The 72,089-nt window shown below is 39.9% G+C and overlaps 1 long non-coding RNA gene across 2 annotated transcripts; it reads left to right on the top strand.

Annotated features, from left to right (window-relative positions):
- The first annotated feature begins 20,527 nt into the window (after window positions 1-20,527).
- Window positions 20,528-68,484, top strand: LOC123370862. 2 transcript variants are annotated; one of them, XR_006579599.1, is made up of 3 exons: window positions 20,528-20,585; window positions 31,900-31,977; window positions 68,186-68,484. It is a non-coding gene; the product is annotated as an uncharacterized LOC123370862 (long non-coding RNA). The 2 variants fall into 2 exon arrangements; XR_006579598.1 differs by lacking the exon at window positions 20,528-20,585 and adding an exon at window positions 20,666-20,800.
- Window positions 68,485-72,089: the final 3,605 nt, after the last annotated feature.

The raw sequence follows: 72,089 nt of genomic DNA, 5'->3' as shown, positions 1-72,089 counted from the left end.
AAACTGATTTTTTCCTTACTTCTTTCAAAAGGTAGTAAAGTAAAGTTCAATTAAATTATGGCTTTTATGTAAAAATACATTTCTTAGTTCTGATCAGAAGATCATAGTCACCAAATCATATTTGAGATGTACATTTTGTATAAATTTACAGAATTTACAGGTTTCAGACTAGCAGCCGTGTTAGTCTGTATCCGCAAAAAGAACAGGAGTACTTGTGGCACCTTAGAGACTAACAAATTTATTTGAGCGTAAGCTTTCATGGGCTACAGCCCACTTCATCGGATGCATGAGTGGAAAACACAGTAGGAAGATATATAGATAGATAGATAGATAGATATACACACACACACACACACACACACACACACACACACACAGAGAACATGAAACAATGGATGTTACCATACACACTCTAACAAGAGTGATCAGTTAAGGTGAGCTATTACCAGCAGGAGAGAAAAAAACTTTTGGTAGTGGTAATCAAAATGGTCCATTTGCAGCAGTTGACAAGAAGTTGTGAGGAACAGTGTGCGTGGGGGGAAATAAACATGGGGAAATAGTTTTACTTTGTGTAATGACCCATCTATTCCCAGTCTTTATTTAAGCCTAATTTAATGGTGTCCAATTTGCAAATTAATTCCAATTCAGCAATCTCTCATTGGAGTCTGTTTTTGAAGTTTTTTTGTTGTAATATTGTGACTTTTAGGTCTGTAGTCGAGTAACCAGGAAGATTGAAGAGTTCTCCGACTGGTTTTTGAATGTTATAATTCTTGACGTCTGATTTGTGTCCATTTATTCTTTTACGTAGAGACTCTCGGACAAAATGGACACAATTAAATTAGGCTTAAATAAAGCTTGGGAGTGGATGGGTCATTACACAAAGTAAAACTAGATTCCCATGTTTATTCCCCCCCACGCACACTGTTCCTCACAACTTCTTGTCAACTGCTGCAAATGGACCATTTTGATTACCACTACCAAAAGTTTTTTTCTCTCCTGCTGGTAATAGCTCACCTTAACTGATCACTCTTGTTAGAGTGTGTATGGTAACATCCATTGTTTCATGTTGGTTGTGTGTGTGTGTGTGTGTGTGTGTGTGTGTGTATATATATCTCTCTCTCTCTATATATATATATATCTTCCTACTGTGTTTTCCACTCATGCATCCGATGAAGTGGGCTGTAGCCCACGAAAGCTTATGTTCAAGTAAATTTGTTAGTTTCTACGGTGCTACAAGTACTCCTGTTTTTCTTACAGAATTTACAGTTACTTACTGTAAAAGTGAACTTATGCCCAAATCCTGGAAAGATGTAATCATGCATATAACCTTATGCCAGAATGAGGCCTTGGAGTGAAATCCTGGTGCCACTTAAATCAATTTCAATTTTACTTTTGGCTTCCATACGGCCAGGATTACACCATTATTATGTAAATTTAAGGTGCTATAGGAGTGATTTTTAAAATAAATAATCAGTTTAAGATGAAAAATATGAGCTAGATTTTCAAATAATGCAGGTTAAGATGAAGCAGGTATAAATATATGGAAAAAAATGACGAGTGTAATTTATAAGACATTAGGCCAAATCTACCCACTTCAGTGAACATTTTGCCACAGTATTAAATTGAGCAGAAAAGACCTGATATAAATTCCAAAGAAATTTATTGGCATCTCAGCTGTAAATGGAGCAGATCCAAACTGAGTCAGGAGTTCAAAATTATTTGTGTATGTTACTGTTCTCATTACTGAACATTTAATCGTATACACAGACCTTTAAAAGCAGCTAAATTGTACAGGCAAAATAGTATCAGATTTTAATAAACTCTTGGGAGATGTTTTTATAGATATAGTTCTTAAACATTATAAATGTCTTCTCTTTACACTTGATATGAAGAATGTATTTTCAAAATTACTAACACATTTTAAAATCAGAATCTCTCACCAATGATTATAGGGCTCAACACTATAGTCCTTACTTGGGCAAAATTTCTATTGAAGTCCATTTGTTTGAGTCTACTCCATTACATTAATTAGGACTTTTGTCTCAATACGGACTGCAGGATCAGGTTCCTGAATTATAGAAAATGGAAAACTATGGTGTGTTTTTTTTAAATGAATCAAAATTATTACACATGCAAATACATCAACTAATTTTGTCATGCAATTAGATTAGTAAAAATGCTGGAAACAAAGCTAGGTAAATGCTTATTGTGTTCATGACATACCTACAGACTTTTTTTTTTAACAAATTTGTTCAATGTGTGAAATTGCTCTCTGATGACTTTATACAACTATTTCAACCTCTGGGCTTGGCTATGTCTTTGACTATTCCCTCCCTGTTTTGATTGGTCACTTAAATCAGATAGTATTGTTTCAGCTCCCTAACTGGATGAATGAAACGTTTATGAACATGAGATGGAAAATCCAAGAGATTTCAAAATGGCTGTTTAAACAGTGGCATGAATCTTCCTGTGAGTATATAGTTGCATGTGGACATTGGGGATGGAAGGGAAGGAGATTATGAACTTGTGTGGGAGATGCATCAGAAGCAGGAGCCAGGAGATGGGGGAGAAGGGCAGAAACAGAAGAGGAAAGGGAATATAGGAGCAGAGGGCCAAAGGGCAAAGGTGGTGAGTGGGGTAGGAGCAAAAGGGGACAGTGAGAGGTGAGGGGGACATGGACAGAAGAATCTTTAACACTACAGGACACCTCTCTGTGGAATCTGGAGATAAACCCAGGATTCCTGAGTTTCAACATTCTTCTGCAGTCTAGTAAATAACTTTGAAACCCACTAGCAAAGTGTGTGTCTCATCTCCCTCCAGTGTCAAGTCATTATAGAATATAAACTTCTGCAACTACCAGTCACTCTATTAGCTCAAGTGGTAGAGGGATGTACTGTGGGTCTATTGATCCCAATCCTGCTGATGACCTACATGGGGATTTCACTTTGGTTCCATATGATGGAGTTTCTGCTTTTTCAGTTTTTTTTTTAAATTACAGCAGATTACGTTCCAAAAAAAAAAAAAGGTACATTCAAAAAAATGTTAAGGTTCAACAGTCAAATATACAAATGTTAGAAAAAGACAGAATTAATGTCTTAATTTGCACCCCTTGTGCATATGTACTATATGATACAGTCTTTAAATACATGACCACATACTACTTTTTCCACAACACCTTTGCATGTGCAATTCTGGCATTTCCTAACTTTTGAGTGCTTGACTTTGTAACTTTACTATTCTTTTAGCATATTTTTGGGAGTGCAATAATATAATCAAGCTGTTTCTCCTACATATTGTACACTGTATACAATTACATCTAGACCTCATAAATTCTAACTGAAACCAACAGTCTAGAGGTCAATATCAAATGTATACTTCTGGAGCTTGGATTGATTGTGCACATCTGGATAGCACTTTATGCTGTTGAAAGGACTAATATTTATTCTGTTTAGACTACGTACCTTTTCCCTCTGTTACAGCTAAAACAAACTGTTCTATGCAAGATTTAAGTTATATAGCAAACCTGGAGACTCATGATCTGTAAGTTATCTATTCCTTCTGGTCAGCACTGAGGGAATGTTCCCAGTCTCTTGAAAGATGATTCAGTTGTCACCACTTTGTGATCCTCTCCAACATATTTTCTAATTGCGCTTTGTTACAATACAAAGGATTTTCTTCATTTTAGAAATATTTTTTCAGCGATCTATGAAAATGAGCTATTATTCCAGTTATTGTTTACAATTTATTTAAATTGGAAATAGTCAGGTATGAATCTGATGTGACAACTTTTTTTTGTGGTAGATTAGCTGATCCCATACTATTTCAAGTTTCCTCTTCCTTTGCTGAATCCTTTGTTTTGGGTCTTTGGCCCACAGTTTGCAGGGGCGGATCTAACCATTTCGCCGCCCCAAGCACGGCGGACGCCGCGGGGGGGCGCTCTGCTGGTCCCGCGGCTCCGGTGAACCTTCCGCAGACATGCCTGAGGAGGGTCCGCTGGCCCCGCGGTTCCGGTGGACCTCCCGCAGGCGTGCCTTCGGATGCTCCACCGGAGCTGCCTGCCGCCCTCCCGGCGACCGGGAGAGCGCCCCCCGTGGCATGCTGCCCCAAGCACGCGCTTGGCGTGCTGGGGCCTGGAGCCGCCCCTGACAGTCTGTCATACATTTTGGCCTTCCCAGACTGGAGAGCTATACTCTTCTGTAGTTTATAGAGGAAAGAGTGCCAGTAAACTTACTCATGAGAAGGAGACCCAGAAGGAAGGATTAAATGTAAATGTAACATAAATTGTATTGATGTATGAGAAGGAAAACCCAATGCTTATATCAAATGCCTTGAAGACGCAAAGACTTTGACAGACTCATATAACTTAGAGATAGAAAAGGCTATTTACATCATTCCATCCAGCTCCCTCCCATTTAAGGATTGTCCTCTACAGTACAGTGTTAGGTCCATCTTAGTTTTAAAAATTCCAAGCCAAAGGGTTTCCACCACTTCACTTAGGAGACAGCTCAGTACACTCATTGGGAGATATGACTATTGAACAAGTTTAGACAGGTGAAACAGAAGCTATACCTAGTAGATTTGACTTAAAAGAGATGTGGTATGGTATGCAAAACAGTAGTATATATAGTAGAACCTCAGAAATGGAGATTGTTCGTAACTCTAAAATGTTTGTAACTCTGAACAAAATGTTAACGTTCTTTCAAAAGTTTACAATTGAACATTGACTTAATACAGCTTTGAAAATTTACTATGCAGAAGAAGAATGCTGCTTTCCCTATTTTTTTCTAGTAGTTTACATTTAACAGAGTATTGTACTGTATTTGCTCTTATTTTTTTTTTTTAATTTTTTAATTTTTTTGGTCTGTCTCTGCTGCTGCCTGATTGCATACTTCCGGTTCCAAATGAGGTGCGTAGTTGACCGGACAGTTTGCAATTTTGGTGTTAGTAACTCTGAGGTTCTCCTGTATGTATTAAAGCTGTGAGGAGTGGGCTCTGTACCTACAAGTGATGTAGGAGCAAAAGTCACCATTCAAAATAGATAAAATCTTAAAGGAACTTTTTTATAAAGATGCCTTCACTGTATTAAAAACCCAATTTTACTTGTTTTCCTCCAAGTTAAAGGACTTGACTTGGGATAGGGAACCCATGTTTTATTTTATTACAAAAGCTAAGCAGTTAGAGGCAAAATATGACACATCGTTACTGCTTGATAGTTTAAAAAAATAGTTCAATATGTTGCACTACAAGATAACCAGACAAATAGCTTTTCATAGACTTTTCATTAGAAGAATTAAACATTTCACAAACAATTTCAGCACAGGATTTATCATCAGATATGCAATTACGCTTGAATGCAGGTATTACAAGAAGCAATTACACATCACCCTATATATTCATCTTAGTTTAAGTTTTCATCTCTTGTGGCTATAGAAATATTTTAGCTTCTCTTCTGGGACAGGCTGTACTCACAAACAGGAATCAAACTACAACAGATTTAGTGTTACTATCATCTTGGGACTTAGATTAATAAAGCTTTAAGTGAGCAATTTTTTTGATTTGGGGGGAGGGCATGTCAAGAAAAAAATATCAGTTTTTATGTTTGTAACTCTTTCTTATTACCTGATAGGAGTCCCTGGTGGATGGTGATAGCTGGTCAGCTGGAATTATTAGGCATCTCTTCTCTTTCTGCTCTAAGTGATGATCAGCCTCATGTCTGGGCTAGACCGGCATATAATCAGGAGAATCATCACCACCCGTACCCTTTCACATTTTGGGGAGCCATGGGCCCAGACCCTCAGCTGGTGTAAAATTGACATAACTTGGTTAAAGTCAATTAAATTATATCAATTTGCACCTGCTGAGGATATGACCCACTATTTTATTTATTATACTTCAAGATCGGAAATGGATAAGAAAATATTTTAATCCATTCTCTGGCGCTCTGCCTAAATTCCTAGGTTATCAAATCTGAAATGTACCTTCCTCAGTCTTCAGAAAAATCTTAGTTTTCCACTCAGGATCTTTTGTAATTTGCCACACTTCTCTCTTACTGTAATTTGCCACACTGCTAGCTTTACAAAAGCAAACTTTCTTCTCCTCGATTCAGATTTCAACTCTCACTTTTACTTTCATGCATGTAAAACTAATAAAATAAAATATATCAAAAATGATGCTACCAACAATTCCTTTGAACACTACGTTTATCTTTTTTTAAAAAACTAATTAATATTAAGAAGCTTAAGGTTAGGAAAGTTAATATTAAGAAAGGATTTCTTTTGTTCTTAGTTTGTTTTAGAGACAAATACTTTTGTGTAAAACAAAACACCAATGGAAAATGCTGTAAATAGGAAGGCAATGACCTTGCTTCTTATTCTCTGATCATTTATGGTTCTCATCTGTACTTTACATTGGTACTTTGAAACCATTAGACAAGCAATATACTATTAGTCAACTTAACCTTTTAAGCTTTTCCTTCATATAACTGGTGTTTCAAAAGGTGAAACACTGTTCAGTATACACTCCAGAGTTCTGTTTATTTGCAACAGTGATTGCCACATAATCAAAGAATAGTCCACTAAAAACATGTGAAGGGTCTGTCAAAGAAAACTTAACGAACTGTGCTTTTTCAAATAGTAGACATGGGAAAAGACCAAGGATGAATGGCCTCACTATACAGTTAGAGAGAACATTTGGACAGAAATTTATCAGAAAATTGAAGGCATTTTCCATTTCCCAAATGGCTCCTAAAAACCAAACGTCCTTGAACCTCTATAGTATAGATGGATTAGATGGATAAATGTTAGGGATTTAAAAATGATCCATTTTTCTGTCTCACGTTAATCCAATACACCGCATGGTTTTCATCTGACTCATTTAATAAAAAAAATGTTTATATAAACAAAAATGTTAAAATACTAATTGCCTCACTTCAGCCAAACACACAATTCTGTAAGGATTATCATTGTGTTCCCCAGGTACTCATTTTTTGCTGCTTCATTGGTGAAATCTTGCATTAGTAATAGATTACCAGGGGAGGTTATAATTTATGAAATGCAGCTAGATCTCTCATTTCTTGAGACAGGGAAAAGTCTGTTGCCCTGGAACCTTACAAGCAAGACCAGGAAGTGGTTGCAGACAATGCTTCTGTGCCACTGTATTACCTTTTAATAATGTTTAATATAAATGTCCTGCTTTACTGTGTTAAACATAAAATTGCCACTGATTTATTATATATTTGACATAAAAAATGAATGCAAGATACTTTATAATCATTACACACAAAGATTCATGCTACATGATATTAAGGAAAATTATTTATGCAAAATTCATCATTATTGCTTTTGCACAAAGTACAGTTTTTCAATATAAACAATAAATTGCATCAAGATGCTGTGAAAATGTATTGGTGTGAATCAGGGGCGGCTCTACCCATTTCGCTGCCCCAAGCACAGTGGCATGCCGCGGAGGGCGCTCTGCCGGTCGCAGGTCCTGCGGCTCCGGTGGACCTCCCGCAGACGTGCCTGCGGATGCTCCACCGAAGCTGTGGGACCAGCGGACCCTCCGCAGGGACGCCTGCGGGAGGTCCACCGGAGTCGCCTGCCGCCCTCCCGGCGACCAGCAGAGCGCCCCCCGCAGCATGCCGCCCCAAGCATGCGCTTGGCGTGCTGGAGCCTGGAGCCGCCCCTGGTGTGAATTCTGTTTTTAAAGGATGTAAGTACCGTACTGTATTTAGGTTTACTTAGAAGCTCATACCCAATGGTCTGTCAACTTGATACATCTTCTCCTTTTCTGGTCTTCCTTCTCCCTACTCATCAGTTGCCTGTACCTGTCCCAGATCCATACTTTTATTTGTGAAACCCTCTCTGTGTCACCTTAAGTAGGCCACACCTTAGTAGGCCACCTTGTGCTGTATTAACGTGTGTATCAACTCCTGCCCCATACTTTCCTACCTCCCCTCACCCAGGTGCAATAATTGATTCCTGTACCCAGTGCCAAGTTTTCCTTCAAGTTGACAATTCCGTATTCAGCAAGTAATTTGCACTTATAAGCTCCCTATCTGTTGCCTCTTATGTACTAACAAAAGGGAAAAAAATCAGCTACCCTTGATCACAGTGGCAGTCCTTTAGCAACAAGCTCCAACATTTATTTTCTACCAGAGCTACTGAAACAAAGTCATTTACATTAACTTCAGGCTGGTGTAAGCTGATGGGCAAAGTCACTGTCTGGGAAAGGTAGAATAAAACTCCTACCAACCATTGAGTCTCAAACTTTTTCCTTATGGCTAGCTTTATTTTCAAAGAAGATTTCCCATACAAGAGCAAATAAACCCAAAATATTGTACTAGGTACTAACAGTCCAAGTCTTCTCCAGCTGAGAGGGAAAAGAACATACTTTTCCCCTTTGGGAGCTCTTCCTTGCTACTGTAGAGAGACCCACATTAGAGACTTCCCCAACCCAGGGTCTCTCTTTTCCACCAGCCTTGAATCTGACACAGGAAAGCTTTATATCTGGTTTCCTGGAGGTCAGATGTTAGTTCTTAGTCATGTGTTAACACTACTGCTCTCTGTTTTAAAGATGCTAAGAGCTGCCCCAGGTCCATTGTCATGCATGGATGCCTCCCAAGGCCAGGTGTTCTGTTACCATTGAACTATGTCTGGAATAACTTTCTCTACAAGTGGGAGGGAGGAACCTCTCTCTTCTAGTGTGGTTGGAGACTCATCTTCAGAGACTTGACAATGCAGTTGAAGGAATTACAGAGATTATGAAATCATTTATCTGCTGAGATGAAACACTAAATGTGTGAACTATCTGAAGACTCAAAAGATCCTTAAGACAGAAGTCTTTATTAGAGATGAGTAAATAATTTGCAATAAATAATTTATACAAAAATTCAGCCTCTTTTGCTGCTTGCAGAATATACACAAGCAGATCCTGATTTTCTCTCATTTACTCATTAGTTTGTCAGATTTTTTTTGCATGGTTCTCTTACCCACAGATTGATTGAGAGAACATCTCTGTAAGTACTCAAATTAGGAGCTGGTTTGTTAGTGGTAGGATAACCCACATGTTAATGCTTCTATTCACTGAATGGAGGCGTGCATAAGCACTTCCAGGACTCATATTTATGCATGTGGACTTACATTTGCTTTTGCACTAATATTTGTGGAAGGGATTTCAAAATCCACTTTCTGTGAACTTTCATGGTCTGGAAAACTCAATTGTTCATTGTAAACTGGTGTGTGTGGGTGGGGAAGGGTGCATCACACAAAGCTCCCAAATGAAGCAGTATTTCACTCCTTTTCTTCTGGAATGGGTTTATTTTTTCAAAAATGAAACAGTCTAACAAATCAAAACAGATAAACCATGGCCTGGTGCCTGGTCACTTCTAAAGCCTCTTACTCATAAGGTGTCTGCCTCTGCCCACACAGCAGATATTTCCAGCCACATCTTCCACCTGGCTGGTGTGGGGTCAGAGCATAAAGGAAGCAAATTAGTTTTGTTTGACTCTGAACCAATATCTGCAGAATATTTTCTTCCAGTGTTCACCCAGCTCTAGTTGCTATGTACAGAGAAGGAATAGCTCTGCAGACTGGAGTCCAAGTTTCAGTCTTTTGTTTGATCTGTCAAACAAATTTAGGATAGGGAAACTGAAAGTCCATAATGATAATAACAGAGTCCTTACTGGCTTGCTAGGGGATTGATTCGGTGTCATAAGCCTAACCTAGTTTAGGATATGCCTCTGGTAAAGAAATATTTTTAGAGCCATGTTACAGTACCTCTGAGTGTAGGACTGACAGGTCTGTGATTACTGACAATAAGAAACATACTGATAATTACAGATACTCCCACCCAGATAGATGGAGTGTAGACTTGGGGAAACTTGCTTCCATGTGAAAGATAGCAAGCTTTTTGTGGTTATCTATGCCTGAGTTGTCATCTCTGGCTTGGGAATGCCATCTCTCATTTTCTTACAAAAACACACACACAAAAAGAAAGGAGCTTTTTTTAATAATGAATAATTGTAATGCTGGATGGACCACCTGCATTTTCCATTTTGACATTTGTGGTCTGCCGCTGTAATATCTTTGATTAGGTTACGGCCTGTCTACCACCTGAAAATATAAGAAGAGCTCAGCCAGACCTCACTGAAAGATTCAAATAATGTATATCTGAACCCAGTCTCCCTTAATCTAATGTTATTTTCATAAATTTCCAGGGAAGGTCAAATAAAAAGAAGACTAGCCACACTAATGGGTAGCTTTTGAAAACCCAACTATTCAACTTCATCAGTGAAAATGATTTGCAAACAACTGCCTCCTTTGCATAGAGCAGACAATATTAGAGGCCTAGCAGGACACACACTTTTTAAAATCAGATTAGCTGTATCTTCCAAGAGTGATGAGGCAAGTTGAACCAGTCTCTCCCAATTTACTAAATTGGAGAAAATCAGTGACTGGAATTAAAATCACTTGCGACTTTATGAAGTAGTAATCATAGCAGTATATACATTAACTGACAAACAGCTTTTTAAGTTTAGAATTTTTTTTTCCAATGGGTTTTATTTCTCAATATGCCACACATTTATATATTATTTTTAACATCATGCTTTTTAGTTATTTTTCTAAAAATTATCCTTCAGTAAACCTGATTTATTTTTGCTTTTCTTCTGCTTTGTGGGATTTCTGGTTTTTGTATAAATGACATTTTAAAGATTAATTTAATGTAAAGAGGTAAGCTCTAATAACAAACTAACTAGTTTAACTGAAAAATAGAATCAATTCTGGGTTATTACACTGTATTGAGGATAGCAGGTTAACTGTAGGGTAGACTGTACCTTTTTTTTAAACAGTCTTACAAATGAATATATGATCAACATGACCATAACTAGCCTGAAAATCTTCTTAAATATTTAAAGATATTAAAATAATTAAATAATAGGGCCCAGAAGCAGGTAACAGAAAAGGCTTATTGAAACATGCAGAATTCAGTGGATATGGGATACATTAGTTAGGATTGCCAATAAATCAGCTTTCTACTGGTCCACTTGGAGACAGATTTGGGATATGGCAGTTGGTCTCCCTTGCACTTCTCTAAAGTTAAAATATATAGGAATAGCCACCTGGTTACCACTGATGACATCAGGAAGAAGTCTACACTGAAAAATAAAAAGTGTGTTTTAACTCAGGTTAGCTAACCCACATAGGCTAATTTGGATTAAAATAGCAATGAAAACAAAACAAATGGGCTTTTACTTTGGATTAACATCTTAAATTCAACCCCACATTCCATTCTAAACTCTAACTTTAGCTGTTAACCCAGATCTCCACATACATAAAGCAAAAGAATTTCTAAATGAAGTATATTTCAAAATTTCCCATGAGGCATTAGCAGATGTTTAAATAGATATAATCTCTGAAAAAATGCTTAAAAATTAAAGCAATAAAAATTGCAGTAACTATGATCAAGAAGGATTTTAAATGCTATAAAATAATCTTGTGATGAATTAAACAAGCCACTCTGCTCCTTCTATTTGATATATGATAGATTATATATTAAAGTGTGTTAATGGTCAGAAAAGTGAGTCTGTTAAATCAGTTTATGAGGACAGCCTGCTCTCCTATTCAGTCAGAATAAAGCCAAGTCTGTATCTGGTGGAAAAAGAAAGCTTTGCATTCTGGTTGGGTAGCTGCCAAGGACACAAAAAATACATAACAATTATACAGTGCTTTCCATATATATGTCTCAAAGCACTTTACAAAGGGAGCTATCATTGTCCCATTTTAAAGACAGACAGAAAAGTTGAGGGCCTTGCCCATCGCCATAATGTAAAAACAATGGAAGATAATGGATTTTGGATCAGGGCTTATAAATCAGTGACACAGCTAAAAACTGAACCGAGATCTTTGATGCAGAGGCCTACCCAATTAAAATTATTACTACTACTTCTAATTTTGTCCTTTACCATAGGCAGATCACTTCCATTTTTCTACATTACATTTTGATTTGTCTGAAAAACACTATGATGCAATTTATAACGAGAGCCATCAATTAGCATGGATGCACTGTCAACGTGCTACACACCACACACACACGCACACACATCCCTGCCACCTAATAACTATTTCGATAAAGATGGGACCCAAGCCCACCACGATATTGAAGAAATTTTGGATAAGAAATAATTCTGGGATAGTGTTTGGTAAGGTAACTGCAGATTTAAAATCAAAGTAGTTGAGCTGGGAAGAACATTTTGGAAAAAATTAATAGAATCATCAATTTAAAATAAATTGTTTCACCTAAGCCAAAATATTTTGTGGAGACGTATTGGTTTCAATGAAGTTGTCTTTGGGAAAGATTTTTAGCTACTGACCAGAGAAAGAAAGAGTGAGGGGTGGGGATCAGAACCTGAGTTTTCCAATCTAAAACCAGCACAACACAATTCCAGTTTGCAAAGATGTTTGAAAAGTTTTGCTTTCATTGCAATGTGGAATGAAAACAAATTTCAAACATGAAATGGAATAGTCATCCTCTGGACAGATCTGCAAAGTAGATATACAGACCTACATGCCACTCTTGGACACACTATTTGATTCCAATTGCATACAAGAGGAGTTGTACATGCATATTCATGGACAAAATATAGTACCCACAAAATAATGTAGTATTTTCAGAAATGATATAGCAATGCAAAGAAATCCCATTAAATTAGTTACCTATATCAGCACTGAGTACTGTATGTAATATCTGTATTACTATTTGTATTATGATATTCCCTGCCAAGTACCAATGCTGATCTGCCATATGCATAGTACAAAAATAATGTAAATACCAAAATAAAAGATAAACATTTCTGAGAACATTACAAACAAACCACCACTTAAATTACAGCATAAAAGAAAAACATATACAGTGTTGTTTCTGAAAAATTCTAGCAATCCTGCAGATAAAAGTACAACATATAGAAATATCTTCCTGGAAAAAACATTATAAAATATATTTCAAGATGGGGACTCAAGTGCTTCTGAGAAGTGGAACAAAAGCATTTAGAAAGGGTTTTTGTTTTCTGAAAGGAATATGAAAAAAATTGGCCTATGATCTCTTTTTCTGCTTCTAAGTTTTGATACTAGGAAATTTGGAGAACTTTGAAATCTAAATGAATCACAAAAAAGGTTCCTTGCAGAAGGTATAGCAAAGGGGATCATACTCTAAAAATAATCCCAATCCCCCAAAGCAGCTCATTTTCTCAATTTTTTCCATTTAAGAGTAATTGTCCACAACCATGTTTGAGTTTCAATATCCGTTTAGAATATGAACATAATTTGAACATACTGCAGGCAAGAGATAGCAGAAGCCATGAATCCATCAAACTTCTGTGAAGTGGTGGCACTGTACATAATATACATGTACACACACACATATATATCTAAAGCGCGCTCGAGAGAAGCATTCTACTGAATAATGAATAAATGAGAAAAGTAATATTTTCTTGATGTAGGTGGTAATAAAATGCAAGTATGAACTTACATGAGAAATAAAAGAGTAACCATTAGTCACACCCTGAAATAAAATTATTACTGAAACCCTGACACCAGAAAGGCTCCAAGAGACCATTTTATTTTATTCCGAGGGTTGTCTAATGTAAGGGACAATTGAGAGGTTCACAATTATAGGGTCTTGATAAATACTAATAAGCTCTGTCTCATCTATCAGCATTCCTAAGGTGCCAATTGCCATGGAATAATAGTTCATCATATACCTCCAAATTCTGTTATAATTTTTTCCATTGTTTCTCATACTCAAGGCTAATATCTTCATCAGATTAGGGGTGGTCATTTCAATAATTCTATCATTAAGGGTCAGATGATGATATCCTTGCTCATGTTGAGTTTACTTTAATCCATGAGTAGTCCGAGTCAATGGGCTACTCGTGGATTAAAGTTCTTCTCAGCACAAACAAGGTTATAAAAATTTGACCCTTTATGAAAGAGAGACTTCAGAATTCCATCACTACTGACTCTAGTTTCAGTTAATAATAATGATAAGCAAGAGTAATAATAAAAATTAAAATATATACACCTCTACCCCAATATAATGCAACCTGATATAACATGAATTCGGATATAACGCGGTAAAGCAGCGCTCCGGGGAGGTGGCGCTGCGCACTCCAGTGGATCAAAGCAAGTTCAATATAACTCGGTTTCACCTACAACGTGGTAAGATTTTTTGGCTCCCAAGGACAGCGTTTTATCGGAGTAGAGGTGTATAGTTAAATAATGTCCAGAGGAAATTCTTGACTCTGATGCTAAACTGTAAACTATTGCATTGTCATAACAGTATAAGTCAATCAATTATTTAACTTTCAGGACCTGATTCTGATCCCACTGAAGTTAAAAAAAAAAAAAAAAAAAAAGGAGATTTGTTATTTACTCGGGCCCTGATCCTGCAAAGACCTACATGTGCTTAACGTTATTATTTTGAGTTGCCCCATTGAAATCAGTGGAACTATACATGGTAGTAAAGTTGAGCATCTACATAAGAACACAGACAAAAAGATGGATTTTTAAGTGGCAGGTCACAACTTTATTAACTTTAACCAAATAGGTGGAGGTGCCATACTGCCCTGCACCTCCTCCCCACTTCACTGCCAATACCTGGCATTTTATTTCCTCTCATGTGAGGTTAATGGCCTCATGCCATATAGTCAATAAATCAGAGATTGTCCTCTTCAGCCTAACCTCTAGGACTCAGCCCCTTTTGTCCCTTCCCAATCGAATGTTGAGCCTAGTGTATTGATTGGACCTGGTTTGATAGATGCAGCACTTTATTCTTAGTAGTTTATTATTAATAACAGCTTGATTTTATTTGTATGTGTTTTAATAACATTTATAATACTAATAAACAATAATAAAAAGATACAGAGTCACATTTCAGTAAGCAAAGTGGATACAGAATGTCTGAGGACCTGAGTGGCTCATCAATACCTTAACTGTAGGGAGGATAGCAGCAATGGCAGTAAGATGGCCTCTGGATACATGGACATGTTTACATATAAAAGGGAACAGGAGTACTCGTGGCACCTTAGGGACTAACAAATTTATTTGAGCATAAGCTTTCATGGGCTACTGCCCACTGTTCTTTTTGTGGATACAGACTAACATGGATGCTACTCTGAAACCTGTCGTATGAAAGGGAGTGGCCTCTGAGAGCCATTTGACTTCCCTAAGCCACTCTGGCTGCCCAATGGGAGGCAGAAAAAACACTCCCCTCCATTGAGGTAAACTCCCTACTTTCACACTGAGGTATGAGTAGGGAGACTCACAGGGAGAGGAAAGGCTTTAGTGCAGCTAAGTGCAACCTCTCCCTCTTCCCACAGAACCCCAGGAATTGGCCATCCCCCAACTGTCTGACTAAATCTCTCCCCTGCTGAGATGTGTGTGTGGGGGTATGTCTACACTACCCGCCAGATCGGCGGGTAGCGATCGATCTATCGGGGATTGATTTATTGCGTGTAGTGTAGATGCGATAAATCGATCCCCAATCACTCTCCTGTCGACTCCTGAACTCCAGCTCAGCGAGAGGCAGAAGCAAAGTTGACAGAGGAACGGCGACTGTCAATCCCGCGCTGCGAGGACGCAAAGTAAGTGATTCTAAGATATGTCGACTTCAGCTATGCTATTCTCGTAGCGGAAGTTGCGTATCTTAGATTGATCTCTCCCCCTAGTGTAGATCAGGGGTGTGTGTGTGTGTGTCTGTGTCTGTGTCTGTGTGAGAGAGAGAGAGAGAGAAGGCAGTTTCTTCACTTAAAATATGTGCAGTACAATTATTCTTAGAAAAGTATCATACAGGCTGTGAAAATGTTGGATCCACTTGGCACAAAGCATGAGGTACAAATTCCTACACTTAGCTCAAGTTTGCAAAATTTTTCAGCTTCTGGCACTATATGCATGACTATATATATTTTTGAAATTTGTTCAATACTTTCTCCCCCTGCCGAAGATAGAGGTAAACACACTGTTATAATAAACCCCAGGTCTATGCAAATAAAAGCAGAAAAGTCAGGTTAATCAGTAGCATGTTCTGCTTCTGCATGCAAGATATGAGAAAATAATTTTAAAAGAAGAAATTGGGGGAAAAAGGAGTTTCTGTGGAATTTATCTCCCCAAAAGGGCATCTTAAATTTGCATTCCTGACTTTTCTCTGGATTACACACAATTGTTTGATACTTTATTATAAATATCTATAATGCAGTGCTCTGCTAAAACATGAATCTTCTTAAAATAAAAACATTGTGGTGCATAGTTATTTCTAGATTTTGAATATCAGAAAAAGGCTGGTATTACACAGGGGGATTATTATGGACAAAATACAATTCAAATATCATTATATATGTAACAAAACTCAACAAAGTCAAAAATCAAAACTGTGGTCGGCGCACTGCCCTTAAATGATGCCAAATCTGAAGAACAAAAGCCACAGTGGTACAAGTGAAGCCCATAAAGATCAAAATTAATGGAGACTTTACTGAGGTTTATCAATTTGTGTTAAGGCCCCAAAATTATTTAAAATACAGGTACTTTCTCTGCTCTGTTTCCCCCTGGAAACAGGTATAGTACTGTGCACTGAAAAGAGAATAATGATTGGAAAATCTATGAGTTTTACAGATCATATAAACTGAAAGTGAATGGAAGAGAGAAAGCTAAACTTTGAATTTCCCTGCTGGATCCCTTTATTATAGTACTTAGTGGATGGCAATATAGGCATTATAAATACTTTTCAGTGGCTATTTACTGTGCCTGCAAATGTATGTGGGTGAAATCAGTCAATTTTGTAAGACTATTTTCTTTAGTTTTCATCAAATTTCAAGTTCAAATGAACCCCAAAATCAAGAAAAAACTGTTAGAACTGAGTTTCATCTGGTTTAGGAACAAAATCACAGACAACTGAGAATTTAAGGTTTTAAAGTTAAACTGTAATTTGGCATGACATTTTTGGTAAAGTTCAGAAACATTTGTTAATGTTTTTAATAAATCAGGCTTCAGTTTTTAGCCTGTAATCAAGTATAAAAGGTGCCACATTTTCCATAATTTGGGGGTTTATTGTCATTGTTTCATGAAGAACTACAGTACTCTTTTAGTAGTATGTAGTTTATAGTGCACTGCTGTTTATAATTTCACAGTTCCTAGATAGTCACAAAGGTTTGGACTCCAAGAGTGGGCTATTTGCAGGTTTGGAGGGAAAAAAAATTAACCATTTACACTCTGTATTAGCATCATTTATTTATATTCAATTCACTTTTGAAGAGAGACTATAGCTAAAGCAAAGTGCAGATGCTATCCACAAATGTTTCAGAATTACAGAAAGTAGCAGAGAAAGTATGTACACAGCTGGAACCAGGCTGTTCTCATCTTATGAGGTGCTGCTGAGTGAACTCATATAGAAGTGAGTGGATGTTAAGGTTGGACAGCCTGACAGAGAAAGCATTTAACTCTTTACAGGACTGGTACCTAACTGCTGTAGGAGCCTGGGAATTTTCAACACAGTGATAAGACTTTATGCCCAAACAGTCAGTAAAAATAACCCTGCCTTCCAATCGGATGGTAAAGACATCAATCAAAAACCCAGGTGTTGTCAACATTTCTTCAGTTATAGTGAGGCAAAAGGGAACTGTCTGAATCTCAAAAGGACACAGTCTAAATATTACATTCCAAGGAAACCTCTGCCTTTAAGATACTGGGTGCTGGAACTCCCTGTCTGGGAAGACCAGGTAGTAACAGTCACCTAAATTCCCTATTTAAGTCCTAGTCAGTGCTACTGGACTGGAACTGTCCACTGTAATGGATTTAATTATGAGATGTTTGCAGAGAGCCTCTTTCCCATCTCAAATATGAAATATAATAAATGATATATTACTGAGCTAACTACATTCAACTCCCTTAAAAAATCACCATGTCACCTGTAAGTATTAAAGTTATTTTTTTTTAAATTAGTATATAGTAACCACCAAGATCAATACATGCCTTCTAGAGTTACCATTGGTCTCATCATCTGAATCCTTTTCCTATTTTCTTCTCTACCGCCATTTTTGTTTGTTAAGGATTCCCACATGCTGTTACATGTCTATGTTGAAACTTGGGTTAAAACCTTTTTGGAACTGTGAAGTCCCTTTCACTTAGGATAGTTGTAAGACAGGTGGAGCTCCAGCTTTAGCTTTCTGCCCTGGGCTCCTGTGAGTCTAATGCCAACCCTGCTTGTTGGTCCCCCTAAACCCTGCTCATGGACCCGCTGGGATCTGCGGATCCCCAGCTGAGAACAGCTGTTGTAAGTGACCATTAAGGGGCCACAACTAAAACAAGGAATAATGGAGATTGCCCAGAAACTAGCACCATGTGGGTGGAATGTTCCACAGGGCATTGTTCTGAGCAGGTGGGTGGGTATGTCTGTGAGTGCAGAAGAAGTCTAATGGGGTGTGGGGGAAGAAGAGGATCAGAGAGAGAGAGAGAGAGAGAGAGAGAGAGAGGCCGAGCAAGAAAACCAAGCAATAGCATGTAAACACAATGTTTAACCTTGGAAGAAGCCTAGAGAGAGCTTTTGAGTCTAGTGCTGCCTTAGGAGGCTTGGGGCTGTAAGCAAAAAGCTATCCCCTGATTTTGATTCCTCCTATGTTCACACACATGTCAGTTAAAGAGGAAATTTTTCAAGCTGGATGAAATCACAAGTTAAAATATATTTCATAATTATCATTCAAAGAAAACCAGTTGGACCTACAGAAAAAAATCTAGATTAAATAACTATTTTTTCTGCCATAATCACTCATCTACATTTTAGAGTAGCATCCTATAAAATTTCATATGAAAAAATAAAGTTGTTTGAATTTTTTTATTGTAAATAATAAAATAAAACAGTAGAAACCTTCTAATCAGGGCCCTCTGGCTCATAGCCTTTTGTCCTCATTAATGGGCATTAACAGAAGAAACCCAGTTTAATAGTAATAACACTGCTGTCTGGAGAGCTGCAAAACTGTAGGAAGAACACTGTGTTCTTACATAAGCTCATGGAGTTGCAAAGAAGCACTATTTGCACTGGAATGAGGACTGAGTCTGATGCCAACTCAAATACACTGCAGGGTTAGCTGTGAAACACCTGATATGTTGGCCTAGCATATGTAACTGGTATGAAAAAAGAACAACTAGGAACAGGCAGTAGTGAAGCACTTCCTACATATATTACAGCTACAGTGAAAAGGGCAAATAACACTTTTCTATTCCACTTCTTTTCCCAGACCATTTGTGATTTTATAGACCTCTAACATATGCCGCCTTGATCGTCTTTTTTCTAAGCTGAACTGCCCCAATCTTTTCAGTTTTTCCTCATGTGTAAACCATTCCATACCGCTGATCATCTTTAGTCCCTTCTCCAAACCTTTTGCAGTTCCCCCATATCCTTTTTGAGATGAGGAGACCAGAACTGGACACAGTATTCAAGGTGTGAGCTCACCATGAATTTATATAGTGGCATAATGATATTTTCTGTCTTATTTTCTCTGCCTTTCCTAACAGTTCCTAACAGTCTGTATGCCTTTTTGACTGTACTTGGGATTATGTTTTCCAATGTGCATTACTTTTTGCTTATCAATGTTGAATTTCATCTCTCTTTTTGTTATTCAGTCATCCAGTTTTGTGTGATCCACCAGTAACTCTTTGCAATCAGCTTTGGACTTAACTATCTTGAATAATTTTGTATCATCTGCAGACTTTGTGATTTCACTGTTCATTCCCTTTTCCAGATCATTAATGAATATGTTGAACATTTGTTCAGTTCTTTGAACATGGAGAGTGCAATATAAATGCTAAGTATCATTACACATGAAAGAGCACAGAATTCTGATTCCATATGATGGATTTTTAGTTACAAGTGTATTTCCCTATATCAATGGAAATATAAACTTATTGGGTAAAATCCTGGCCCACTGAAGTCAATGGCAATTTTGTCATTGATTTCACTAGAATCAGAATTTCACCCACTGGAGCTATTAAATGCCTGGTTGCTATTAACTAACCAGAGATTTAAATCTTCTGGTATATTTGGGTCTCTCTCTCTCTCTCGCTAGTTCTTTGGTTATCTCCCTATTTCTGATTTGTCAGTCTCCACTTTGGATAGCTAGGTCTATCTACTAAGACATACCATAAGTCAGGAATTGCTAATGTGTGACAGATCAAATAAATCAGATGTTCAAAGCCTAATAGAAAAAGAATGCACAGATCATTCACCCTAATATTGTAAACAGTTACTGTGCTGGTTCGATCTGTGTTTGTCACACTTCCACAGACACTCCCTAAAAAGTGTGGTTTCTTCCAGAGGAGAAGGACCCCTCTCTCTGGGGTTGTTGGTGGGAGAGCAGGTTGTGCTTCCTGCCTAGAAGGAAAACAAAACTATTTATGTAGCCAATAGCACTGCAGCAAGAGGGGAGTTGCCTCTGTGCTCTCTAACTGTAATAAATAGATGTTCTATTTTTTTCCCTGAGCTCATGACTGTTTCATCATTCCAGGGACTCTGCCTGCTTGTGGTAACCCATCAAAAAGGAGACTGTGAGAATATATAATAATATTTGTACTCTGTCTTCTCAATATTCCTGTCTCTTTCTCTCCTGTCCTCTCAGTTTTGTCCTTGAAGATAAAATCTCTTGGCTCCTGCCTGTATATCCAGTCTCTGTTACAGAGACTACATAAAACTGCTATATTAAGCAGGAATCATATGCAGTGTTGTTGTAGCTGTGTTGGACCCAGGATACTAGAGAGGCAAGGTGGGTGAAGTAATATATTTTATTGGACAAACTTCTGTTGGTGAGAGAGACAAGCTTTCTGGCTTACACAGAGCTCCTCTTAGGCAGGTAACAACATACCCCTCCCATCCCTGCCTGTTCTGTCTTTTTCTTTTCACCAGAAGGATGATGTGATATTATGAATTAGTATGTTTTAAATCAATTCCTTTCCATTACTTTTAAGTATAGTCAGTGACAAGGAAAATTAACCCCCATACAAGACATTCAGAAATCCCCAACATCTTGAGAACTCCCTGAAACAATACAACCACCAGCAAGGTAAAAATAATTCATAATGGAAGGGTAGCATCAGTGCTGGTATAGCATTAAGAAAAGTAGTGATAAAAATAACTTTAAAAACAACTAACATTATTTTTATTTTCAAATATTGTACAAGTTAAATTAAAAAAAATAAATAAAATTCCAGGCTAAATTCTTGCACTGTAGGTGCCTGGTTTAAATTCAGAACAATTTTTTTAAATGGAATTGCTATAAACCTGTAAATCCTGTGGTTTATAAATAGAAAGCTGACATAATTTTAACTACAGCCACATAAACAGCACCATTATACTAATTGTTTGTAGAGTGGTTAAGTGCCAGAGTATGGAGATTTGGAAGGAATAGTACAGAAAGTAATGAATATAGAATAGGAAGAAAGTATACTCTCTTTTACACAGACATATTTCCCTGAAATGCATCTCTTTCAACTAACTTTTATTCTACACTTTTTTATTTTTCCCCTTAAATGAATACCTCTATTTCTGTAATAAACTGGATGAGTTTCAGGAAGCCATAGATTAGAGCTGGTGAAAATTCAGGATTTCTAGTTCAAGGCAAATGTCAATAGTTCAAAACTCGAATGAAATCAATTTTTTCAAAATTTCTTGCAAACCAAACATTAAAAAAAAAAAGGAAACACTGACATATGGTGTTTCCAACATGAAATCTGCTTCTTGGGACCCTGTCAGTTGCTTATGGAAACTAACATGATACTTGTCAGTTGAATTGCTATTATTCATTGAATCATGTCAATTTCAGTCAAGAGGTGCCAAGGTTTCCAGGGTCTGTGGCTCCAAGACAGTCCTGCCATGAGGACTGCCCCAGGGCCAGGAACTGCTGGGCTTCCAGACCCCACATGGCAAGGCTGCCCTGGAGCCACAGACCCTGGACGTCTGTCCCAAGACTTGCAGAATCTCTGGCAAGGATCCTGGAAATGCTGAGAACCTCAGCTTAAATTGGGGTTTGCTAGACTTCCAAACTCCCTGGTGCAGAGCAGGGAGCCTACACTCAGAGTTCTGGCTTAAGCCAGGGCTTCCAGAGCTCTCAGCTCTGTGGCAAGGAGCTTGGAAGCCCTAAGAGCCCCCAGGGTTTCCCAGCTCCTTTACATGGCAGGGCTAGCCTAGCGCTGGTACCCTGGAAGCCCACAGCTCTGGGCAGTTCAACATAATGGGAGTATCCTAGTGCTTCAGACCTTGGAAATTCAAGCTCCCCAGTAGGTTGCCAGGAAGGTTTTAAGGAAAGTCTGTTGAATCTGAGACATATCTGCAAAACATTTCAGTTTTAATCTGTCAGCATTTTCCAAGGAAACTCTGTTTCATGGGAAATTCCTGACCAGCTCTACCACAGATTTGGTGAAATCATGATTTGCCCCTGGGTACAACTAATTCTGGCCAACTCAATTTTATTAGGATTTTATAAAAAGCAACACAATAAGTTAAGTATTCCATGTACAATAAGGACTTGATCGTTTGCAGTACTATGTAACCTCAACTGCAGATATCAGTACTATGTAACCTCAACTACAGACATGCCTTAAGAAAACAGATTGAAGACAATACACTGAGAGACAAGAAAGGCAATACTTTTGAGGGCGGAAAAGCAAACCATTTGAGGGATCACTGACCCTGTGATAAAATGATCATGGAATAGCCTTAAAAGAGCTGTATTCCCTGCCCGTAAAGGCACAAGATGGCACAGAAGAGACCATGTAATTAGACATACAGGCAATAGCTCTGCTTTACTTAGTGTGCTTAAAATAGTAACACAGCTGTGGTGGCACACATAGCTGCTTGGTTTAGTTGCCCAAATATTATCCCCTGGGAGCGTCCTTGGGCAGTTAGCCCAAGATGCCACCCATGCTACCAAGGCTACACTAGCATGAGCAGAGCTAGCATGTGTATGTCTACCTGTGAAGGAAATTTCACCTCCAGCTGCTGGTGGTGTGCTCCTTTTGAGAGGGAGATGGACAGTTCAGTTGCCTCCTATCCCCTCTCCAGCTGCTGTGTAGAAATACATTGATTGTACGCTTTGACCTTGGGGCATAAAGGTGAAATCACATACAATGGGTCCCAAATGAAAACCTCATACCCACACACTTTTGACATTTGTGAATGTTCAGATCCACTCCTAATCTTTGAAGCCCATCTTTACTTAGATTGAATGCAGTTACAAAGTTTTTATTTCCTTTAAATCATAACAGTAGTTTGAGGCCATTCTCTATATGGTACATATAATAGGAATAATACTAGACCTAGTAAGAACCCATAAAGCAGTAATAACTTAAACTACATCCTCACTGAACAGCAACTTGACTCTAAATGTTTGTAGTTTCTGGCAGAGTTTGGAAAATCATAAAATGTTAACATACTTATTTAAAGTTTTGGAGGGATTGCTGTGAATCTCTGTACACATATAGCACTTTACAACCTCCATCACTGCACAATCCCCTTTCCTTCAACAGGCCTCTGGTGTGCTCCTTTTGAGAGGGAGATACAGATCAGTTGCCTCCTATCCCCTCTTCAGTGTCTTCAGGAGTTCCCTTGCTGTGCTATGCTTCTCCATTCCAGCAGAGAGAGACTGGAAATTGAAGCTACATTTCACAGAAATGTTATAGTCTCTTAAAAGGAAAAATACTTTGTGTTTTTTTAAACTTTTTTTTTTAAACTAGAAAATTTCAAAAGAAATAAAAATTGTGATTTTTTTTTAAGAAGCTATTTTTCATCCAAAAAATTTGGACAAAAAATGTCAACCAGAACCACTGAAAATACTGCAAGGATAATTGTTCTCAGTTTTGACATGATACGAGGCCCTTCCCCTCCCCGCTCCTTAATTTAGGCCCTGTTTCTGTGAGCTGCTCTGCATGAGTGGTAGGTTCTGCCTGCATGGAACAACTTACAAGAGCAGAGCTCTAGTTAGAACAGCTTTCCTTATTCTTGGCTTTTCCAGTTTCAGTCCTGGTCAGAAAAATCAAAGAGAAATTTTTGATCCAAACCAATTGGGATCAAATTTTGATTCAATTTGCCCATCTCTACAAATCAGTACCAGTAATTCATAGATTCCAAGGACACAAGGGTCCATTATGATCATCCAACCTGTCCTAATATGTAACACAGGTCCTAGAACTTCCCCAAAATAATTCTTACAGCACAACTTTCGGGAAAACATTCAAACTTGATTTAAAAATGGTCAGTGAAAGTAAATTGTTTCAGTGGTTAATTACTCTCACTGTTAAAAATTTACATCTTATTTCCAGTCTGAATTTGTCTAGTTTTCAACTTCCAGCCACTGGATTGTGTTATTCCTTTATCTGCTAGACTGAAGAGCCCATTGTGAAATATTTGTTCCCCACGTAGGTACGGTATTTATAGACTGAGCTCTTCAATGTAGCAGAGATGTATTTATAAATTGCAAACTGTATTTAAAAAAATCACTCAAAACTATTTAACACCTTTTCTTCACTACCCTTTCTGCCTTTTAACAACAGCATTAGATAAATGTTAGTATTTTACTGAAATGTGGCTATATAATAAATACATAGAGTCAGATCCCCAGATGATGTAAATTTGATTTGCTCCAATGAAGCTGAGGGTCTGGCCCTGTTACTATTATTATCTTACCAAAATGACCACCACACCAAAATGACCTAAAAGGCCTTTCACCCTGCTGGGAAAACTAAGTATAACTGTATAATCACATGTCTGCAAGTTTGTTATTGCCATCACTGAATTACATCAAGATAAGGTTATTAAAAAGAAATAATTGTAGTAACTATAACCTTCCTTAAAATAAAGTAACCCCAGAATTGTCACTGCTGTTACACTCATTGTTTGAACCATTTTTGAAGTTTTTTTTGATGTTATTTTCTCTAACTGGTCATTCAAAATAGCCAGTGCTGTTTGCTGGTGTTTTCTTCCCCTCTGTTTTCTTGAAATCTCTAAACAAAATGATTAGTAGTAGAATGGCTGGACTCTGAGAAGAGTCAAGAAAGTTGGTAATAAGTAGAAAATCACCAATGGTACAAGGAGGGCAGTCCGGTCCGGTATGCCCTACTGGTAAGATATTTATAGCTGGTATGCCGTCCACGCCAGCAGCTCCTCCAGCACGGCTGTACCACCCTAGCCCTTCCACACAGCTGCGTCTAGTGTCTCCTGTCTTAGGTCTGTAAGAAGTCCCATTGGAGGACAGGGCTGAGGGTGGGTCTGGGGGGGTACCGGTACAGCTGTGCTGGAGGAGCTGCTGATGTGGGGCCACCTGGCAGCCCCACATACTGCTCCTTTCACCGCTGCAGTTCCCAAGATGCCCTGCAGTTCAGAAGTCTCCGGTGCAGTGGGAGGAGGACAGAGACCTCCCCCCAGATAACCTGGGATGGCTGATGGGAGGGGAGGGGAAGAGCACGGGATCCCAGGCTGGGGACTGAGCGGGGTCATGTGAGGAGTCATGTGGGGAGGTCACATGCCACCCCCTCCCCTTTAGCTGGTGCTGTGTATCAGTAAGAAATGAATTCTAGTTGCCCCACTGAAAAAATCACACTGCAGAAATGTGAGGTAGACCATATCCCTATCGGATATACTGTGAGGAGTGAAAAACAAATGTTAAATAAAGGATCATGCTATATGAGAGCACGGCACAACCTAATGATAATGCATTATCTTCTCCCAAAACAACAAGTTACCTGAGAACAACACCTCTTTGTAACTACTTTTCAAAGCAGCATGTTGAATGACCACAGACATACCTCCCATGTCCTACTGGAAATGTAGACTTTAACAGACCTACCAGAAGTCATGGAACTATGATGATATTTGCATAATTCACTTTGTTCACTCTACTTGTGTGTTATGCCCTTTCCCCCCATCCTCTATTTTGTCTTTTTTAGATTGTAAGCTCTTCAAGGCAGGGGCTACCTACCACTCTGTTTGTACAGAGCCTGCTACAATGGGGTTCCACACTTCGTTGGACCGTAGACACTACTATAATAAACATGTTAAAGAAATAAAATAAACAAAATGAATATGTGCTGCAGAGTCACATCCCTTATATTGTATTGCACTTTGCTAATGGTAGGTTTATTCATACAGATAATGCCTACAGTAAATTCAGTCTGTTTATGATGAAGCCTTGAGGACTTTTGCTGCTGTGCACTAAAGCACACATTGAATTTCATCATAAAGAATATATGACACTTTATGTTGGGCAGGAAACAGCAAAGCAATTGTCAATTGTACTCTGGCTGCTGTAACCAGATTATAGGATTAGAAGGCTATTTTGAAACTTGATTTGTTGTTTGACAATCTTGTTTGGGGGTTTAATATCTTGGTGATTTCAAAATGGACTGGGCTGTAACTTAATATACAAGGGGCACAGGCACTTTTCTTTAGGAAAAATTATTTCAGCCCATTAAATTGTTTTATTTTTAGTTCTGGAGTTTCAAAACAGTAATTTGCAAATGCAATGTGGCTGATTGTAAGTTAAAGTTGTCCTGCTGTTAACTCACAATTGCTCAGATAAATATTTCATTTTTCTTGTTTTTTTCCATAACAACTTTGTTCAAGAGCAACACAAAGACTCTTTACAGAAGAGAAACTTGAGGATTATCTTTTACACCACTACTTCCTTCCCTTCAGGCCTCACATTACTACAAACTGCCTTCTGACTAGAGCTGACCAGAAGATGACAATTCTCTTTCACGGCAACTTTTGAAGCTTCACAGTTTGTTTTCATTTTGCACTGGAAACTTTTACATTTTCACAAAAAGCGAATTGTGTGAAAATGTCTATTTCTCAATCAAATCCTCAGCTTTTTGATTCAGGAAGGGAATGTAGGTCTCTCTATCCTGGAGGATACAGCATTGACCTCAGTTGTGGGAAACCCATGTTCAAGTCTTTACTCTGCCAGATTCAGAACAGAGATTCCCACATCCCAGACCACTGCTCTAATCACCAAACTACAGAGCCCCACACACATTTAATCTCAGATTAAATTTCATTTAATCAATATTGTTCTGATCAGCTTTACATCTGACCAGTGAAGGTGGATGAGACCTTCCTTCCTTAGTTCCTTTTGGAACCTTTTCATTTCTAACATGGGAAGACTGAACCTATAGTTTCTGACCCTGCTATTTCTGAGCCACAGGAGCAAAAAAATCAAACCAAAAATATTTTTGATGCAATAAATTCCTTATGAAACATACTGTGACAGAAACATTCTCTCTCTACTACCATTAACAAAAATCAAGGAATGAATGTCAGATGGGGAAAAACAATGTGGTGGATACTGTTCAAAGTTCAGCGCACAAACCAAGCTGCACCCACATGAGGCACTGCTCGCAGTAGATTGCACACATTTAAAAAATGTCATCAAACATGTTCTCTGGGCATCTTGGTCTCAGCTCCCCCTCAATGGGGTCCAAACAGATCTCTGGGCTCTGCCTCAGTGAAGACCATATGCTTCTCCTGGCTTCTCCCCTTTGTGAGAGCATCTGATAACCAGCTAAGTCTCTTTGGGTTTGGTTCCTTCTTTACTATGGGTAGGGAGAGTGGTGCTATCTCCCAAACCCACTCATTGAATGGCACCAAAAATCAGCTGTTCCTCACAGTAAATTGTGCAGGTCTTCATAATATAATCCTCTCTCTTCTTTCTTACATGTTTGATGAGCACTAGTATAGCTAATACTTTAAATGACAACACCAGGTATCTGATTTAGTGCCCACTGAAATGAATGGTGTGATTCACACTTGTCACACTTATTGTTTCAGATTCTGCAAGTACAGGTAGCATCACTGTATCAATTACCCTTGAAATTGTGAACTGAATATACCTCGGCAATCATAAAAGCTATAGATTTATTTATTTTTTAAATGAAAACTTAGATTCTGGAACATAAGGCAGTGGCAGTACACTGTGAAGACCCGCATCTGCTGTCTCTGAGCACTTTCAAGAAACAGTTAGAGATTTAAGGCTGAGACAATAACATGGGCATTCTGAGTTATGATTAGGGATGGAAGAATCAAGTACTAAATTTTCCAAAGAGCATGAATATGAACAGAATCCCATTACAGCAATATTTGCATACCAAATATCTATTATATTCATTCCAGCTTCCCACCCACCTCTTCTTTGTTGCCTCCTTTTTGCCACCTTGATAATTTCTTGACCCTCACCAACTACAGTCTTGAAATGTCTCCCAGCTGTCCTCCAAATTGCCATGTAAAGGCACTATTTTAAATTCCAGAATATTCTTTATGGACATGTTAAAGACCATTGTGCAGACAGGAGGTCACACAGGTACCAGCCACAAATACTATTTTTGAGCTGCAAAAGATGCTCAGAGGAAGCTGGTGTCCAGTAGGTAAACAGGAGTGATGTGGAGACAGAGTCATGGCCCCATTCTATGTCCACACTATCCTGTGGCACAGTATGGTGCATCCTTGCCCTCCTAAGGGAGGCATAGTGGCTTTGCCTACTAAAGCCACCTTGAACATGAAGTTCCACACTGCCACCTTCATGGAGCTATTCCCTGATGGAACAATTTGCCCTAACAAAATAATGAGAGCCACAATAGCCCTTTTAAACCTTTTGAATTCAGATATATTAAATGATTAAGTGTAATTATGATGCACAGATGATAAGATTACATTGGATAATTTTTTAAAAGATGTAAACTAATTAATGTAATGCAAATCTGAAATTTAATACCTCTTTTCATAATTGTGTTATCCATTTTGGGACATCAGGATTATCATGAAGGACAAAATATTATTACCTATCTTTGATAGTAAAAATGGCAGAGGATGGCCTCTTTTGTGGCTAGTTGTTGATAATACACACTGAGCAACTTAATATTTTAAACACGCCTGATATTATCACTATATGACAAATTCTTAAATACATACTTAATTTGAATTAATAAAACATTGAGGGTACAGAGTTACTGAGTGGAAATAGCAGCCAATAGCAACTAATAGGAATGATGTATTTTCCCTCCATCAAACATGTTGAGTGAGTTACTATTCCACTTTTGCTAAATGGCATATGGGTTCATCCAATATTTTAAGGGTTTAATTCAGGCTCAGTCTAGCTCAGCCCTTGCTAAGCAAAGTGTAGAGGAGTATGTAGAATTGAAAAACAGCCTTTTATTTAAAAAAATACAAAACAACAACAGAAAAACCCCTTCATATAAAATTGGTGACTTTTTAGAATTTTCTCACTTTTGGGAACATTTGTGACAATTTTATCACATTTATTATTGAAAATGTGATTAAAACATATCAAAAAGTTATTAAAACTTGTATTCACTAAAAATCCTATATAAGAGAAAATGTTGCTTGTTTTGAAAAAAGAAAAAAAGGGTCCATTTTGAATCTGGAAAAAAATTATATGAAATTTGAAATGTTGAAATACTTTGTGATTTAAAAAAAAACCAACAACTTGCATTAACTGTATGTGGTGTTTGTGTAAACTTGATGGGAGGCCTCAGCATACTTTGTATACCATAGGAGGATGATTTGTGCCAGTCTTGAATGACTTTAGGGTAGGTTTGGCAGTGTGTGTGGCCTTAATACCCACAGAGACAGTATGAATCAACAGTATTTACTATTCCAGCATAAAGTAGGAACTATAGGGTGTTTCAGACAGCCCTGTGTGCATGTTGGGTGGTTTAGTGGGCAATCCGGTCCAGGAGATAAGAGCACTGGATGGACAATCAAATCATCTGGGTTGTATTCCCTTCTCTACCACTGACCTATTCTGTGATCCTGAATAAATTGCTTCACTTCTCTCTGCCTCTGTCTTGTTTATTTAGATTATAAGATCTTCAAGGAAAAAACGTTTTATTTTAATATGTGTTTGAGCAGTGTGTAATATACTGGAGCCCTGATCTCTGCTGGTGTCTCTCAGTGCTACTGTAATAAAAAAAAATTTAACAACAATAGTTTCATCGCCTCTGAATCCCTACTTAGTGCCCCCACACAAAACCTGACTTCCAAGGCTATGTGCAAGAGAACTGGTTGGAGACAGGAGAGCTTGAACCAGAGAATACATCCCTCCACTTCCTATCTGACATATTACTAAAGTGCTACCTGTTTCTGGTGTCTGTTGAAGAAGTTACAATCAATTAGGTAATAGTAAGGTAGACGTCCTACTCTGCTAAGGTTTGAATTATAGATCCAATTGCTTTGGAACTTTGAGGGTTAGCTATTCCCCTGATTTTGACTTAGTACTTGTTGTCACCATAGTCTCCTAAAAAAATCAATTGAGTTGGCCATCCTGCTTTCACCATTAGGCCAATTTCCATAGCCAGCATCTCTACAACCAGTGGCTTTGTCATTGGATTGAAGCTCCTCTTGCTCCTGTTATTTAAATTGGGTGAATGGTGAATGTCCATTTTTATTGCGTTCACTATATATAGTTCGTGGTCCACTAATGTCAGAGGTATTCTACCCAGAGTGCTATCCAAATATAGCATTCCATGGGAAGTAACCATCTAAACAAACATTTGGATCTGACTGTCAATTTCCTGTATGTGTTACAGGGACAATTTTTTTTGGATGTTCAAGAGTATTTTCCTTTTGATCCTGGGAATGTTTTATCAACATTCTGTTGATCATGGAAGTCCAAAATTAGTCCAGATAAGCAGAAGAATCAGTTATTTGCTTTTGACCTCCGGATCTTTAAAATGTTGCCAATACACTGCACTATAGCTGTTGATTGAAATGGCAATCAGCTTCAATTTCTTCACAAACAGGCAAATCGCCAGCTTGTCTTCGATGCCTATGTCAGATGACTCATCAATATCTCCTATGAAGGAGAGAAAGAAAGCCCCCTGAAGTAATGAAACATCAACACAATTACACAGACTGTTGCTTTGTGAGTAGGTGGAGTTTAGATTGCAATCACCCTATTGCATAAAAAAAAACTACTTCAGAGATTATTGCTTTGTTTCATCAGCTCTTATATCGCAAATCACTTTGCAGCCTCCTGTAGGCTACAATACTGTACAATCTATTGCAGGGCTACAAGTGACGCACAATCAACCTACTTTACAAAGTACATGACTCTTTTCTTTTATAGTTTAAATTTTAAGCAGTTAACTATCACTGTTGATTGCTACCATTACCCCAGTTGCAAAATAAAATGTATTCCTCTTCATTTCGTTCTGCAACCATACTCTATGTACTCTATAAAGGGTCAAAGCTGAATCAGTGTTGGTTTAATTAACTACTAATCCAAATACTGAGTTAAGTGAAGAAGAAATATCAACATCCAGGGTCCTATATGTCTGGACCCTACCATCATGAACTGCTGCAGAATTCCCCTACTAGGAATTCTCAACTGAGCAGTAGGTGGTGTGAAGAGGGTTTCATGCATGTGATGCTGAAATCAGTTATATGATTAAGAGTGGGTCAAGGTGACACTTGGAACATTTGAAACTGCAAAGATTAGCCACTAAATTCTGAGGGAGAACCTAAATTAGTTAATTTGTTTTGCTATAATGAATTAAGCTGTGGCCAGTTTCCACTACATTTCATTAAAATATGAGTGGTCTTTTCATGTGAGTGTGTCCTTCAAGTAATCTTGGACATATGAAAGAAATGTAAGTACTGTAATAAGAATATGTTGACATATTTCTCTCATAACTGACTATTTATTATTGTTGCTAGTAGCAAATATGTTCTATTATTTGAATGTCACTCTTGAAATGTATTCCTTTTACCTTTATGAAAAAGGTATGCTATATGATTTATCTTTATGCACTTACCATTCATTTTGCCTATCATCTTAAACAATATTTTTCATATTTCCAGGGATTGTACACATTCTAGCGATGGGTTTGAACCACAACATTTGGATCCTGTTTGTTACCAAATTTTGGAACCTACAAGGTGAGTTGGAATTTGGATTCTCCCCATCACAGGGCTTAAACTGCAACTGAATCATTCCTGTCAGTGGGTATGTGTGAGTGGATAGATTTACAGATTAGGAAGCCAAACTTTTTTTTAATCTGGGGATGGTTCTGTATTTCCAGTCCTCCCCAACCACATAGACACACAGATATTGAGTGAGTAAGGGTTCAGATTTGGACACAACTCTAGCATGTACGTAAATGACAATGCTACAAGCTCCATCATTTCTCCCAGTTTTTAGGAATCAAAGTAGTCTAGCATTGGAGAGTTGTATTTATGATGAGGTATTAGTTATTGGTTTTATTTATTTGTGGAGGGATGGGAATATGACATTTTTTGAAAATGTAAATTTCCAGTGTTGTAAGGGCAGCCTGAGCATGGTATGGACATCTATTGACCATCATTATACATCACGCTTTAAAAAGGAAATAAAACAAATGTAAAGTCTAGATTACACTGACAATGTTTAGATTTACTAAAGATTAATTGCATATATAAGGATTTAAACATGAGACCAAGGGCCTGGTCCAAAGCTCACTGAAGCCAACAGGATCAGGTCTAGAAGTGTCCCGGGCGCTCTCGTAGACATCCTTGGGAAAATCATTTACCTTTTGGAATCTGTCTCCTATTTGACCTCACTAGGCTGTTGTGAAGCTTAGCTCATTAATGTTCACAACACACTTTTGAGATCCTCTGCTGAAAGGTTCTATAGAAGAGCTATGTATTATTATTTTATTTTCATTACAATGACACAGCACAAAAAAGAATAGGAATGGTTATGATCTAATAAGAACAATAATTTAGGCCCCAATTCAGCAAGGCTCTTAAGCACATGTTTAACTCTCAGCCTGTGATGGACATCATTGAGCATTACTAAAGCCAATGGCTCTACTTCTGCTTAAAATTAAGCATGTGCTTGAGGTTTAAGGCATGTTGAACGAGCTTGTGCACCCAGTTTACTCATTTATCAGGTAAAATCTACTTAACATCCTGAAGGACTGGTCCTCAGATGGTCCCCATAAGGTCACATTGTGTGCTGCCTCTGCACAAGTGCACAGTGGAGGTCCCCTTTGCAGCTATAACCTTTGATTTAAACATTTTTCACTTGTATTTTAAATGTAAATAATAATACCAATAACCCAATTAAATTCCTGAGGTTGACACCTCCAGGCTGTTACAGAATAATTTCATTTAATGGAGAACTGTGAGTGACACAATAAGTGATATAATTATGTTTCTATTTAATATCATTACTGTTTAAGTATATTAAACTAAAGAGTTAATGTAGCATACTACCTTATCAATTAAAAAATATAATAGCCTGGTATTCTCTTGGTGAACAGATATTGACAGTGAACACAGTTTTTTTTAAATCATTTTGATTGTTTTAAGCAACTGATGATACTTCAGTATAAGTTTCCAGTCATGAAATGTATTGTCTATTATGACAAAAATGTCATTGCCTAAAAACAGCTGATATTTTAAAATGTTCCACAGTTAATAGTATTGAAATTCCAAATGACCAAGCTCAGAAAAAGTATGGACTGCTTTCTCCTGTTCCTAGAAACCTTTAATGATCAGTCTCAGTTGTGCTTTTGACATTTTTACCCTCGGCTTACTAACGTACACTTCAAGGCTGCAATAACTAGATTAAAGTAATAACCTAGCAAGTGTTGCTGCAGGCTACAGTTTTAGCTGACACAAATCATCTTTCACTGGACACACTTTATGGTTTCTAACATAAAATGACTTTGCTGAAAAGCTAGTGCTTTTGCAATCTGGGGTTACATTTTTAAACAATTTTTAATCTGCAGTACTAGTCTACACATTTTAAAAGTTTTCTATAAGATTGATCCCCTATAGTTAAAATCCCTTTATTAGAATTGCAAAATCACGTCAGCATTAATTGAAGTGCCCTAAGATTAAATGTTTAGCTACTAGACTATTCATTTTACAGTGGTCATTGCATAAAAAGTCTGAAGTGGGAGAAAAATAAAATAGTTGACAAGCTCCTTTGTGTTTTAACTTATGAACCCTGAGAAATCATTATATACAAAACCACTAAAAACAAACGAACAGATACTCCAAAAGTTCCACTTCTTACAATCTTAGTAAAATCTTAGTCTTCACAAACAAGGTCAGCTCCCAGACTGCTGCACTGGGCAGCACAGTATGGGGAGAAGGTGACCAGCCCTCTGTGGAGAAAGAAGTGGTTCGAGACTATTTAGAAAAACTGAACAAGCACAAGTCCATGGGGCTGGATGCGCTGCATCCGAGGGTGCTAAAGGAGTTGGCGGATGTGATTGCAGAGCCATTGGCCATTATCTTTGAAAACTCATGGTGAATGGGGGAGGTCCCGGATGACTGGAAAAAGGCTACTGTAGTGCCCATCTTTAAAAAAGGGAAGAAGGAGGATCCAGGGAACTACAAGCCAGTCAGCCTCACCTCAGTCCCTGGAAAAATCATGGAGCAGGTCCTCAAGGAATCAATTCTGAAGCACTTAGTGGAGAGGAAAGTGATCAAGAACAGTCAGCATGGATTCACCAAGGGCAAGTCATGCCTGACTAACCTAATTGCCTTCTACGAGGAGATAACTGGGTCTGTGGATGAGGGGAAAGTAATGGATGTGTTATTCCTTGACTTTAGCAAAGCTTTTGATACGGTCTCCCACAGTATTCTTGCCAGCAAGTTAAAGATATATGGGCTGGTTGATTGGACTATAAGGTGGATAGAAAGCTGTCTAGATCGTCAGGCTCAATGGGTAGTGATCAATGGCTCCATGTCTAGTTGGCAGCCGGTTTCAAGTGGAGTGCCCCAAGGGTCGGTCCTGGGGCCGGTTTTGTTCAATATCTTCATTAATGATCTGGAGGATGGCGTGGACTGCACTCTCAGCAAGTTTGCAGATGACACTAAACTGGGAGGAGTGGTAGATATGCTGGAGGGTAGGGATAGGATAAAGAGGGACCTAGACAAATTAGAAGACTGGGCCAAATTAGAGGACTGGGCCAAAAGAAACCTAAAGAGGTTCAACAAGGACAAGTGCAGAGTACTGCATTTAGGACGGAAGAATCCCATTCACTGTAACAGACTAGGGACCAAATAGCTAGGAAGCAGTTCTGCAGAAAAGGACCTAGGGGTTACAGTGGACAAGAAGCTGGATATGAGTCAACAGTGTGCCCTTGTTGCCCAGAAGTCTAACGGTATTTTGGGCTGTATAAGTAGGGGCATTGCCAGCAGATCGAGGATGTGATCATTCCCCTCTATTCGACATTGGTAAGGCCTCATCTGGAGTACTGTGTCCAGTTTTGGGCCCCACACTACAAGAAGGATGTGGAAAAATTGGAAAGAGTCCAGCGGAGGGCAACAAAAAATGATTAGGGGGCTAGAGCGCATGACTTATGAGGAGAGGCTGAGGGAACTGGGATTGTTTAGTCTGCAGAAGAGAAGAATGAGGGGGGATTTGATAGCTGCTTTCAACTACCTGAAAGGAGGTTCCAAAGAGGATGGATCTAGACTGTTCTCAGTGGTACCTGATGACAGAACAAGGAGTAATGGTCTCAAGTTGCAGTGGGGAAGGTTTTGGTTGGATATTAGGAAAAACTTTTTCACTCAGAGTGGTGAAGTACTGGAATGGGTTACCTAGGGAGGTGGTGGAATCTCCTTCCTTAGAGGTTTTTAAGGTCAGGCTTGACAAAGCCCTGGCTGGAATGATATAATTGGGAATTGGTACTGCTTTGAGCAGAGGGTTGGACTAGATGACCTCCTGAGGTCCCTTCCAACCCTGATATTCTATGATTCTATGATCAATATGTATAGTATATCACAAGATGTGGTGAGAGTTTATAATCCCAGGTGAAATCCTGAATCAATGTCAATCCTCCCATTTTCTTCAACAAGGCCATGATTTTGCCCGCAGTGTGTGTTATATACCTAATGCTTTACTTTACATCCCATAGGGATAGCAGGGGCAATTAAGTATGGTATCAGTGCCCTATCTTTGAATTTCCTTATTCTTTTTAATGTGCCAAAAATCTAAAGTTAAGTAAAAAATCCTTCCTAGAAATGTATTGAAATGAACACAACAGACTGTAATGGTTCTAGTTTGTAAAATGTATTGAAGGATCTTTAATGTGGCAGATTATTGACCAGGCAGGCTCCAGCAGCTTCACTGGTGCCATTATAGATACATCATGTTAATTCAGTGATGACCTGAGTTTCTTTCACAATTCTCCTAAAACAACATGACAGAGTTATTGTGACTGAATTCAAGATAGCTTCCAATTACCAATGTTTTGGGCAAACTTCCAGTGGTTATGCCCTTGGACCCATGGAGGTGATCATGAAAATTAGCTGGAGACAAACCTTGAACAGGTATTGGAATGCATTAAAATTACTTGTAAATACTTACTGAACATTCATATTAACCACTGTTTTTAAACATGTTTGAACAAACTGAAATCTCACATTAGATTTCAGCCTACAATGACTCTGTACCAGCAGCATTCTAGACCCCCTGCTAACATACAGATATGAATACAGTAATAGTGATAAAGTAGTAATTATTTCCCTGTAAGCATGAAATGATTCATCCTCTCATCCTGCAAGCTGCCGAGTACCCACAACTCTCACTGACTACCCCAGGAGTTGAAGGCACTCTTTATGTCACAGAATAGGCCTTATATAATTATTTTATATTCAGAGTTGTTATAGCCATGTTGGTCCCAGGATAATAGAGAGATGAGTATAAAGCTTGTCTCTCTTACCCACATAAGCTGATCCAAGAAAAGAGATTACCTCACCCACCTTATCTCTATAATTATTTTATAGCAGGATTGTGCTTGGTAGCTATATTTTATGTTATATGTGTCAAGGATTATATTACTTGGCTTATACAGAGCTCAAAGTCTTCCTTTTTAAGATGTCCACAGTAATTAGGTACCTTTGTAATTAAGTCTAGAATCATTAGAAACAGAGCAATTTACATATTTCATCTTTAGGAACAGTGACAAGATTATGCTATGCTGATGCATGAGAATTAATCTGTTCACATCTCATAACTTTAGGAGGGATATTTCTATTTACAACTTCAGTAAAATTAAGATAATTACTATTGCCTCAAACGGAATCTGTATATAAAGTTCTTTATCAACAGAAACACCAGTATTTAAAGCACTGGTAATAATAATAATAAATATAGAACAGTATTAAAGAAAAGATAATTTAGTTTAACAGGCTGAGAACATAAGAACATGTCAAACTTGCCTTTTATGAGAAGTCCCACTGGACTGCAAGTATGCATAAAAGTAAAGTGGAATATGGCCTATTGTTTTTTTGTTTGTTTGTTTTTTTAAGGCTACCTTCAAAATAAAAACTAAAAAGGACACTGTGGTACAGTGAAGAGGATGCTGAATGCTGGACCACTAATGTTGATTTTAAATAGTCTTGGAGCACTGGGAAAATCCTGGAAGACAGCTAAATTTTGTCCCAATTTTTTAAAAGGGGTAAACAGGATGAGTTGGGTATTTATAGGCCTGTCAGCCTGACAATCATCATGGGAAAGATAACGGAGTGGCTGATCTGAGACTCTATTAATAAAGAACTAACAGAGGATAATGTAATTAAGGCAAGTCAACATGGGTTTATAGAAAATAGATCCTGACAAATTAACTTGATATTTTTTTTTGATGAGATTACAGGTTTGATTGATAAAGGTAATAGCATTGATGCAATATATTTATACTTCTGTAAGGTGTTTGACTTGGTGCCACATGGCAGTTGATTAAAAAATCTAGAATGATATAAGACTAACATGGCACAAATTAAACTGATTAAAAACTGTCTAACTAATGGGTCTCAAGATGTAACTGTTGTGGCAAAGTACCTGTTTCTCCTCAGCTGGCTCAGTCCCTTTTTGCCTTGGAGACACAGGCTTGGGCAAAGCAAAATCCTTCCCAGTCACGCAGGGTCTGGCTGATCCTCCTCTCAGTCAGTCCCTTGCTGTTTTTCTCCCCTTCTGGGGACAGAGTGCAGGCTTCCTTGCTGGAAGAGGGCAGAGTCTTGCTGCACCTACTCACTGGCAGCTTCTCTGCTTCTTTCACTCCCTCCCTGTTTCCCTGCCAGGGAGGGTTTAAAAAGGTCACCAGCAATTGGGGCCAGCTGAACCTAATTAGTTCCCTGGTAATCCCTGTTCCATCTGAACCTAATTTCTCATGGCTATCTCCCCTCAATGGATAGGGAGAGGCCTTTTAACCCCCCTGGGACTAATTCCTACCCCTCCCTTTGTAGCCATTTGGCCTGGGTTTGCCACACTGTACATGGGGAAATCAACATTGAGCATGTCTGTTTCTACTCGGGTCCGACACAGATTGGTTCGTGACATCTATGCTATTTAACATCTTTAAGACCTGGAAGAAGACAAACATATCACCAATAAAATTTGCAGATGACACAAAAATTGGAGAAATGGTATAATGAAGAGGACAAGTCACTGATTCAGAGTAATCTAGATCAGTTAGCAAACTCATTACAAACACACAGTATGTTTTAATACAGCTAAATGTAAATGTATAAATCCGGAAACATAGAATGTAGGCCATGCTTACAGGATGGAGGACTCTATCCTGGGAGTCAGTGACTTTGAAAAAAACATTTGGAGTGTGTGTGTGGGGATCCTCATCACACATGAGCTGTGGCCAAAAGAACTAATGTGATCCTGGAATACATAAACAGCAGATTCTCAGGTAGGAGTAGAGAGGTTATTTTACCATTGTATTTGGAACTGGTGTGACAGCTGCTGGAACACTGTATCCAGTTCTGGTGCCCACAATTCAGAAAGGGTCAGAGAAGAGCCAGGAGAATGATTAAAAGAGTAGAAAACATGCCTTATAGTGATAGACTCGAGCTCAATCTATTTAGCTTAACAAAGTGAACATTAAGGAATGACTTGATTATAGTGTGCAAGTACCTACACAGGGAACAACTATTCAATAATGGATTCATCAGTCTAGTAGAGGACAGTATAACATGATCAATGGCTGGAAGTTGGAATTTGGATTGGAAATAAGCTGTAAATTTTTTAACAGTGACAGTAACACTGTACTAACCATTGGAACACTGTACTAAGATTCATGATGGAATCTCCATCACTGGCAATTTTTAAATCAAGATTGGATTTTTTTCCAAAATATGTGGTCTAGGAATTTTTGGGAGGAAATTCTCTGGCCTGTGTTATCTAGGATGTCAGTCTAGATGAACACAATGGTTCCTTTTGGTCTTTGGTTCTTTTGATCATGGTTCCATTCTCAGTTCTGCCATTGACCTTTTCTGTGACCTTGGGCAAAGTAACTCGATCCTTCTGTGTCTCAGTTCCCCTATCTGTAACATGACCACACTGCACTTTAATGGAGGTGCGGGGGCATTGTCTGGTGTGCTAAGGGAAGGGGAATAGTGCTTTTTGGGTGGGGGTGGGGAAAGTGGCTCAGAAGCTGCCACAGCAGGCGGAGTGGGTATGCGTGGTGACACTGACTAATCACCAGAGACTGCAAGGCCTGGAGAGTTGTAAAGGAATAAGCCCGGCAGGAGAAGCCTCTTTTCCCCAAACCAAGCAGAGCAGCACCCACCCTACCCCTCCCCTCGAGGTGGCAAAATGGCAGATTAGGTCAGGACCTGCTGTGGGCATTGTGCTAGCCACTCCTTTGTGGGGGGGCTGGGAAGGAATTTTTCCCTCACTGCCGGATTGACCTAGGTGGAGAGTGTGTGTGTGTGTGTGTGCAGTCGGGGTTTCGCCTGCCCCACAGCAGCTTCAGGTGGGGCTTTGTTATGGTGAGTAGGGTGGGAAGTTAGGCTTCCATAGGGAAGCCATGCCATGACCAGATAAATGGCTTTGTAAAGGACTTTAAAAGGAGGTGTTTGTTAAAGGAGTGGAAATGGGAAGGGTGGTTCAGGGCTTCTATGACAGGCATGGCAGGGAGCCAACTCCCCTTCCTTATAGCCTACCTTACCATCCCCACTCCTTGAAGGATGGTTAAGGTCCCAGCAATTGGTTGGCTGAGGGACCTGGATGGAAAAAGGGAGCTGGCAGAAACCTTAGGTAGATATTGAATGATCATGGATTTACTTGCACTGTTTATTTGTATCTGTCGGGTAGTCCCAGACATCTAATAATAAAGTTGCCACCTGATTAAAACCATATCAAGTGTCTCCTGTTGTTCTTTAGGTACAGCAGGACAATGGAGATAATGTTACTTCCCTTTCTTCACTTTCCGCTGAGAACTACATGTAAAAAGCATTAAGTATTATTGTGATTATATATATATTTTCATTCAGAGTTTGACAGAGTTATCAGGAAGTATTATCAATCTTGTTTGTTTACTGATGGGCAACTCCTGGAAGAAATGAAAAAATTCCATACATAAATCATAGTGAAAAAGTTGCCCTCCAGTAATGTATAGTACACAAGGTAAACAATGCTGCTGAGTTACAGAATATTTCTTTAAATATTTAGATTTACAAACTTTTTCTCAATAAATTTAGAATATTACATTCTATCATATAAATGGTCAATTGTCACTCTGAATTATTAATATATTAGTAATGTTCAAAGTGACATATTACTAAATTGCATATTATAGTTCCACTGTGCAATTTTCCTGAGTACATAGAAATACAAGTTTAATCCATTTAATCTTTACCCTGAAACACTCTGAATATAAATATAGTAGAGAAACTCAAAGTGTCTAATAGACGGACACTTTTAATAATTTCAGTAAATTAATAACAGCAGTATAGCATACTATCTAGGACATCTTGCCTTTCAGATAAATTCACCAGCTAATACTAAAAAATATAAATGTTTAAAAATACTTAAAAGAACAATATTATTTATCCATTGCTTAATTAAATTATCTTCAAAATAAGTGATGGCTGGGAACAAAATCAAGCCCAGCTTCTGCTTCCTAAATTACGTTAGGTTTTTCATTGGTAATTTCTAGATATCTAATAAAAATATATTCCAAGGTTACATACCATTCTGCAAATGAGTTCTCCTCTACTTTCTGCTATGAGTTTTCTTCTACTTTCTCCCACTAAAGTTAAATCCTCTTTCCATAAAAGTTTCTAGAGTACTTACTTATATGAGCAGAGACTTTAATAATTTATATTTCTGACATTAAGATATTATATGACCCACTGAATATCCTTAATTAATTGGGCAGGGACGTGTCTGTAGAGCTTCACAAATTTTAAACATGCTTTTAAATATTTTAAATTAGAGCCTCCAATTAAAATTGTATATGTCATATTGTCTCACTTAATTCTACTGTTCTTTTTAGGACACAGCCTTAGCTGAACAAGCTGCATTGATGTGAGCTGAGCTCAATTAGTTTCTGATGTTCTGCCAAATTGCCTCATTACCTGTCATACTAACACCAGTGACACTTTTAGAGTCAAGCTCTTTGCCTCCACATTATTCTCTTTGGGAAAAAAAATCATTAAATGAGTAAAACTATGTAATATTCTAATAAACTGTGAACCAACTTATAAATAATATAAAATAGCTGAGACAGGCTATATGTCTGGCTGTGTACAAAAATTACTTGTGTAAAATACAATGCCTCCATCAAATCCCTAGTCTTCTATTATTTACAAGTGCTTCAGATAATATATTTTCTAAACCCCATATAATGAGGAGTGACAAGTTACTTTGCCTATCTTATATTCACAGCTGCTGAACACCCACAGCTTCAATGTGGGTCTACTCCCCTAGAGGTGGTGACCTTTACTGATGACATAAAACTGTCTCAACTGAACTGGTCACAAAGGCTGACAAGACTGCACAGCCCTTTATTTGTCCCAGCCATGCTGGAATAAAGACAAAATTCAATGCACATTAATAAAGCCACAACTACATTCACTTAACATATCTGGGAATACCTGGCAATAAATCGCACAGTGCAGCTCATCATTCTTTCCTTAATGATTTCCACCTAATTGGGAGTGCTGCTGTCAACCCTCCCCGTTCCTAACCTGGTCCCAGCCTGTCATAGGTTTCTCCCCCACTTGGAGCTGTTGGGTTCCAAGATGGGGACCTGCATGGACTCCTCTAAACTAAAATCCTAGTTTAGATTTGGTTTTCGCTGCCACCAGTTACGTTTAAAGTGGATAACACACTGCCTGTCCCCCAAGCTTCCCCTGGGGAACCCAGATTCAAACCCCTTGAATCTCACCAGAGAGAGAGAAACAGCCAGTTCCCCTCCCCCCCTTCCCTCTCTCCAGCCTGCTCCAGAGAGATTACACACCGAGTCAAATCCTTGACTCAACACAAAGAGGGACTCACCTCCCCCTCCCCTTCCTTAGTCCTGGAGAGAGATACCTTGATTCAAACAAAGAGGGATTCCCTATCCCCCCCTCCCTTTCCCTTAGTTCTTGGGAAAAATACCTTGATTCAAACTCCTTGAATCAAACAAAGAGGGATTCACTTTTTCCCCCTCCCTTTCCCCTGAAAATCCAAACAAGGGAAGAAATCAATCAAGTTCTAAAAAGAAAAGATTTTATTAATGAAAGAAAAAAAAGTACACTCTCTCTGTATTACCAGGATGCAAAAATACAGGGTCTAACTTATAAAAACTGGAGAGACTTCCCCCTCCCTCCTCCTCAGCATAATCAAAGTAACAGCAAACAGAAATAAAGAATTGCTTCAGCAAACACACAATTGCAAAAATAGAAAGCAACTCAAAAGACTAATCCACCTTTTTAACTAATACTCACTATACTGGATAGTAGGAAATACTCCAGGAGAACTTGGAGACATGTCTGGCCTCTCTTAGATCCAAAGAGAGCACACAGAGCAAACAAGGAACACAGACAAAGCCTTCCCTCCACAGAGATTTGAAATTATCCTGTCCCTTGATTGGTCCTCTGGTCAGGTGTTTCTTAGGTACTGCTTGTTAACCCTTTACAGGTAAAAGAGACCTTAACCCTTAACTATCTGTTTATGACACAGCCCATTGCTGGGACCCTGCCATCTACCCCTTGTATAAGGGTTAAGGGGAACTAGAGAAAATGTGGGGTTGTCTCTGCACAGTCCCAGATATTAGGATCCCCCACTCTTTTCCCAGCTTCCTTAGGTGATGCCTCCCCCTAAATCTACTTCCAACTCCTGCTTATCAGAAAACCATTTCCCCTCTGTAACAAATACCTGCACTGGACACCTGCCATATCTGCTGATGTTACTAAGTTGCAACATCTTCCTGATCTCCTTGCCTATCTTACACAGATCTCCTTGCTGTGGGGAAGATGAAAAAAACCACACCACCTTGGCCAATCTCATGGAGGGGAAAAAATTCCTTCCCAACACAAAGCAAAAAAGGCAACTTGTGCAATGTCCAATGAGATCATAAAAATACCTGGTCCTACTCTGGACCCTTGTCTCTGAGGCTGGGTGCTGCTGATCGATCATTGATGAGAGACAGTTTGTTCTTTTTGGTGCATGTAGTGAGTCAGTGCCCCACTCTGTCCAGCTACTTTCTGTTCCCCTCTTGGCTCCTCTCAGGGAAGTCCCCATTCCCTCCCCCCCCCACCTTGCAACCGAAATGCAGTAGGGACCCTTAAAAGAGCCGTTCACTTTTCTTCATGTCAGCTGACCAAAGGCCCACCACATTCAATTGTGGTGAACACTGTTTCAAAAGAAATCACACATTTATTCCTTATATATCTACTTCTATATTTACAAGACTTCTAAATAGCAATAGCAAATAGCAAAATGAAAGTCATTTGGAATTGCCTCTGATAAGAAATTGCAAAAGTCTATCTGGCCTAAGATTGCAGAGATGGCCTATATGGCTGTGAATTTGTTTAGCTGTAGAAAGTAAAATTACCTTCCACTGATTTAGATCAAGCATAATGAGATAATTTATGGTTGCTTACCTAAAAAATCTCCTTTCTTCAAAGGGATCTGTCTACAGCTCCTCAATGTGAGTTGTCATCCATCTATAGCTGTAGTGGGCAGCATCAAAGCTGATTGGCTGGCTGATGAGGGACTAGGCCCCACTTTCTAGAGACCCACCTCAGTTTCAAGATGGCTCCTCTGGTCTCTGGACCACAAGACAAAATAACAAATCTCACATCCTGCATTGTCATCTTGCAAAAATAATGCTCATCAAGAGAATATTATGAACAATAAGAAAAATTAACTGCAGAGAACTTCAACCATAAGTTAAACCAATCTCCTTTTTTCAAAGGGAGCTGGATCTGTGGATCTATCCCTTCGAAGAAGGGAAAATTTTCAGGTAAGCACCCAAATTTTCCCATTATGTCTCAGTGCTAGGTCCATCAATCCTCAATGTGGGATTTTCTCAGCAGTGACAAAATTCCTAGAGAGGGAACAAAATAATGTCACTGAGAGAAAGGTTCCCCTTACTCTCAGAAATCATCACCACACTGTCCAGGACTTATCTGACGAAGGCTGCATTGGCTGAAGACTGAGTTTTTATCTTGTAAAACTTGGTAAATATATGCAGGTATGACCAAATAGCAGATTTACAGATTTAATTGACCTTTCTCAGCCCATGATGCCAACCAGTGCTTGTACTGAGTGAGTTCTGGTGCACGCTGGAGGATTGAGTCCTTTTGCTCTAGATGCGTGAGCAATGCACCAGTGTATCCATGGTGAGATTGATAATTTAGATGCCTTAGCACCTCTCTTTTCTTGAATGAAATAAGACTAGTAAGGCTGGGGGGGTTTCATGCTCTCAGGTTTTGCAGATAAAACTTTAAGGCTTGCCTTACATCCAGCAAATGCCACACCGCTCCTTTGGGTGTGAAGGATCTGGACAAAAAGAAGGCTATGAGATCTCTTGTGCTAAAAAAACTGAATTTCCTATTGGAATAAAGGTTGGATCCATTCTCAGACCGCCTTGTCATTGTGAAAAATGCATCAGGATGGATCAACTGACAAAGCTACTAACTCTGACACCATTCTTGCTGAAGTGGATAGTTATCTAAAAGGTCATTTTGATAGTCAAGTAATACAATGAAACTGATTTTATAGGTTCAAAATGCACCTGGTTAAAGCATTGAGCACAATATTCAAATCCCAAGATGGACCTCTATACTAATTTAGGAGGATGCAGTAGCTGAACTAAGTACTGAGATGGTTGAAGATGGCCCAATTTACAATAAATCCATGCTGTTGCAATGTTTGGATCACTGATGAGTTGCTTGAATGGACTCCTTGTATGGGGCTCTGACTAGAATGCTTTCCAGGAAAGTGTATACCTGTAACTCTTTCTGCCTGAGAAAAGCCACCAGAAATCAATGGATATAACGTAATCCCCCTGCCAGATTGCCACCACTATGGACTTCAAGCTCTCCATCTTGAATCTGATCCTCCTTATGAACTTGTTCAGGTGTTCAACACTGCTCTGTCCTCCCTGAATCTCTTGGGTACCAGAAACAAGACTGAGTAGTGGCTGGAGAACATCTCCACCTTGGAGTCTCTCTCTATTATGCTGATTTACAAAAGATGATGTATGGTCTTCAGCATATTTTGCCTCTTTTGTGGATTTCCAGTTTCGAAAGAAATAGGAAAAGCAGTGATTTGGAAACTTTGAAAATTCTATGATATACCCTGGTCAAACCTCATCCAGGATCCATCTGTTTGATATAGAGAGAAGCCATTGCTCCTTGAATTTTAATAATCTCCCTGCTCATTGGAACTCTCCTGAACTTAGTCAGACATTGTTTCTAGTGTTGGAATTTGCATTGCAGGAAGACTGGTCTCTCCCCTTTCTGGGCTTAGACTTGTTCTAATTGCTTTTGCTGTAGTCTTGCCTTCTATACGTACATGAAGGCTGGCAATCCCCTTTACTAGATTTGGAGTTAGGAGGTTTCTGTAAAGTCTTTGATTGATCTGAAGATTCTTCCACCACTTTGTCTAACAGCTCCCCAGATAACCAACCACCTGAATATTTCAAAGCCACTAATGTGATTTTGGCCTGTATATTGAAGGTCATGTCATGTGCTGCAAACATCAAGGCACCCTCCAGTTGCATCAGCTATGAATGATAAAGCCACTGAGATTTTGTTTAATCTCTTCAATTTCTTCCAGCAGACTGGCTGGAAAATCATCAATCCAGGCCAGTACTACTCTTGAAAAACCCTCAGAGAGGAAGATGCACCCTCAAAGGTACAGAAGTGATATTTCTATTCAGTGGTCATTGGGTTCTTTCAGCAAAAAAGTCCCATTCCACTGGGATAGCAGTATCTTTGACTAGCACTGAAACTGACCCATCCATTTTGAGAAGAGACACATAATCTGCTTTGCTACAGTGCACATTGTAGAGTATTTTGGCAGGCCTGGACAATCTCATAGATTTTTCTGGTGTTTCCCATTCAGCCTTAATTAAGGTAAAGGGGAATGTGAGGTTCAGATTTTGAACCAGTTGAAAATTCTTTTTTGTAATTTCTGTACCAAGCCTCTCTTCTTTCTCCTTAGAATCTTTACTAATGTGTTCATCCAACAGAATACCCAAGCATCCAATCAACATTTGTAATCTAAAAACATCTTCTTAAATGATTCAGTTGGAAAAAGATTCTTTCTTCACTTCATTCTGCAGTTCAGAGTCCAAGACTGAGAGTTCACCTTCCTCCTTCGGAAAAGACCCTGACTTTTCTCTTGAGTTCTTTTTTCTGCTCTTGGACTTGGACAGAACAGATTTTATAGCATTATTTTTCTTTAATGATACTCATGAAGATGAGGATGAAAATAAATAAAATGATGATAAAGAGGAAGAAAAACCTGACACAAACAATTCTATTTCTTTTATAATGTTTCTTCTTTCCATGTCTGAATATCTTGTGAGCAGAGCCTTTAGCTCTGGTGCCTTCCAATGATGAGTCAGAAGAACTGCTATCTCCAGAAGAAGAGCCCAGTTTTCTCCTAAGACTATACCTACACTGCACACCAGTGGCAGCGGTGTGGAGGTCACTGCAGTGAAAAGCAAGCATTGTTCGCACTGTGGTATGTAGCTATAGGTCCCTGCTGCTGGAGCCTTTCCTGCTGCCTCCCTCCTGCCAGAGCCTTTCCCCCATGGCAGAGCTTTTCCCTGACACAGGGGAAGGCTCTAGCAGTGGGGAGTCGTGGCTGGACTCTTTTGCTATGGCAGGCAGAGGCTCCAACATAGGGTTGCCAATCCTCCAAGATTGCCCTGGAGTCTCCAGGAATTACAGATTAATCTTTAATTATAGATTATGTCATGTGATAAAACCTCCAGGGATACCTCCAACCAAAATTGGCAACCCTACTCAAATAGCAGGGAGGCAATGGGACACTACATTGCTAAAAATAGCAGTGTAGACAGGGGAGGCACTGCTTGTGCTGCAGAGAGCCATGTGGGTATATACACAGGAACATGGCCACTGGCTTCTGGTGTGTCTTTACTCACCTATGTAGTACTCAGTGCCTACACTGCTATTTATACCTGTGCTACAGAGGTATGCAATATATGTACTCTACATTCCACCCTAAGAGGGGTACAGTGTAGATATACCCTACGTTTCTGAGTTAATTTCTTGAACCCTTTTCCCCTTTTTAAATTTTATTCCTTGGGAGAGATGGGAATTGGGAACCAGAGTCAGATGATGAATCCTGTGAACCTCTTTTGCTAAAGGGTTTCTCTTTATCTTTGCCCTTCTGAGAGTTCATAGAATGCCAGTAAAGATGTATTGTAGCTAAAGCACAAGAGGGTAGCTTCTGAGGTAAAGGCACTTGCTGTGTCAAATCCAAGAGCTCCCTAACCCTCGAGGGAATTTCTTGCTGAGGGGGAGATTCCCTTCTTCTCCCCTCTGTGTAGAATGCTTGGTTTTCCCTGGTGCTAAGGGAAGGAGAGAGAATTGCTTGATGAGGGAAGGGAGGGGGGATAGTGAGACCTGTGCAGCGGGAGGGTGCATACCCAAAGGGTCTTACTAGTCGCTTTTTGCTCTGTTAGTGGCAGATCCAGCTGGTCCCGCTTATGTTTTCCCAGTGCCCGGCTGCTGCCCTTTTAATGTAACCATCTTTGGTGGCTGAGAGGGTCTCTTCATTTTCTACCCTTCTTTGAGACATACACAGCCTGGCTGTCAGCCTCCCCATTTATAGGCTCCTGGACTGGGGTGAGGCAGCCAAATCAAAGCCTTTCTAACCCAGCCTATGAGGCAGCTGGAATGCACACAGCACAAACGTCTCCTTCTGCACCCTTTGGCAGGGATCCAGAGCAGGAAGTACACAACCTTGATCTCTTGTTTGGACCTTCTCCTCCATGTTCCTAGCCTGTAACCTGAACAGGGTTTGGGAGGGGGGGGAGAGAGAGGCACTGTGGTACTTTTCCTGCAATCTGCCTATCTTGTACTGAATGTTACAAAAATGGAGGATATGGCTCATGACTTTTTTAAAATGATCCATAAAAACCTTTTAAAAATGTTAATAGTAGGAATGTCATGTTTTATAATTTATGGAGGAGACTAAGTGTGGAATACTGGCTTGTTAGTATAGAAGATTTTCTCTGTTAATATAATGTTTATGTTCCATATTCTTTCCAATTTTTTTAGATACTGTTCACACTATTTAATAATACGGTATGCCGGTCACTTGCTGGTGGACGGCAGAGAGGTGGCTGATCACAGGATGCTGCCATCTCCTTGCTTTCAGCTGCTTCTACAGGTTTTCAAGTGATTATTTCAAAGAATGATCCTGAGGCCTGTAAAAACTGGTGAAACCAAGGAGAAAACCAGGCTAGCTGCCCACATCTTCCAGTGGCTCCCCCTACCTCCCTTAACACCTCCTCCCCAGCTAGTGTCTTCTCCTTCCTTTGCCTCCCCCTAGTTGGTGCATCAGGGACACTTTTCCTGCAGCATTCAAAAACTCTAAAGAAAACCAGCTACACAAGACCCCCTACTTACATGAAATTCCTTAGCTCTGCAAAATTGGGTAAACTTCGCAACTGTTATTCTGTGAAGTTCCTTGCCTCCTGAGGGCTTGTCTACATGGCAAGTCACAGTGTGGAAAGCCAGCATGTAAATCTACATTGTACCAGTTTGTCATGTTCTGTGTGGACATAGCTACAGTGACTTTCACTGTGTTGTAGCAGGGTCCACATGTCAGGTCACTGTACACTGTGCTGTAGCTTTACATCCTGGCTTACTAGCATAATAACTTGTTGTATAGACAAGCCCAGAAGAAATTGAGGTCTCTGAGTTTCTTACTTTTTACTAAGTGCCTGATTCAGCTCTCTCTGAAGTAAATGAGAGTCTTTCCATTTACTTTAATAGAATAGGATCCTAAATGAGCTTTGGTTTCTACAGAGTACCCATTACCACACAGGACACATCACTACAGATAAGATTCCTAAAGATTATACAGAGTGAACAAAGCAGGGCTTTTACAGAGTATTGCATCATTAAAAATACACATGTCCGTGGAATGATTCAAAAGTGCTTAAAGACCTGACCATTTTGAACTGCCCATGCACAAAGGCTCATAGTTCAGGCAAATCACAATTTGTTTTCAGCACTGCAATCAAAGATACTCACTCACTGATAATTACTCTACTTCACTGCCACATTTCAATTTTCAGATTCTAGCCAATTTGGTGCTACAATTGTTAAAATGAAAGTCATAAGAATAATGAGGGGAAAATATGTTTCCCCTTTTCTCATACTTCCAAATGGCTGAATCAGTTTTATTCAAACTTTCAAAAAACTTTTCAGGCAAAGATGAACACTTTGGCCCAAAAGGCAAAAGTTTTAGAAAGGGATTAGCATCTGAAAACAGGAACTTTAAAATGTGAGTGCATATTCAAACTTAACTAAAATTATCACTAGTGCTCCAGCTTTTCAAATAATGAATAAACATATTTAGCATTTAAATAACATATTTAGCTTTATCTGCCCTATATTTTTACATTCCTGTACAATTACTAATATATTAAGTCTCACAAACCCCCTGCAAGATTAAAAAAAATGTAACCAGTTTTAGAGATGGAGTAATGGAGTAACCGAGGCACAAAAAGCTTAAGTGACTTGCCCAAGCTTATACAGCAAGAGTTAAGATTAGAATCCAGAATTTTTTGGCTGCCTGGCCTGCATTCAAGTCCATTAGATATTGTCACATTTCACATTGTTTTAACTTGTAGGTCCAGATTTTTCCACCTTCACTCATGTGAAATCAGTGGGACTGTTTGTGACGTAAGGTCCAAATCCTGCAAACATTTACATAAATGTTTAGCTTTATACATGTGAGTAGCCCTATTAAACTCAACAGGACTGCTCATATGAGTAAAGCTGTACACACACTAAGTGTCTATAGGACTGGTCCTAAGGTGCCACATGAGTAGGCTTGGACGGATACAATTTTTAATTGATAAATGTTGATAAACATCAATTTCACTGTATATACACAGATGAAAAAATATTTCCATCCATAATAATAGAAATTTACAGATAAGAAAAATGATGCTTGAGAACTAAATCCAGTGATTTAGACTTCTGAATTAGGCTTGCAACAAATGCACTACTGAATGAATAGTAAAAACAGATGTGATTTCTTTATTTAAAGATATCTACTTTGTTTATTTTGACATGTGATGTTGACAATTTGTGTTTTAGTGGTTATAAAGCTAAGTTTTTGAATCCCAGCATCTAGGGTCACTGAATCCCAGTGTCATTAAATAATTGTCTGGCCCTTCCATATAATGTCATGCAACTGTGAAAAACTAAAATTGATAATTTAAGAAATGCTTAAAAATAAAGAGTAATAGTATATGTCAGAATTATAAAAAAATAAAAGTTTAATTCTATCTCACCTACACATGAGTCCGGGGGGCAGAATCTGGCCCTTAAAATTTAGGTAACTCATAGGAATACTGTTTGTCCATCAGAGATCATCACAAAGTAGGACCTCAAAGCAACAACATCAAAAACAACAACAACAAAAACACCACCCCTGTTAAAGTATCCAAATTCAATTTTGAGCCATAAGGACAGGTAAGATAACATAATTTAACATTTCAAGTATGTTCTTCTACAAATGATGGTGTCTATGGTGGGATACTATATTTTCACTTCATAGAACTCCCATTACCATCAATGACAGCCCACAAAAGCTTATGCCAAAATAAATGTGTTAGTCTCTAAGGTGCCACTAGTACTCCTCATTGTTTTTATTATTGCCATCAATGTAAGTCTTGCATGGGGGGTATACTATGGAACAGAGATCAGCAGTATCTATTTTATAGAGTGTGTGACATACCAGGGTACAATCCAAACTAATGGATATCTGTGTCATCCCAGCCCTGCAACCTTGGGTGTCTTACTGAAGTAGCTCCCACCTGAGCTGCTCACAAACAGCCTTCCAGTATGCAAGTCACACCCTGAATGTCTCTGTGTGACTACAGCTTGTCAACCACACTTAGGTTACACTCAGGCTATCACCAGACTTGGTTATACTGCAGGGTAACCCCAACTCACCTCCCAGTCCCATATTTTACACAGAAATATGTGTCCTGACCTGTCAAGCCCTATCCCAGACAGTAAACAAATTAAGTCCGGTATTCCTTCGAGAGAATAATATGCCAGTTTACTATCTCAAATAGTTACTCCTACACTTCAGTGGACTAGGTAAAAGAGTAAAGCAAGTTTATTAACTACAAAGAGATAGATTTTAAGTGAGTACTAATAATGAGGCATAAAAGACGGAAATGATTACAAGAAAAATAAAGATTAAATGTTTACTAATGCCTAATTTAAACTATATTAGATTCAAGCAAAGTTTCTCACCATATGCTTGCAGCAATCTGATTGACAAAACTCTGTGGGTCAGAACCCCTCCCCCCAGAGACCAATGACTGTTTCCTTTTTCTCTTCAAGTGCATTGAATGTGATGGGCAGGGAGAGAGAGAGAGCGAGAAAGATGTCCTTTGGGGTGTTTGTCCCTCCTTTTATAGTTTGAGGCCCTATCTTGACAAACATTTTCAGCTGGGCCTCAGGGCCTAGTCCACCATGTCACAAGCCTGTAATAGGCAGTATAGTAAGCAGTCCAGGGAAGGAGCTGTAATGGCTAGGAGAGTACAGACCTGAGCTGCTGGTTTGAGGGTCTCTGGATTGGAACTCAGTGTAGACGGTGAGCCCAGTAAATTTTCAAGATCACCACAAGCAGTGGGGTCACTGGATGATTGAGGTACTAAAGGAGCACTCAAGGAAGACAAGTCATGTTGGAGAAGCTAAATGAATTCTTTTTAGGTGACAAATCTGAGGTACTGTTCTAGATTGAGGTGCCCATAGAGGAGATTTTGAAACAAATTGATCAACTGAACAGTAATAAGTCACCAGGACCAGATGGTATTCACCCAAGATTTCAGAAGGAACTCAGATATGAAATTGCAAAACTACAAACTACAAATCAGCCTCTGTATCAGATGACTGGAGGATAGCTAATATGATGCCGTTAAAAAGGCTCCAAAGCCGATGCCAGCAATTACAGGCTGGTAAGCCTAAGTTCTGTACCATGCAAATTGGTTGAAACTATAGTAAAGAACAGAATTATCAGGCACATAGATAAACACAATATGTTGGGGAAGAGTAAACAAGGAAATTTATGCCTCACCAATCTACTAGAATTCTTTGTCCAAGAATGTGGACAAGGGTGATTCAGCCAATATAGTGTACTTGGAATTTAAGAAAGCCTTTGACAAGATCCCTCACCAAAGGCTCTTAAGCATAATAAGTAATCATGGGATAAGAAGGAAGGTCCTCACATGGATCAGTTACTGGTTAAAGTAGGAAACAAATGGTAGGAATAAATGGTCAGTTTTCAGATTGAGGAGAGGTAAATAGCAGGGTCCCCCAAGGATCTGTAATGGGACCAGTGCTGTTCAACATATTCATAAATTATCTGGAAAAGCGGTTAACAGTGAGGTGGCAACATTTGCAGATGATATAAAATTGGTCAAGATAGTTAAGTCCAAGGCTGAATGTGAAGAATTACAAAGGGATCTCACTAAAGTTGGTGATTGGGCCACAAAATGGGAGATGAAATTCAATGTTGATAAGTGCACAGTAATGCACATTGGGAAAAATAATCCCAATTCTACATACAAAATGATGAGGTCTAAATTAACTGTTACTCAAGAAAGAGATCTTGGAGTCATAATGGATAATTCTCCAAAAACATCTACTCAATGTACAGTAGCAGTCAAAAAAGTGAACAGAATGTTAGGAACCATTAGGATAGGGATAGATAATAAGACAGAAAATATCAGAATGCCACTATATAAATCCATAGTATTTCCACATCTTTAATACTATGTGCAGTTCTGGTTGATCCATCTCGAAAAATATATATTGGAATTGGAAAAGGTTTAGAGAAGAGCTATAAAAATGATTCAGGATATGGAAGCTGTTACATACTAGGAAAGATTAAAAAGACTGGGGCTGTTCAGTTAGAAAATGGATTACTAAGAGGGGATATTATAGAAGTCTTTAATATAATGAGTGGTGTGGAAAAAGTGAATAGGGAAGTGTTATTTTCCCTTTCATGTAACACAGAAATTAATGGGCCACAGCTTTAAAACAAAGAGAAGTACTTTTTCACACAACATACAGTCAACCTGTGGAGCTCATTGCCGGGGCTGTTCTGAAGGCCATAAGTATAACTGGATTTAAAAAATAATTAGATAAATTCATGGAGGATAGGTCCATCAATGACTACTAGCCAAGATGGTCAGGAAGTAACCCCATGCTCAATGTGTTCCTAAACCTCCAAGTACATCTTGCACTGGTCACTCTCAGAAGACAGCACACTGGGCTAGATGGGCCATTGGTCTGACTCAGCATGGCTGTCTGTATGTTCTTAAAACTATTTTGTTGTAGTGTAACTTGGAGAGAAATCTGGAAGTTCTGGATTGTATCACTCTAGTTTCTACTAATGTGCCAATCAATGTGATGTCTGAGAGCTCCTGGAATTGTTAAAATGTTGATTTTGAAATATAACTAAAATATACAGACATGCATTTCTGGGTACCTTTTCTCTAACACTAACAGAGGATCTAGTATTTATTTAGTACAGTATGAAATAATCTCATAGACTCATAGACTTTAAGGTCAGAAGGGACCATTATGATCATCTAGTCTGACCTCCTGCACAATGCAGGCCATACAATCTCACCCATCCACTTCAATAACAAACCCCTAACCTATGTCTGAGTTATTGAAGTCCTCAAATTGTGGTTTGAAGACCTCAAGCTGCAGAGAATCCTCCAGCAAGTGACCCGTGCCCCATGCTGCAGAAGAAGGTGAAAAACCTCCAGGGCCTCTGCCAATCTGCCCTGGAGGAAAATTCCTTCCCGACCCCAAATATGACAATCACTTAAACCCTGAGCATGTGGGCAAGACTCACAACCCAGCACCCAGGAAAGAAAATGAAATTCGCATTGGTCTGGAGTTGTGATGCATTAACGTATTTCCATACAGATGTCTTCCCATCTCTTGTGTATTTATTTTTAAATCTCCATTGATTGTAATATCTTCCTAGAAGCCTGAAAATAATCATTTTCCCAATACCCATGTTGTCTTTTTCTGCTTGGCAAATATTAGACTCTCCCCAACACCTTGTGTCTTGAATGAGCTGACATTAAAATGGATGTTTTTGATTAAGAATAATTTCAAGCTAGCTATAGCACCCATCTTGCCAAATATCTTTGTGCACTGAGATCAAACATATCAGCACAGCCCTGGGAATAATCTTTGTTAATGAACTGCTGCTGCAAAGCAGGCAAGAGGCGTACCAAACATGCTATGTTTTATTAGTGTCTGAAAAACGTATGGATTTGTTTGTTTGCTGCTTTGAAGAGAATTATTGACAGATTAAAGACTATTTAGACTTCAGCAGACTCACCATTTGATCAAAACAACATTACTTTACAATGCTATCCATCATTTTAAAGTGTGACAATATTATAAGACAACAGGATTTTGACATGTCCCACAGTCGTCATCTTTAATTTCTTCCTTAAATGCACCTGTTGGGTTTTTGTTGTTGTTGTTGTTGTTGTTGTTTTTATTTCAAATCTATGTGTCAGTTTACCTAGGTCTATAATCAGGTTACAAATGGAAAGAATTCAAAATGATGTCTGAGAGAAAGACTCTTGTGCCAGTGTTTTAATCTATGAGAGTAACATATTCAAATGAGCTCATTGTTGGTCAGTATCAGCTCCCATTAAAATAAATGGGAGTTTTGCAAATGCTGAACACTTTTGAAATTCCCACCCAAAATATTTTGTTACCATTTGGCTATACATCTCAGGAGGCCTTCCCTGCACTAGAAAACAAAGAGTTTGTAACTGAAATCAGTTACATTGAAGCTAAGTAGAAATATCCCAGTGCATCCACACTACCTGTGCTGAACTGTGTTCAGAGCCCTTATGAATCTGCTTTGCATCCATACCAGCACTGTCCTACCTCCTGCGTACCTTATGCCACAGTTCCTCACCCAGTCAATGTATTCTGGGAGATTTTGCAAGGAACCAGTTCACTGTGGAATATTAGTGGGAAGACTGGTTGAGCCATTTTTGCTAGTTGGGTTTGCACTGGTACTGAAATGAATGATACAGAAAGTATTGATATTTAAATACCAAAGTATTATCAAAGTAATGTCTACTCCAAGCTTAGCCCCCCTATTCAATTACTTGGAGAACTTTTGCATGTGCTGGAAAGGTATCTTACAATAATTTGAGGTAGAACAAAAGTTATTTAGCACAATAAATTTTTCTAGTGTAAAAAAAGACCTGCTCAAAGAATGAATAAAAATTAAAATTAAGATTTAACTCTTCAAGTCTGGTTGTGAGGCATTTGCTCCTTCAGGAGTGAGATCAAAATAGTGGGCACCAGGTGTGAGTATGACAGAAACTTTGCTGTTTCCAGGATGCAAGGTCATGCAGAACATTCAAGTCTACTTCAGGTTTAAAAGAAACAGTATTTTATAAGAGACTGAAAAATGTCTCAAAAAATCTTAACATTCTCCCTTTAATTAAGCCAATATGGAGCCAATACTGAATACAAGAGACCCTCACACAGCTTAGGAACATACTGCTTTTTGCCCTGACCCTTTCTATTGTCACAGGCTACAGAAAGAGTCAGCCAGAGTCTGTAATTGCATTTGAGACCTCTGCAGGAAGCTGAGATGGTGAATGCAGACCCAGAGCCCCAGCATGACAAAATAATAGGGGGCATTATGTTGATGAGTAATAAAATTAAGGTCCTAGCAACTTCTGGACTTTAATTTGGAATTCTTCTGCAAATTGTTAATCCCAGAAATTCGGTTAAATTCCAAATCAAGTAATTACCTTCTGTTTCATTAAACTAACACTCCAGTTTCAATTGAATAAATTCATCATTTCCTGTCCTAAGATTTTGCAAAGTGTTTCTGTGCATTATTAAATGGCAAAGCACTTTATATACTTTTGGGTGAATGCTGATATATAAAATGTTAGATTTTATTTTTGATAAAGTGAAACTTATGCTACTCAGTAGACAAATTGGAAATAGAGGAGGGTCAAACAGTACATTCTGCCATCAGTGACTTATCTATTTGAGTCTGACTCTTACACTCAAACTCACAAATACAATTATACAGAGGAAGGATGCAGCTTATTTAAATCAGTAAACTTTGTAGCTGTGATACATCACTGCACTGTTGGTAGCAACAGTGAAGTTGTTACATAGAGAAGGATCAGATGTGGTTACCAGCCCTGACACACACAGAGACATATCCAGGGTACAAGTGTATCCCTATATTATGAAGGGATGAAAAAAGGCCCTTGTCACCTCTCCCCAGAAGAATATCAAGGTATCTTCTGTAAATCTATAGTGGTGTTCCATTTACAGAGAAAATTTTGGTTTTATTTTTTGTGTGCATGAAGGAAAGAAGAGATCATATACGGGTCTTTAAAAATTGACCAATTTTGCCTTAGTTAAGATTTCTCAGATTTCTCTGTGCATCACTGTGTTTACTGTACAAAACACTAGTGAATATTGCAAATAGTGGTGTAATGTTATTTAATTACATATGGCAATAGTTAAATTTTTAAGACTGACCAATCTACATCAGCTTTCCACTGTTCTTACAAACGTTTGGCTAAAAAGTGTAAAAAGGTCATTTGGCTGGGTGAAGTGAGGCCTAAAACTCAACTCAATTGCATTTCTCTGTTTGTCGGACAGTAACACAAAAATATCAGGTAATGTTCTAGGCATCCAAGGGAAGACCCCCTATTGATTTTTGTGACAATTGGAAAACCAAAACACCAATCAGAGAAACCTGATTTCCACACAGTGCCCATTAAATGCTTCAAGCACGGGAGCATCATGACAAGGCCCTACCAATTTCATGGCTGTTAAAAATGTGTCATGGACCATGAAATAAGCCCTTCCCCATGAAATCTGATCTCCCTCTGCTGCTGGGAGTGCCCCAGCCAGGAGCTTCTAGCTGCTTGTCCAGGCCAGGCTGGGGAGGGACAGGAGTACACCCTCACTTCTGCGCTGCCGCAGCCCCAGAGCTGGGTTCAGGGCTTCTGCCACCCATGGCTTCTGCCAGGGTTTGAGGTGTCCAGGCTCAGGGTGCCCATTTTCCAGGGGGTCCCCAAATTGGCTGGGCACAGGCACTGTGGGCCCCTGTGTTAATCCACCATTGACTGGGGCTAGCAGCTAGGAGCTCCTGGCTGGAGGTCCTCCCAGCAGCACAGGGGAGATCGAACCTACCTTTACCTTTGGGAACCTCCTCCCACTGCAGCTCTGAAGGCTGCACAGAAGTGAGGGTGGCAATCCTGTGCCCCCTCACCCCCACAACAGCTTTGTAACTCACCCCCCACACACACTCACAATCCCCTTTGGGTTCGGACCCCCACAGTTACAACACTGTGACATTTTAGATGTAAACATCTGAAATTATGAAATTGATCAATTTTAAAACACCCAGGGTATGAAATTGGCCAGAATGGACCGCAAATTTGTTAGGGCCCTAATCATGACAGAGGTAACTCAGACAGTCATCACTCATTCCCTCCATTTGATATTTACATTTACATACTTCAATCCCATTTGTTGAAATTAGACAAGAAATAAAATTACAGGTCATGACTTACACGTTTTCACAGAGTTGCAAGGTGTGTGTGTGGAGGGGCGGGGGTCAGGACAGGAATAGCAGGAGCTGCTTCAAATCAGGAGCTATATTGGCTGAGTAGGAGAGATGTTGGAAATGTGCATTTCCCCTCCAAACTACACCTGGCTCAGCCAAGATAATTTCTTTGCCAAGTCAAAAGTGTTTTAGTTAATCTAAACAGTGTCCATTTGGTATTACAGGTTGAGGACTCTCTCTACCTGCAGCACCAAGTGGACATTGTCAAAGAGAGAGATGACAATGGCAGGCAGCACAGTTGTTCTAGGGTTACGTTTACTTGAGGGAGAGAGTGATGATTGGCTCAGTTACCTCTGATGTCATGATGCTACGCTTCAGCGCCTGCAGCACCATATGGGCACTGTCAAGGGGAAATTGTTGCTATGAAATAGATAAAACAATGAAGTGAAGGAGTATCTTTGACAACTTCACAACAACATTTAGATTTAGTGGCAAGGTATTCTAAAATTGGTACAGGTCCTGGGATAGAGGCTGTGTTCCATCTCCGGCAGCTCAGTGTACATAATCAACAAAGTGTACGACCCTCTAGTTACCGTATTTTCCGCACTATAAGGCGCACCTAAGAGCCTTAAATTTTCTCAAAAATTGGCCGTGCTAATTATAGTTACATTTCACTTGTTATAGGAGAAGAATGGAGGTATGGTTTAGAGCACATTTACACTGCAGCTAGGCTCTCTATTTCCCTGTCATGTAGATATGCATGTGCTAGTTCTGCTCAAACTAGTACCTAAAAATACTGCAGTGTTGCCACTAAGCCGCCCAAGTACATGCCCTGGGGGATTGGGCAGGACTCTACTCTGTCCGTTGGTCTGAGTGGCTGGCTGTGCTGTAGCAGCCACAATGCTATTTTTAGGCACTAGCTCAAGCAGCATGTCTTCCCCTGCTGGGAATTACACTTCCCACCTACTGTGTATGTGTATACTTTATTGTGCTTGTTCTGGTTTTTTTTTTTTTGTTTGATTTTTGAGAAAGCACTAAAGAGAAGAGGCAAGGGACAAGCAGTACCCCAGAACACATTATCTTAGAAACTGTGTATACGCCAAGCTTCCCATCCCGCCCCCGAGGACAATGTATTCAGGCACCAATTTTGTTACGTCTTGTTCTTCAACTCTGTTACAGGAATTTAACTGTTTAACACGCTAAAGGAAAAATGTGAATGTTTTTGTCTTGGCACACATGCAGTGCTTTTACTGCCAGGGTTGGCTGAAACGTCATTGAAGCTGGTGGGTGTAACTGTCACCCTTCATTTAAGATATCTGTAAAAAACAGCTAAACCCCTTTAACAAACAATAAGAGGCCTCCATCCCAAAGACAGGCACATGTGACAGTTATGGGGAGTATCTGTACAACTTACGTATTCCACTTATTATGAAATTGCTTATCACAAATGCCTCTGTCTATGTATCCACCGTTGCTGCCAGACCTGCAACAGGTTCACATTAAACTGAGGACAATGAAAAGTATGTAACTTTTACAACTGTGTTTTGACCGGACATAGATATGCTAAGAAACATGGCTGGATGGGAAGAAAATATTCTTTTGTCTCATCTGAAGGGAAGACGGAAGCGAAGAGAGTGGAAAATCCCCAAGCAAGATGAAAAGGACACATAGAGAGAGAGGCAGGAACTTTGGACAGAAGGGAAGAAGGGGACCGAGCTCCAAACATAGGTCAACTAATTGGGCCAAAAGGGATAACAATACTTACAAAAATATACATTAATTCAAAATGAATGGTTAAACAAGGACAGAAAAATATGAACAGCAGCTCAGGTGCTAAGTTGGTGGAAATCATCTCTCTCACTCACGTATACTTATGCCATTTGTGTTTGTACATAAACAGTAGCATTAAGACATCATGGTTAGATTCATGTCTGAAACAGGATTTCAGGTATAAGCCATAAAATAAGGGTGCTTCCTTCTATGGAGAAAGCAAACAAGAGGATGAAGGAGATGCAGAAAAGAGGAAATATGGAATCTAAGCCTAAAGCCAACACCATAGATAAAACAGCAGCAGATTCAGAAGTCAAATGCCATTTTTCTCAGTGGTACCTTTAATAGAATCTTGAAACTTGTTTTAATGGCAGCTGTAGTTGCCGAGACTATTTATGGGGCCTATGATGGTTCTTTGGTCTGAAACCAGGGCTTGGACCTCAAAATACTACATCCACTGAAACAAAGAGGACGCAGGGATTAAGAGTAAAATCAGTGATGCAGGAATAATACTGCTAAAGAAATGTTTAGCAAATGGTCTATTACACAGTGACATAGAATTAACATGTCCTGCTGAATAATTTTAGAGGAAAAGTTTCTCCAGTTTTACCAAAATTATCTCTTCTTTATCATCACCCTTATAATACTTAGTTCTTATATAGCAATTTTCTTTTCAAATACTTTACAAGCAGTGACGGGATATAGCCACTCCTATCCCCAGCTGGACAGTGAAAGAGTTAAAATTCCCCCTTCCTTAACGGAGTTAAGAGCCCTTGACCCATAACAATTACCTTAATTACCAGGCACGGAGGAAAGATCTGTCAGTTGTGGTTCGTTAAGGGAAGTCATGGACCAGGGGAGCTTTGAATCACTCTGAGTTTCGGGGAGCAAACCCGTGAGTTGGTTCTGAAGCTAAAGAAGCAGGTCTTAGATTAATAGATTCAAAGGCGAGAAGGGACCATTGTGATCATCTAATCTAAATTGCTGAATAACACAGACCATAGCACTTTCCCCCACATAACTCCTAGAACAGATCTTTTAGAAAAAAATCCAGTCTTGATGGAGAATCCATCATTATTATTGGTAAGTTGTTCCAACGGTTAATTATTTTCACTGTTAACATTTTACGCTTTATTTCCAATCTGAATTTGTCTAGTTTCAACTTGCAGACATTGGATCACATTGTTCCTTTGTCTGTTAGACTGAAGAGCCCTTTATTACTAGTAAATATTTTTCCCGTGTAGGTATTTATAGACTTAATCAAGTCACCCCTTAACCTTCTCTTTGTTAAGCTAAGTGGATTCAGCTCCTTCAGTCTATCACTATAAGGCATGTTCTCTTATACTTTAATCATTCTTCTGGCTCTTCTCTAAAACCCTCTCTAATTTATCAACATCCTTCTTGAATTGTGAACTCTAGAACTGTACACAGTATTCCAGCAGCAGTGACACCAGTGCCAAATGCAGAAATAAAATAACCTCCTTATTTCTTCTTGAGATTCCCACCTTTATGCATCTCAGGATCATATTAACTCTTTTGGCCACGTCACACTGAGAGCTCACATTCAGCTGATTATCCATCACGATCCCCAAATATTTTTCAGAGCCACTGCTTCCCAGGATCAAGTCCCCCATTCTGTAAGGATGGCCTACATTCTTTATTTTCAGATGTATACATTTACATTTGGCCATATTAAACAGTTTGTTTACTTGTGCCCAGTTTACCAAGCAATCTACATTTCTCTGAATCAGTAACCTGTTCTCGTCATTATTTACGACTCCACCAATTATTAGATCATTTGCAAATATTATCAGTTTTCTTCCAGGTAATTGATAAAGTTGTTAAATAGCACAGGACCAAGAACTGATCCGCGTGGGACCCCAGAGGAAACAGATGCACCCAATGACCATTCCCCATCTGCAATTACATTAGCTAGTTTTTAATCCATTTAATGTGTGCCATGTCAATTTTATACTGTTCCATTTTTTTTAAATCAAAATGTCATGTGTCACTGTGATGGGGCAGAGTGGCCCCGCACTGGTACCGCAGGGGTTAACCCTTCCTTCCTAGCAGAGGAAGCCATGCCCTGGAAGCTCTGCTGGGCATGCTCCAACTGGAGAATAGGTATAAAAGCCTGCAGACCAGCTCAGTCTGGGATGACCACTGGAGGGGAAGGACACACGCTGCTAGCTCCGGAGGAGGGAGAGCCTGCGCACCAGGATCCGGGAGTCAGCGAAGCCGAGACACTCTCTGAGACCCCGACAGTGGACGTCCCAGGAGGGGAACAGACTGGAGGACCCCCCAAAGCAAATGACCTGGCGTTCATGGTAGGAAGTGACCCAGGGGAACTTTAGAGACAATTGGTGTTAGAACTGCATTGACACTCGGCATGTTGCGGGCGGATCCCCACAAAGTGAGTGGCAAGGGGTGCTTGCCACTACCAGGGCCATGGGTCGGGGCTCGGTGGAAAGGGCGGGCCCGAGTTCCCCTACCACCTCACCCCCGAACTGTGAGGAATACTAGAGACTCCGGCCGTTAGGCCACACTGCCCCATGCATAAATGGGGGTTTGTATGGACTCCGGCCGCTAGGCCGTGCTACCCTGTGCGTAAGGGAGGAGGTTGTATGGACTCCGGCTGCTCAGCCGCGCTACCCTGCTCATAAGGGGAGCTCTAGGGATTCCGGCTGCTAGGCCGTGCTACCCCGTTCATAAGGGGGGGGTTGTATGGACTCCGGCTGTTAGGCAACACTACCCCACCAGACAGGGGTGATAGTGGGTAAGAAGGCCAAGAGGCCATAACCGACTGCCCGCAGAGAGGCAGACGCAAGGACTCGAGAGTGGTGAGGCACCGACACCCCATCCTACCCCTGCCACAAAGGGGTGTTGCAGTGCCAGGCCCACCACCACTGGTGGAGAATGTGGGCATCCATCAGGGCCTAAAACACGTGCCCATGGTTGGATGATGGCATAGCGGATGCTCTGTTTCATTTGCAGTTCAACAGAGTGTAGGAGTTAGCACCAGGACTAGCAACTAACTCGAGTAGATGCCACTGGTGCTATGGAGCTGTGGCATATGAGGATCCGGGATGCTGGTCACATATATGGCCCAGCAGGAAGGGGAAAGTGTTTCAGTACATGGCATTGACAACCCAGTTGTGGGAGTCTTTGATGATCCCTGCATAGTACAAAGGGCAACTGAGTTCATTGTGGGGAAGGAGAGTTCACCTATCAAACTTAGGGGGTAACGTTTTTTGGGATACTATAAACAAGGCCATTGGTAGATGTCTGGGACCCCGACTAGGTGTGGGGGGAAGTCAGCCAAGTTAATTGCTGGTGCCTCCTTGCAGAAGATATCCATTGCAGGTACTCCATAGGGAAGTCAAGTATCAAAGGGATAGCTATGTTAGTCTGTATCCACAAAAACAACGAGGAGTCTGGTGGCACCTTAAAGACTAACAGATTTATTTGGACATAAGCTTTCATGGGTAAAATCCCACAAAAGCTTATGCCCAATAAATCTGTTAGTCTTTAATGTGCCACTCCTCATTCTCCATAGGGAAGGCATCCAGCGACCAGATAAATGACCTGGTAAAGGACTTAAAAAGTAGGTGCTGGTTAAAGGAATGGAACAGTGTGGGGTTTGGGGCTCCTATGGCTGGAATGGCAGTGAGCCAACCCCCCTTCTTATAGCCCACCTTACTCCTACAAGGAGGGGGTGGGTGATGGTAAGGTCCCGACAATGGATTTGCTGGATGGACCTGGATAGAAAAAGAGGGGGAGCTGGTAAAAGCCCCCCGGGTAATTACAGAATAAACTGGGGTTACCTGCACTATACACTTTTATCTGCAGGGTAGTCCCAGACATCCAACAGTAAAGTTGCAGTCTGATTAAATCCATATTAAGTGTCTCCTGTCCTTCTTTCGGTATAGCTGGACAATGGCTCAATTGAAAGTGATGGCAATATATGATCTACCTTCCCTATTTGATGCTGGTACATGCCATATTAACAGAGAAGGAGAAACTTAAATTTCTACCATTCATCAGGGACAACTATCTTTATAAATGGGAAACTACATTCTTCTGCTTTGCCACTCTTGTTTTTTCTTTTATTTCAACTGGTTTCAAATGCACCCATTTTAAGTTCGTGGTATAAGAATTCTAAAAGTCAGAAGTCAATGAGCAAAAAATATTACGGCAAAATTCCTTCTGGTGTCTCAGAACTAAAAAAAAAACTTAATATATGTATTAAAAAATGTTAAATGGGTCATTTTTGTATATGTGGCTTTATGTATATGTGGCTTTCCCAAGCTTTTGGAGTCTTTGACATACATCACAAGTACAGTCACACACACACACACACAAAAGACCAAATAGTTGCTTTTTATCAGAAACCAAAAACAATCAAAGATTAAATCAGACTCAACCAATTTCCCAGCACATCCACAAACACTAGCTCTTATAAACTCCTTATCTCCCACCCCATCCTCGGTCAATAATGGATTTGATGGTCCACATATTCAAGTTATTTCAAAGACGTAGGGAAATTCCAAAGTTCCTCTCACATAGAATGCCTGACTGGCAGATCTCACTTCTAAAGAGGGCTTTAGAACATCTGCTGTCTATGGTTGTGGCAGAGTGTTTTTTTATTATAATTTTCTTTAGCACTTTATATTATTTCACTGAGTTTAACCTCTTGGCACCAGAGTTTTCTGATGCCATCTAATAATTGCTAGGACAAAGGGTTTAAGAAAATAGCTGTCAGATGTTACAGATGTTACATGGTCTGAGACTGTAAGAAACCTAAGAAAACATTCAGAAAATACAGCAGGAATAAATGACAAGCTATGCTTATTTTATGGAATATAATTTAATGGTTTAACTATGCAGTCATTCAAGGTTATTGCATTATTCTACCCATTATAAAAGAAGCGAGTATTTATATTATTGTTGCCAAGTACTGTGATCCAGTCAAAGTGATTTAAAAAGACATAATAGTAGACCTATCTTTGACAGTGTTTACTTTTGGCATTCTCAGAAACGAAGACCAAAATTATTATTGTCAAAGCATCACTTCACATAACTAACTGGTGCTTAATCATACAGGTACTGTGACATCTGGAACAAGCTTTTGTTACTTTGTACTATTATCAGTATATTTTTAAATCTGTTCATAAGCCTGTTCTTTACAGAAATTAACCAATGCCTGCAGTCCCAGTTTTGAATCAAGTGGATAATAGCACCCCGGTGGTAATATGCTTCTTTATCTCTAACTTTATCTCTTATATATTTTCCATACCATATTGTATTTTTCTTCAGTAGTCCTACTATAAACTTTAATACAACAAAACAAATTAAAGCTGAATATGTTTACTTTTATCATTTTCATTACTAGCAATCCTGAGGCTTTATTTTCAGATTGAACTGCACAGCTATGACTGCACTGACTACTGTACATGCTTGCACAATTTGGGAATTTGCATATATGTGATGTGCCATTTGTGACTACTCCCTGCCATGAAACTGAGCTACACTGTATATTTAAACAGAATATATATTTTAAAAGTTAGCATTTGTAAAAAGATAAGATTTCTTGAAACATTTATTAGATTTGCTTATTGACAGTAGGAGCTGGAAAGGAAGTCCTAAAACTGTTAACTTAATGCTTGGCTTAATCTTATATTCTCCTTGATTTTTTTCCTATTCCCCTCCCCTCCTGCCCCCAGCACCCCATGAATATACTTGGGGATGGGTTGCTAATACAGTAATCACTATCATTATATCCTTTGAGGTTGATGCTAATTAGTTTTTATTGTGTTATCTCCAAGCATCCAAGTACAGAATTATTCCTCGTGATTCCAGCCAAATCTCTTGTTCCCTGACACTATTCACTAATAATCAGGGGAGGCTCTAGGCACCAGCAAAGCAAGTAGCTGCCTGGGGCAGCCCATTTGCAGGGGCGGCAGCTGGCAGGGATCCAGCCTGGGAGCTAAGAACCAACAGGGAGCCCTGGGAGCTGTAGTTCCTTGGTTAGCTCCCTGCCTATAGAACCAGCCCTGGAGCAGGGAAAGAACTACATTTCCCAGCATTCCCTTGGCCGCTATCAACAGGAAAGGGAGGGGGCGGGAGTATGGTAGCTGAAATATCATGCTGCAGCTTGCTGTGAATGGAGAGCTCACTGCTAGAGCAGGGTGGCACTGTGAATGGGGAACAAGTGTGCCCAAGGAGTAGAAGGCTTTGGCCAAGATATTCCCTTCAGAAGACATCCCCAGACTGGATTAGGGATACTGGTGTGACCTCACCTTGCAGCCCCAAAGAAGGAATTGGGTGGACTAAATGGACAGTGCCCCTCTCTATCTGAAGCCTAGCAAGGGAGATATGTGGATCCCACTAGAATTTAAAATTAAAAGTAAGGGAGGGGAGGCTCTGGACCTGGGCGGCTTTAGATACAGTAACAGGCACTTAGGAGGATTTCCACTTCTGAGCCATGGAAGCAGAAATCGACTTTTCCTTTCCAGATTTAGCTAATATTCAGAAAGGGAATCTAGCACCTGCCTTCCAGATTTGAACATCTCAAAATTCAGGAGTGCTCAAGCTCAATTTGGGCAGCTGTTACTTCATTTCTCCCAAATCAAATATACTGATTCACTGTAATTTGCTGTAAAAAAAAAAGTAGGATAAAATTGAGCAAGAAATGCTTCCCAGTGTTTTTTAGGACTGGAATTGCTATTTTCAACAGCCATTGACTTTTTTTTTTAGTTTTATTGGTTTAAAAGGAAGACAGTGATATTGCATTGCAAATTCCCCATAGAAACAAAGAGTGGAACAAAAGAATAATAAAGGCACCTCAACTTTTCCTTATTTATGGAGGACAGTCTTATAATATGCATCCAGATATCCTCCAATCACACAAGCTGAAAATTGTTCCACTTTACTGCAGTTCTGTAACCATATGGGAACCAATCCTGTCTGTGTTCTGTGCACATCCAAAATTCCTGCTGAATGACCCACCCTGGGAGCAAGTTACCAGTGACCCAGGGCTGGGGTGGAAGGAGGGTGCAGGTGGGGAGGGGGGAGAGCCCAGGGCTGGGGTGGCAGGGGGTGGGTGGGTGGGTGGGGCACTGGTGGGTGGCAGGGAGGAGCCCAGAGCTGGAGCAGCACCGGGTGTGTGTGGGGGGGGAGCCCAGGGCTGGGATGGCAGGCGGGTGCGGGTTGGGGGAAGAGAGCCCAGGGCTGGGACGGCAGGGGGGTGCGGGTCAGGGGGGGAGAGCCCAGGGCTGAGACGGCAGGGGGGTGCGGGTCGGGGGGGAGAGCCCAGAGCTGGGGCGGCAGAGGAGTGCGGGGGGGAGCCCAGGGCTAGGGTGGGGGCAGCCAATTTTTTTTTTGCTTGGGGCGGCAAAAAACCTAGAGCTGGCCCTGCTAATAATATCACACCTGGTTCGAGTTTTAGCCATCAAATGTCCTGTAAAAAGTTCTTAGTAAGATATTTTTTTATCCTAAGAAATGTTTGCTGGTAATGTAGTCTACACTATTTCTTTGCACAAACTGACAGAAATTGTTGTTATCTAAAATATCACAAACTTCTGCAGTCTTGATAATTGAGAATGTGAACTTGGCTTTCTTCTCCGTAGACTACACTGGATGTCCATTAGTTTCCAGGTAGAGTATAAGGGGTTGACTTTGACTTTATAAAGCCCTAAGTAGTTTGGGACATGTTTAATTTAGAATCCACTTCTGTTCCACAATTTTGATTTGCAGAGGCATTGAGTTGTCAACTCCTCTGTTGTTATTGGGTGCTTTCTCTTCTCACTTTGCAACCTTTTTGGTGACCACTGGCTTGTAAAATGACCTTTAATGCTAAATATATGTGTGTTTACTGCTTGAGGTTGCAGGTATAATTCTTATTAGCTGTAATAGACTGTTATCTTCCTATGTGGCCAAGCCACTAGAGGATTAAGACTCTCACTCTCCTAATTGGATTACACTTGTGTGGCTTTACTAGATCTTCTACAGTGATGATTCACACATCTATCTCTCCACTTGTGACTTCTCTTAATTCATCCATTCCCACATCGGTACCTGTTTTGGTGACATCACCTTCTAGACATCTCACTATCAACTTGTGCATAAAATAGCCAAAGCCGAACTCCTTATTTTTCTTCCAAGTTTTCTGAGTGACCCTCCCTACCCTCACTTTCTGTTACAGTTGACATCACCATCATCACTCATCTTTGACTCCTCCCTCTCTTTGCCCCTTACATCCAGGCTGTGTCCAGATCCTGCTACCCTCAATCCTGTTTTCCTCTTCTGATCGTCCCCGACCGCTCTGGCAAGAATGGGCTGAATGGGTCCCAAAGCGTATCTCGCACACATGCTTGAATCTACTTGGACTGAGGAAACAACCATTGTTATTAAATGCTCAGCAAATATTATGTGACTTGTGCTCCTCCTGAGTTTGCAGTGGAAGGAACAGGCCATCGTTCATGTGAACTCCTGGACCCTGCGGAGTCATCCACTCTAACCACAGCATGTGAAGTGGTATGTCCCACCGGATCCCAGTTTGTGTTGCTGCCCTTAATTGAAACTGCTCATCATAATTAAACCAAGACATGCTCCCAAACATATTGTATGCCTGCCTGATTATATTCATATACTTAAACAAGGCAGGGCTTCTCTCTGGGTAAACCTGCATAAATAAGGAAGGCAGCCTCTCGGTTTCTCATGTTCTAGGCACCCATGGCCACTTGGTTAACTCCTTATTCCGTTTGCTCTGTCCCAGCTTACTTTCTGGTCAACACCTCCTTGTGCAAGAAGTATAATATGTCCACGTATTCCCCTCTCAGGATTGTATCCTTAGTTGTACTGGGCAAGTGAACTCCCATTGGGTCATCCACCTCAGCATATCCATACTCAGGACTGCCTGACAGGGCATCCTCGGTGCCCTGTACCCTCACAGCCCACACAGGAAGCTTAACTCTATCTCAGGAGGTTATACATCTTAAAGACTGGTGAGTTGAAATGTGCCCAGGGGTTTCAACCACACTGCTTCCCCCCACACCCATGCAAGGGGTCTGCCCCACCTGCCTGCCTCCCAACTACCAAACTCATGCCTATGCTGGCCCTTCCCTGGAACCCGGACCAGACAAGGGTTGACAACTTTCTACTCTCACAAAACCAAACACCCTTGCCCCACCCCTCCTCCGAGGCCCTCCCCATGCCCCAACCCTTCTCTGAGGCTCCACCTACCGCTCACTCCATCCCCCATCCCTCTGTTGCTCACTCTCCCCACCCTCATTCACTCACTCATTTTCACTGGGCTGGCTCAGGTGGTTGGGGTGCGGGAGAGGGTGCAGACTTCAGGGTTGGGCCAGAAATGAGGAGTTCAGGCTGCAGGAGGGGGCTCCGGGCTGAGGCAGTGGGTTGGGATGCAAGAGGGGGTGAGGGCTCCAGTTGGGGGTGCAGGCTCTGAGGTGGGACCAGGGATAAGGGGTTTAGGGTACGGAAGGGGCTCTGGGATGTGGGGTGGAGTTGAGGGGTTTGGAGTATGGGAGGAGGCTCCAGACTGAAGCAGGTTCCTGACCAATGGGAGCTGCAGAGCCAGCACTTGAGGTGGAGACAGCGTGCGGCGTTGCCTGGCTGCCCTACGCATAGGAGCTGGATGGGGGACATGCCACTGCTTCCGGGAGTCGCAGAACCATGGCAGGCAGGGAGCCTGCCTTAGCCCCGCTGCGCTGCCAACCGACTTTTAATGGCCTGGTTGGTGGTGCTGACTGAAGCCACTAGGATCTCTTTTTGAGCTGATGTTCCAGTCGAAAGCCAGACACCTGGCAACCCTAGGCCAGATGCATCATGCACAGATGGCTGAAGCTGTCTCAACAACTGCAGATTAGGTTGCAGCAGCTGTGCAACATCATTAGTGTCTCCAGTAGGGGTGCACCCTCCAGATAGATCTGACACAGATTTTGGGACTCCCATTCCTTGTCCTGGCCCATTTGTTACCCCGCAAGGCTCAGTCCCGTCCCCATCAAGTACATTCTGAGATGGACAATTTGGCAGGAAATCACCTGTGCCACCTGTCCCCACAACCTCTGTCTGTTTCAGAGAACACTCACCACTGGAATCAGCTTCACCCCTGTTTCCTGGGTTCAGTGTAGAAGAACATCCTGGTTCTGGGTGGCCCACTACACTTTGGAAGCCCCGCAGTGCTGTGGAAACAACCTCAGAAACAACCTCACTGACCACTTGCTGCAAATGGCTGCTGACTATCCCACCAGCAAACACAGCCTGAAGACTGATTTGTCAGAGGCAGCACTTTGTACAAATAAAAATACCAAGTTGTCTATGGCCCAGGGGGACTGAGTGAAAAGCATCAGATGAGGTTTGGTTCACTCAGAGTATCCTGAATATACAAACACAGTGGTTTGAACATTGGCCTGCTAAAGCCAGGGTTGTGAGTTCAATCCTTGAGGAGGCCACTTAGGGATCTGGGGCAAAAATCTGTCCGGGGATTGGTCCTGCTTTGAGCAGGGGGTTGGACTAGATGACCTCCTGAGGTCCCTTCCAACCCTGATATTCTATGACAGCCCTCTAATTGCTACAGTGGTATTTCCTACAAATTAAGAAGCATGACAGACTCCTGGAGGGAGCTCTGCCCTATTAAAGGAGAGAAAAAACACAGTAATTTTGATTTGTATACAAAGAAGTTTCATATCAAGGTCCAGAGAAGTGACAGTCTCTTTCTAGAGACACACTTACAATACTTTGCCCAGTTCTCAGTACCTCAATACCAGGATGATGTTAAATTGGAGAAAATTCAGAGAGCCAAATATAAAACAAAGTGCTGGTTAGATAGTTTTGTTCTTTTAACTAGTCAAAGCTGAGAAAATTTCATGTAATTTAAATTTAAATGTACTGATAATACTGCATTAAGAAGTATTTGAAGGGCGTGAATACCACAAAGGGAGAATAGTGTCATAGAAGACAAGGATGATATAAATAGGAGTAATGAGATTAAATTAAGTGCATGAAAATTTAGGTGGAACATTAGAAAAATGTTCCAAACTATGAAATCTCATAGACTGTGGAGTACTCTCTTCAAGGTAAAAGGTGCCAGTTCCATCACTCTACTCATTTAAAACTGGTCAAAGCACAGAAAAAGTACACTATAAGAGCCAATTTTGCAATGGTAGGGGTATATATTAGATTACCTAACTCTCTCATTGGCCTGCATGATTCAATATACAGTATATAACTGCTCGTAAAAAGCACATTGATAATTTACAAGCCACTTAACATGAATGGTTACAACTTTTCTTATAATCCTCTGCTTAAGAATACAATAAACACTGATGCTGAACTATATTTACAAATTTACATGAAGTACAGAAGCCAACAAGAGTGCAGGAAAAGCTTCCTGATAATCACATATTTAGGGTGTTTTCTATTAGTTTGATCTAAGGATTAAATTTTGCAATATAAAAGTCAAAGGAAAATGGCCTTGTTGAGACCATCTCACTGGTTAACCGCTAGATTGGTTGGTAGTGACGTATGCCGGAGCAGAAACTCCAGAAAGACATCTAGATGCAAGGCCTGAGACGCTTGTAGCACTGCAGACACTCTGGTGTAGCATGATTCCCTTTGGTATACGCTCCTTGCAGCCTGTCATGGATGGTGAGTTAGACCTCAGAAAGTGTTTGGCAGTTTGAAATGAGTACTCAACCTCATTTAGGGCCATTTTCTTTAACCCCCAACACATATCACCTCTAGAAGACCCCCTTTCAGAACCTATTTTAAAACTAAGCTCCTCACACGTTAATGAGTTCTTGATTATTGTAAGCAATTGGACTAAGTATTGTTTGCTTTAAATGCTTCCTCCCCCACCCCAATAGACTCATTATGCTCAAGTTATTTATAAAGACTATGAAGAAACAGAGAATGCTAATTCCTTATTCTTCAGTTTTCTTCTATTTGCTTTTATGGTTGGCATTTGATGTGGGTAATTTCTTCTTCTTAATTTATTTTTAACACTCTTCCCTTCCTTTTTTCTCCATCATCCACTGACCCACTAGAATGGCATCTGAAAATGGTATCAGCTAGCTGCTTACCAGAATATAAGTATATCACAGAACTGATTTATTTTTATTTTATTTTTTACTACTATTGGAATGAA

Source organism: Mauremys mutica, chromosome 5 (assembly GCF_020497125.1).
Source record: "Mauremys mutica isolate MM-2020 ecotype Southern chromosome 5, ASM2049712v1, whole genome shotgun sequence".
NCBI lineage: Eukaryota > Metazoa > Chordata > Testudines > Geoemydidae > Mauremys > Mauremys mutica.
The sequence above is the reverse complement of the archived record's forward strand: the minus strand, read 5'-3'. Positions and strand labels throughout refer to the sequence as shown.